General features: G+C 48.2%; 1 protein-coding gene and 1 pseudogene across 1 annotated transcript in view; both read left to right on the top strand.

Moving 5' to 3' along the window:
- LOC119093404 (stress-induced-phosphoprotein 1) overlaps window positions 1-14,549 on the top strand; it is a 15,134-nt gene extending 585 nt beyond the window's left edge. The window contains exons 2-14 of the mRNA XM_037216360.1: window positions 622-749; window positions 2,159-2,368; window positions 3,281-3,437; window positions 4,801-4,995; window positions 5,397-5,455; window positions 5,489-5,548; window positions 5,940-6,066; window positions 8,658-8,800; window positions 9,749-9,926; window positions 10,323-10,484; window positions 11,150-11,253; window positions 12,345-12,508; window positions 13,957-14,549. Coding sequence (XP_037072255.1) covers window positions 732-749; window positions 2,159-2,368; window positions 3,281-3,437; window positions 4,801-4,995; window positions 5,397-5,455; window positions 5,489-5,548; window positions 5,940-6,066; window positions 8,658-8,800; window positions 9,749-9,926; window positions 10,323-10,484; window positions 11,150-11,253; window positions 12,345-12,508; window positions 13,957-14,029 — 1,650 coding nt within the window. The 5' untranslated portion in view covers window positions 622-731 and the 3' untranslated portion in view covers window positions 14,030-14,549. The remainder of the gene's footprint in view (window positions 1-621; window positions 750-2,158; window positions 2,369-3,280; window positions 3,438-4,800; window positions 4,996-5,396; window positions 5,456-5,488; window positions 5,549-5,939; window positions 6,067-8,657; window positions 8,801-9,748; window positions 9,927-10,322; window positions 10,485-11,149; window positions 11,254-12,344; window positions 12,509-13,956) is intronic.
- A 21,661-nt stretch (window positions 14,550-36,210) lies between these two features.
- On the top strand, window positions 36,211-64,373 carry LOC119093296 (serine/threonine-protein phosphatase 2A 56 kDa regulatory subunit gamma isoform-like; annotated as a pseudogene).
- The last annotated feature ends 7,716 nt before the right edge of the window (window positions 64,374-72,089 follow it).

Below are 72,089 nucleotides of genomic sequence, written 5' to 3'. Positions count from 1 at the left end.
ATTTTGCATATATTTGCAGATGCCATATGGGTTATTATGATTTTTGGTCATATCATATTGCTCAATTGGGTTGTAGAAATGGGAACATGCTTAAATGTCCCAGTCAATCCATTAACAGTACTAAAGGTCGGCAATTACATCCACATTTTTGAAGACATTAAAAATAGAATAGAAATAGCTGGCACAACATGACATGGACATTGACCATTTTTTCCTGTGCCATGTCTATCCAATTGACCTTGAATAGGCCAGGTCTGACACCATTTAAATATTGACCAACCTGTCAGAATTAATCTGTGCAATGACTGATTTAAAAATCATGCAGCACCAATGATAATCAGTGTCATGGAATCAGCCACTGTTAAATTTTTTATGTTACTCTTCAAAGTGAACTAATGATAATTTCACACCTGCAACAGCATTCACAGTACAAAGGACGTCATCAAAACATAAAGCTGATCATTGATTTGTTTACAGATTCCACTGAACTTGCCTTGAACCAGAGAACCAGACTAGTCCTGAGCACCTATACTTTTCCCCCACAAAAGATGATTTTGGAACACCCTACAGTTCCTGTTTGGAAGAAGTTGGCATATGATCAATGACTGTTCTCTTTTACAGAGTAGTGGCCTGGAGCTGAATACAGACACCTGATATTTGGATGCTGATATCTGGTGGTTCAACTTCTGCTGCATATTTGTGATACTCAAGAAGAATACAGTGTGATTGCCATGGCTGACAAAGGAAAGGTAAGCATGAAACTTTGTGAAATACTGTCAGTGATATTTTTCAGGAATGCCATACTTAAGCTTATGATGGGACTGCAAATTAACAAAAGAATAATATAGAATGCATATTCTGACATGGTATTCACGTGAGAATGTGCAGTGAGTAGATGCAGTATTTTGTCTTGCAGTTGCAGTTTTGTCTTGCCATAGGCACAGGCATGATACAGTTTGCTGGTGCCTGATTGGTAAGTTGGTATTTCAGCATTTCAGCAGGCAGGGGCCAGAAACCATTGCTTGCATCAACCTGTACGTTGTCTATTGCTTCATGCATTCAGGGATGTCACTTGCTAAAACTGTTTGGAAGTGGGCTTAGCCAAAAAGGTTGAACACCCTGCCCCTAAAAAACCTTCTCTAGATTTTGTTCACTTGAATTAGCATCCTTGATGTTGCAATAAAGAAATGTTTTGATATTTTGTATATTTAAAATTGTGTTCCTGATTAAGTTTGACTTCTGATTTCTAGTAAATATGAGCTGCTGTTTTGTTAAATGCTCAGAATGGGATGCAATTCACAAAAAAACATGTCAGTAAATCGTAATAAGAAATCACTGAAGACTACCACTGTTGCTGATTGTGTTGTATATCCACCACAGCCCTGATTATGTGACAAATCACATACCACTGTGAAGGAAAACATACTTCAGCTTTTACCTTGGCTGCGCTGTTCTCTTATAAGCTGTTGTGTATTGCAGTCAACTGCTCTTTATTCCAATCCAGGCATTATAAGGTGAAAACTAGTAAAACATTTGGAAGCGGGCTTTACATATATAGGCATTAGGAGGGCAAAAACATTAGGTACATACAGGATGCTTTTGGTGCAAAATTGACATGCAAGTACTTGTAGTGTGTAAGGTGCCTTCTACCTAGCATATTAATAGTTAAAATAATTGATGTGTTTATTTGCCTCTGTATTCTCTCTTGCCTCATGTATTGAGGGGGCTCCGAGAGGCAGGCGGAGGGAAGGAGGCTCTAGTCAGCATCTTGGGGAGGCACGCCACCCTAAAAGTATATAGATGGTGTCTCTATCTGCATTGAATGCATGTCAGATTTGTTTCAGAAAAATCTTGCTTCCTTTTAACTGATACACACTCTGGTTGCTGCCACTGTTTTGTTATCTTGTCAAATAACATTTGCCTTATGCAATTTTTTTCATTTCTGTGCCCTTACACCACTTTTGAGTGACATGTTTGTCATTGACAAACAGTAGTTGGCATAGCATCACCATTTACCACGAGACTTACATTAAGGAGGCATCGGATGGCTGTGGTTGGTGTGGTACTGGCGTCGCCGGCTGCTGCCTCGTCGGGGCTTCGCCTTCGCCTTCGGGCTTCGTCGGGCTGGTCTGATAGACTTCACTGCTGTGTGTCGCAGGCCGAGGAGCTGAAGAAGCAAGGCAACGCGGCCACGGCGGCGGGCAACCATCAGGAGGCGGTGCGGCTCTACTCGGAGGCCATACAGGCCGACCCGACCAACCACGTGCTCTGGAGTAACCGGTCGGCCGCGCACGCCAGCCTGAAGCAGTACGAGGCGGCGTTGTCCGATGCCGAGAAGGCGATCGAGCACCAGCCCGACTGGTCGAAGGTGCGCAGTGCAATAACTAAAAGTTATTTCGTTAAGTAAACAACATAAAATCACGGACAGATGTGCAATAATACCACTAGGAGCATATGACAATATTCGGTTCTGGAAACATGCATCAGCAACACAGCGCCACCTCTTGACAAGTTGGAAGTACTACAGGTGGGTCATTCCATCCACTGTAGGGGAAATTTTGACACGGCTAGTCTGGCGGCGGCTGACGACGTAAAGACGTGCCACGACGCAACCAAACGATGACGTATTGAGGAGCATGTATACTAAATAGTGAAAACTAGTGGTGTAGAGCTGTCTTTTGCACCGAAAAGAAACCGATGTGATTTTACAAGTTGGCGTCTTTCATCATGTCTGATGCTTGCTTCAGTATCTTAAAATGCAGAACATTCACATAAATCCGCAAAATGCCCTAAATAGTGAAACTCGCTCTACAAAACTAGCAAATCAACTAATTAAAACCAACACTAAAGTACTGTTGAGTCTCCAATAGCATCCCATTGTTGGCATATCGCACCACTGCAGATGCCCGCCCTGGACACCCAATAACTATCGCAATCGGTACTCCCCGTGACTTTGGAACCACTTAGTAATATGGGATAGACGCACTTGGAACTGCACTGGTGAAACGGATGTGTTTAAGTGCAGGGCCTATGGACGTACAACAGGGAGCAGGACGACCGTGTAGTGGCGGCATCTTGATTGTCCATTGACGCCATTTCCGTCACCTGTGGAGTTAATCATACATGAATCTGACCTAAACTACTGACTGCAATGCGAGATCAGTAAGTCCTGGCACACAGATCCGTGTTTTTGTTCGGTCGTCGTCCGCACTGGACACCGTGTTATGTGCAGCGTTGTCGGACAGCGGTGGGTGACGGGTGGGCGGGACCCTCTCGGCAGGGCTACTCCAGGAAGGGCCTGGCGCTGACGTACCTGCAGCGGCACGCCGAGGCGATCCAGGCGTACGAGGAGGGACTGCGGCGCGAGCCCGGTAACAGCTTGCTCCAGCAGGGCCTGCAGGACGCCCGGGCCGCGCAGCAGGCCAGCCAGTCGGCAGGTATGTAGCCCACAGCTCCGCTGCCGGCGGCAGCCGACTCCACGCTGAAGGGTGTCGCCGCTGCGCCCTCCGCGGCTAGGGGTGCTGGCGTCCGGTCGGCCGGCGTGCCTGTCCGTTTGAGGGCACCGCGCGCCACCTGTACACCAGTGTTGAGTGCCCGGGAGAGGGCACCACCCGTCATGGGGACAGCTGGTCTGGAATCGATGCTGGTGCCACGTGCCGCACGCTTCGGTGAATGGCAGGCTGTTCTGTACTCCTGTGGAGTGCGTGGCGGGGGTCTGGCCACTGTCAGCCTGCCAGGCTTGCGTGCCGTCCTAAGACACGCGCCACATCAGCCGCGCGCCGCGGGTCGAGCTGGTTCGGCCGGCTGCCCAGGTCAGTGGGTAAGTATCGCAGGTCCCACCAGATGGTGACACCATCGCGTCCAAACAGTGGGAGCTGTTCAGGTTGGTTTTGCGTCTTCAGATGTAACATGCCTATTGATGTTAATGAGCGATGCTAGATGCCCTTACACCCAGCGTAGTATCCTAGCCATGTGAATTTGAATGCAAATGGGGGAGTTTCTAACTTGGTTGCCATTTTGTTGGTACTTTATGACATCTACAATATTTCTAGTATTCCAAACGTAGTGGACGCCGATAACTTGGATTAGTGTTAGCGATATATTACTTCAGTAATGCTTTCCGGGTAACGTGTTTCCACGTGGCACACACAAAGAATTCCCGTCGTCTGGGCTCTTGTCTCCGTGGAAATGCGACCAGGATTCAGCATGCCATTTCAGGTGTCAAAGGCGGTTTCTTCCCTTCGTGGATGCCATATCATGACTCCCAAAAGACATCGGTCAAAAGCTGGAGTGGGAGGAAGTGAACACACTAGCATGTGTATCAGATGCGCAGTGGACAGTTTCCGAGACCTCAGGACAATCCCCGCCACGAGACTGGGCCTCAGGACAATCCCTGCCACGAGACTGGGCCTCAGGACAATCCCCGCCACGAGACTGGGCCTCAGGACAATCCCTGCCACGAGACTGGGCCTCAGGACAATCCCCGCCACGAGACTGGGCCTCAGGACGATCCCCGCCACGAGACTGGTGTCGAAGTGCGAATTACTGACCAAGCGCACCGTTTAAGCGAGAAGACATACCGCAACTTTCTACGCGTGGAGCTTAGCATAGCTTTTTGAGCCCCGAGTATCTGCAGGCAACCTGCCACAGTGTCAGATATTCACACCTGTCGAACACCTTCGAGTTCACACTGTTTCTGTTGGGTCATGCTGCGCTGCAGCGTTGCCCGCGTATATTCACCGTTGTTCGGTGGCGAGCCTGGGACACCGTTTGGAGTTCTGACTTTGCGTTTGTTTGCAGGACCCGGAGGGGCGTTCCCGAACCCGTTTGCAGACCCCATGCTGATGATCAAGCTGGCCACCAACCCGAAGACAAAGCACCTGGTGGAGGACGCCGAGTTCATGGCCAAGCTGAAGATGCTGCAGGCCAACCCGACGATGTTGTCCAGCTGTCTGCAGGATCAGCGCATCATGCTGGCCCTCGGCGCGCTCATGGGTGAGACTTTTGGGAGTGGCACGGGTCGGCTGCAGAGGTGGCGCTCCACGGGTCGGCGTGCGCTCCGCTAAAGCTGATGGCGGCGACACCAGTTGTGTGTGAGAGCCGGTGACCTTGGGCCTGGCCTGGGCTGCTGTAAGTGTGGCTGTGCGCTCCGCTAAAGCTGATGGCGGCGACACCAGTTGTGTGTGAGAACCAGTGACCTTGGGCATGGCCTGGGCTGCTGCAAGTGTGGCTGTGCGCTCCACCAGAGCCGGTGATGGGGACGCCAGTTGTGTGTGAGAGCCGGGTGTGGCCTGGGCTGCTGCAAGCGTGGCTGTGCGCTCCGCCAGAGCTGATGATGCGGACGCCAGTTGTGTGTGAGAGCCGGCTGACGCTGGGCCTGGCCTGGGCTGCTGCAGGCGTGGACCTGCAGGCGGGCCCCGGCGCTGATGACGAGATGCGTGACGAGTCGCCGCCGGCCGACGCCAAGCCGGCTCGGCCGCCGCCCGGACGACCGGCGCCCGACAAGCAGGAGAGCGCGGCGGCGGAAACATCGTCCGAGCAGCGCCAGGTCGGTCGAGCGGTGCTCCTTCCCGGAGCAGCGCCAGGTCGGTTGAGCGGTGCTCCTTCTCGGAGCAGCGCCAGGTCGGTCGAACAGTGCTCCTTCCCTGAGCAGCGCCAGGTCGGTCGAGCAGTGCTCCTTCCCTGAGCAGCGCCTGGTCGGTCGAGCGGCGCTCCTTCCCTGAGCAGCGCCAGGTCGATCGAGCAGTGCTCCTTTCCAGAGCACTATCGTATGGGAGCGTGTTTATTGTGTTTATTGCACCCGTCAGCTTTTCATTCAATAAAGTCGCTGAATGGAAGTTCAAAAAAGTTTAAAACATTCAAAGAAATTCGTTTCTTCATTCAACATTTGTTAGACTGGCTGTCGATATGGCGTAATGACGCTGCGTGCGCTACCGCAGGCCAAGGAGCAGAAAGAGCTGGGCAATGCTGCATATAAGAAGAAGGACTTCAACACGGCAATACAGCACTACGAGAAGGCGCTGGAGCTGGACCCCACCGGCATGACCTACCTGCTCAACCTAGCAGGTCAGTGGCACGGCCATACGTGCGCATATGGGGAGCAAGTTTTCGTGGAGGCACTTGATGAGTGTAAAACAGCGAAATTTTTATGCTGGGTAATTTTTGGTTTCATTTTTTTCCCTTACGTAGCTTTGTTTGAAGTCCAGCAAATGGAATAGATCATACAAAAGTAGCCGTCAATTTTTCAATTCACGGCTTCCTGATTAAGCTTCTCGACATTCCGCTTCCATTGCCGCTGCTGGGTAGCCAGCTTTCTGCGAAAGTCCGTCACAAAATTTGTATATGTTCAGTAGTGCAAGCTTGTAGCGGAATATGTAGAGAGCAGGTCTGCTTAAACATTTGCGGAACATGGGATTATGCGCAAACTGTTTGGCGGAACCTGTCGCGTTTCAAAAAAGGAACAGGGAGAATTTGAAGATGCTTACTGGAGAAGTTGCAAATTGAAAACTGGGTGTTACGTTTGTACAGCTTTTTCATTCGCTGAATGCGAAACACTTGAGCTGTCAGCGCAAACCAGAAAATGTGGCCATGAAGCTCAAAGCACGTGCATACATATACACGCACACACACATATATCCCTATCTGTCTTTATCTATGTGGAGATGTGTAATACAGTTAAATGTACCACTGGATACCATGAATATGACTTTTGTTAGTTTGCTCTATTCCCTGATGTTGGATGTGACATTCAGTGATGTTAACAGATAGCGTGTCTGGTTCCGATTGTGGGGCGTGGAGTGGTCAAGAACTCGGAATATTCCATGTAAGCTGAACACTTTGAATTCACCAGGTTTATTATTGGAGCCACTTACAAGCTGAATGCCGCAGGTACGATGGTTATAACGCATCGTTTTCAAGTCACGAGGACGGCATGGCGGGCTGAGCGAGGGGGTCAGAGCCACGAGGGCTATGGATGGTTATCATGTATATGATAGCATAACCTAACGATCAAACCGGACACCTTTGGGACACCCTTACAACTGGTTATGACAGCATAACCTAACGATCGAACCAGACACCTTTGGGATACCCTTACAACTGGTTATGATAGCATAACCTAACGATCGAACCAGACACCTGTGGGACACCCTTACAACTGGTTATGATAGCATAACCTAACGATCGAACCAGACACCTTTGGGACACCCTTACAACTGGTTGTGATAGTATAACCTAACGATCGAACCAGACACCTGTGGGACACCCTTACAACTGGTTATGATAGCATAACCGAACGATGGAACCAGACACCTGTGGGACACCTTTACAACTGGTTATGATAGTATAACCTAACGATCGAACCAGACACCTTTGGGACACCCTTACAACTGGCTATGATCGATGCATTGGTGCGCCCATCATGTATGATGTTCGGTTGCCAGAGGTTAACTGGAGCGTTTACGAGGTAATCGTAAGTCTCGTGAGCTGATTCAGAAGTCTCATTGCGTGGAAGTTGGTTTGCTGTGAAGTGTTCGTCAACGAACATCGCAAGATAGTTCGCAAATCTCACCGTCTGAAAATTTATCTATTACGGGACTGGGCAAGCTCGGCAAAGTTTCTCGACGAATCGACGAGTGCATGGTGGTGTCCGCTCCAAATAGTCGTTGGATGGCCGCCGGGCGTGGCTAACTGGCTAGACGCGACATGAAAAGCTGGGTCCCGGATGGACGCTGTCTTGAAAGTTCTGTGCTAAGGCCAAAGCGGTGGAAATTGTGCTGCGCAAAGCCCTACTGCGTTTCGGTGCTCTGTGCACTTGTGAAGTACTGCGTGCTTTTGGATCCGCCAACGAGATTATTATATATAGGGCCGTTTTGATATTGTTTTAGCAACGCGTCCTTTACATCCAAGACGGACGTAGTGCTACAAAATATTTTTATTACACTTCTTTCTGATCGCGTCATTCACTACGTTAATGTAAATGTTGTCAACAAAGAGCTGATATTCCGGCCAATAGTTTGGGCCCCTTCGATGACAAATAGGCTGCTAGCTTTTGAGATTCATTGGACTAAGTTGCTCCCTACTTCTTGCATGGAACGCAGGTGACACTCGTCGCAAACGGATAGGCGTAAGCTTTTGATTATTAGTGTTTCTCCACCGTATTCCTCCACCGCGGTCAATATTTTAGCCTGCTCTGATGTATGGCGAGGGCGGCCGGCAGCAGCTGTGTACGGCAGTGTGACGCGTGTTGCGCAGAGGCGGCAGTCTGGCTGGGCGCCGGCTGCGGTACAGCCGCGGCCGGCAGCAGCCGTGTACGGCAGTGTGACGCGCTGCGCAGAGGCGGCAGTCTGGCTGGGCGCCGGCTGCGGTACAGCCACGGCCGGCAGCAGCTGTGTACGGCAGTGTGACGCGCGCTGCGCAGAGGCGGCAGTCTGGCTGGGCGCCGGCTGCGGTACAGCCGTGGCCGGCAGCAGCCGTGTACGGCAGTGTGACGCGCTGCGCAGAGACGGCAGCCTGGCTGGGCGCCGGCAGCAGCTGTGTACGGCAGTGTGGCGCGCGCTGCGCAGAGACGGCAGCCTGGCTGGGCGCCGGCTGCGGTACAGCCGTGGCTGTTCTGAGCACCGAGCCGATGGCCGCTGACGCGTGCCGCCCTGTTGCAGCCGTCCACCTGGAGGATGGCCAGTACCAAAAGTGCATCGACACGTCGCTCAAGGCCGTGGAGCTGGGCCGTGAGAACCGTGCCGACTACAAGCTTATCGCCAAGGCGTTCTCCCGCTGTGCGCTGGCGTACAGCAAAATGCAGGTGAGTGGGCAGCGGGCCGTGGCTGTTGCGGCCGAACCCCGATTAGGCTTGCTCAAATGACGTGCCACCCCGTGCGTTCTGGTCACGCTGCGGACAAATAGTGCAGACCATACGGTGATAAAAGTTTGTTTATTCCGTGAAATTTGTGCCAGAAAACGTCGTGCTTTGTGGGCCGGAGCCTTAGTATGCATTCTGTCCATGGCTGTGGTCAATTTTAATAGCTCGTTGTGGCGTGGCACGCCTCTGTGACTCGCCTTGCACGTGTGTCCCGACTCACGGCCGGACAGCCGGCGGGTCGTGCTCTGCCCGTCTCCGCTCCAGCTGATGCGCGAAAGATCCCGTGATCACGCGCTAGATTGCTGGGGCGGATTCAACTGTTAAGAAACAACCTCCGCGGACCAGGAAATTTAGCAGTCCCATGGAATGATCAGACAGGGTGCTAGTACACGGGTGGAATAATCGTTCGAACTGTGGTCCTGGTCTGGTGTATTAGTATGCACACAACGTTGTAGTCAGTTACCTGCCCGGTCGTCGTCAGCTGTTATTGACCCCTGTGAGGGACTTATGGATGTTTGGGCCTCAGTCATTTACTCGTCTCGACCCGAATTCTCTCATGGGAATATCCGGGATTCGAACTGAGGTGCCCCGATAACGAGTCCAGCACTGTAACGATTGAGCTCGCAGCGAAGGACTAGAAGCGAACTGTTAGTGATAAAGGCGCATCGTTAACCAAAGCCAATGCAATCGTCATGGTCATGGTCGTCGTCATCGTCATCGTCATCGTCATCGTCCGTTTGCCATCGTCAGGCAACTTATGACGGATTTCTGTTCTTGATGGCGTGTCTGCCTTCCACCTGGCATTAGAGATGTCAGGTGGGTACGTGTGGCCTGATGGGGTGGCGCGCGTGCCGGCCGACGCCTGACGCCCGTGCGGTGGCCGGCCGGCAGGACTACCAGCAGGCGAAGAACTTCTACGAGAAGTCGCTGTCGGAGCACCGCACGGCCGACGTGAAGACCCGCTTGTCGGAGGTGGAGCGGAAGCTGCGCGAGCAGAAGGAGGCGGCCTACCGCGATCCGGCCAAGGCCGAGGAGGAGCGCGAGCGGGGCAACGAACTCTTCAAAAAAGGTATCCCTTTCGCTTTCGGTAACGTCATGCAGTTCAGATCGCTAGCAGTCGCGCTCGCTGGCTGACGTAGGCAAAGAAGCGCGATGCCTTCTTACACAACGCATGTATGCTTATCAGCTTGAATGGCTGAACTATAGCCATTTCGGTCGTGTCCTTTGATCTTTCAATGTTGATATGTGCTGTGTCAGACCTTCTCCCGGTGATATTTCGCCATCCGTAAACTTCAGGTTGTGGTTATCCCTTGGGCTTTTGTTCAGTCGTTTTCGGTTATTCGATCGACTTTCTTTTATTTGTATCGCTCTTCACATCACTCATCATTTCCTGTCAACTCCGACGTTCGCCGTTGCATGACCAGCATGACGCCATTTTATTGACGAGCGTGCTGGCCCACCGCAGGGAACTACCCGGAGGCCATCAAGGCGTATACGGAGGCGATCAAGCGGAACCCGGACAATGCCAAGACGTACAGCAACCGAGCGGCGTGCTACACAAAGTTGGCCTCCTTCGACCTGGGCCTGAAGGATTGTGACGCATGCATCAAGCTGGACCCCACCTTCAGTAAGGGATCGGCCATGTGTCGGTGGCAGATGCTGGACCCCACCTTCAGTAAAGGGTCGGCCATGTGGTGGTGGCAAATGCTGGACCCCACCTTCAGTAAGGGGTCGCCCGTGTGGTTATAGCAGATGCTGGACCCCACCTTCAGTAAGGGATCGGCCAAGTGTTGGCAGCAGATAAGCTAAGAGGCTGGATAAGTGACCGTGAATGGTGGGCGTTGCGTCCAGGCGATTTATTGTCGACGACTCAGTAGTTGCAGCCATTCAGTACCGTACCGCCGGCCGCTCCATGCGTGTGCAGCATTGTCTCATGCCAGCGTGCTTCAGAGTGTCTGGTGAAAATGTGACGACGCCATGTGGCGTGGCCCGCAATACTGCAGGTGGAACACGGCTAAATTAGAGCACGCTCAAGGATTTTGACCAGGTGCTTGTTTACAGCGACGCATTTCCCAGCACGTGTGTGCCAGTTTCGTTGTGCAGTGGTCTTTGCGGGCTTAGTTTGTCTGTAAACATACGCCAGGCAACACGCTGTCGCATTCTGAATGTTTCTGTGGAATTGAGTAACACCGCATTGATGCGCTTATGTGCCATTCTCATCAATGGTAGTGTTACTGATGGCACAACAATGCATGTGTTGTAGCGCTCTCACCACGACGCGTCCTTTTGCAGTCAAGGGACACATCCGGAAAGGCACGCTGCTGAAGGGAATGCATCAGTTTGACAGGGCTATGGAGGCCTTCCAGAAAGCTATCGAACTAGACGAAAACAACCAGGTACAGTAGACCGGTCGTGCTTGAGTCGGTGTGGGACCTGGACAACCGTCTCAGCTGCCGGTCAGCTGGGGCGACTATCGCGCTGGGAGCGGGATTAACTGGGCCGGTGTCGCGGTGGGAGTAGCATTGACTGGGCCGGTGTCGTGGTGGGAGTACCATTGACTGGGTTGGTGTCGCGGGGGGAGTGACATTGACTGGGCCGGTGTCGCGGTGAGAGTGGCATTGACTGAGTCGGTGTCGCGGTGGGAGTGGCATTGACTGGGCCGGTGTCGCGGTAGGAGTGGCATTGACTGGGCCGGTGTCGTGCCGTCTGTCGGCCGCTGCTGCCGGTCAGCTCGGGTGACTGTGTCGCGGTGGGAGTGGTATTGGCTGGGTCGGTGTGGCGGTGGGAGTGGCATTGACCGGGCTGGTGTCGCGGTAGGAGTGGCATTGACTGGGCCGGTGTCGTGGTGGGAGTAGCATTGACTGGGTTGGTGTCGCGGCGGGAGTGACATTGACTGGGCCGGTGTCGCGCTGGGAGCGGGATTGACTGGGCCGGTGTCGCGCGCGGAGCGGGATTGACCGGGCCGGTGTCGTGGTGGGGGTGGCGTTGACTGGGCCGGTGTCGTGCCGTCTGTCGGCCGCTGCTGCCGGTCAGCTCGGGTGACTGTTTCGCGGTTGGAGTGGCATTGGCTGGGTCGGTGTGGCGGTGGGAGTGGCATTGACTGGGCCGGTGTCGTGGTGGGAGTGGCGTTGACTGGGTCGGTGTCGCGGTGGGAGTAGCACTGACTGGGTTGGTGTCGCGGTGGGAGTGGCATTGACTGGGTCGGTGTCGTGGTGGGTGACATTGACTGGGCCGGTGTCGCGGTGGGAGTGGCATTGACTGGGTCGGTGTCGTGGTAGGAGTGGCATTGACGGGGCTGGTGTCGCGGTGGGAGTGGTATTGACTGGCTCGGTGTCGTGGTGGGAATGACATTGACTGGGCCGGTGTCGTGCCGTCTGTCGGTCGCGGCGGCCGGCCAGTTCGCGCCGAACGCGGCCGTCACAGGCGCTGCCTTCCGACGTGGTACCTGAAGCTACGAACGCGCGGCTGACTGGTCTGACGTCTTCAGGAGGCCATCAACGGCTACAGGGAGTGCATGGTGTCGATGGACAACGACCCGGACCAAGTGAAGAAGCGGGCGCTCTCCGATCCCGAGGTCCAGAACATCCTGAGCGATGCCAGCATGCGGCTGATCCTGGAGCAGATGCAGGACAACCCCAACGCCGCCAGAGAGTACGTGACGTTATGTACACGCGTTGGTCCCTGGCCTGGGGTCCTAATCATCTCCGCCATAGCATCTGAAAAGTGGCACCTTTTTCTCCGGCGCGACGGGCTCGTTCTGGAATAAATATTGAATAATAAGAATATGCCGAGCGCGCACTTAGCGCTTACGGGTAAGCATATGAATAGTTCACAGGCGGCAGTCGACTGATCAGATTTGGTCCTGGATATGTGTACGTTAGAATGTGAGTGAACACTCCAGAGCAGAATAAAGACAGGCTGATAGTCTGGCCCGTCATGCAAGCCAAGTGCTTTCGAATGGGTCGGTTCAAATTGATTTGCAACGGGGGCGTAGGGCGAACGGAATCTGACCTGGACTTGCAACTTACGGACGCGGACACGGTCGTGCTTATTTGTCCCACGCTTCCCCACGCCTCTCCCAGTCACCAGCGCGTACACCGGCCGCGGCCGGTCGGCTTCCGAGTCACCGACGCCTGCATGTCTCGCCATCGAAAGCACGGGCTAGACCGGCTGTTATGATCATCTATCCATGTGATCCCGTCATTTGCCGCGTGGGATGTCCGGTGGAGCGGTGCCCGTGCAGTGACGGCGGAGTACATTGCGTTACCTTGTGTATGGTCAGGCTGCTGAGAGTCATCCTGGGACCACCGTGGTGTTGCCCCGGGCTGGTTCTCGTCTCGATGGTTATGGCAAGCCTCCTGCTGCTCTCAGTTCTCTTGTTGTAATGCTCTGCTCATGGACGCTGAAATGTGGTGCGGTGTGTACTGGTACCATACGGTAGCCGTGCGGCCGTGTATAGGATGCCGGTGGCTTAGGGATGAAAACTTTTTCCCTTTTTTAAAGTGGGGGATAGCTTATTTTATTACACGTGTTGCATCGAACTCCTTCGGGAGTGCGATAACCGTAAATGCTAAAATAATCATGATAGGCTCTGTTTAGACGTGGTAAGTTTATGTTCATATTTTTGGTGCTCATAACAGCAAATTGGGGATTGAAGAATGGCTGGTGATAGGCTGCCTCATAGTGCCATCAGGAGTAACAAGTTTGCAGGCAGCTTTCCATTAGGCCATCGGACTCTTTTACCCCATTTTGTTCAAACCCCGGGTTTGGTACAATTTGGGCAATAATCGTTAGTAGCCCCCGCCATCTGTCTCACCGTACTTGTCAATCGTCGTCTGTCTTTGACCTCTCTCCCCGCACGTCCCAGAAGGCGACACAGGTAGATGTGCAAGCTGTTAAACTCCGGAAACGAACTGTCGGGTGCACGTGAGGGGTTCAGGCGGGTAACATTGGGCGTGCCATGTTGGGTTTTCATGACAGGATGGGCTTAAGTGCCAGTCATTGTGTTTATGCTAACGCGGTAACGGCGTGTCTCTTACTGCAGCTGGTGCGAAACGAATAGGTCTTGATTTTTTTACAACTGACCGTGACCATTGCAGACACATGAAGAACCCGGACATCGCGGCCAAGATCCAGAAGCTGGTGCAGTGCGGTCTGATTGCCTTCCGCTGAGTGGTGCTGGGCGCCGGATCGGATCGGAGCGTGCGTGCCGCGGCCTCCGCCAGCCGGCGGGTGGCACCAGCCCGGGCCCCGGCTGGTGCCGTGACACTAGCGGACGGACTCGGGGACCGGACCGCGTGCCGGTCGCGCCGCCGCGCGCCGCCGCGCCCCCGCGGGCCGTGTCGACCGCAGTGGTCGCCGCAGGTCGGGGGGCCGCCGGCTGCTCGTTTGCCCGTTGATTTGGCCTGTCCAAGTAACACGATACATTCGCGCCAGACCTGCGTTGGCCAGGCGGGCATAGCCAGGTGAGGCGGGCTGGCGCTCGTTAAGCGTAATATACCGACATTGCCGGACTCGCGTCTGTGGGCGACCGGCCCAACTCCGGCTACTTTGTCGGCACTGTTCAGCCAGCCTAGTGTACCAGCCCACGAGAACGCGGAGGCGCCGGCTACAGAGCGCCGACTCGTGGCTTTTGTCAGTGTCACGTGCACGGTGGAACAGTGTCAAATTACACAGTGAGGTTCGTGCCTGGGATATTTTTTGTATCGCCGGCGGGACGAGGATAAGTCGGATGTCACACTGGTCAACAGAAGATGAGTCGAGTGGCGCGCTGTTCAACAGAAGTATTTCATTAAATGTGCTGCCTGCCTTAGCCCTTTTGCTGTGTGGTTTTTCTGGCTCTCGAGGGGGGGGGGACCTGGACGATGGACAATATTGCGTAACTTGCACTACTTGCGCCATTCGCCGTCCGCCGTTGCGATGTGCGCGCAAAGGAGGTCATGAAAACCCATGGGGATGCTTCCGACCATATACTATATCTAGCATGTCAAGTTCCAGAATGATCGCAGGCCTGCCATGTCCCGCCTCCCATAAACCGGGGACGGGCCGTAAATGGATGGCGATGCAGCATCTTTCTCTACGTGCCTGGGCATGTTTTTCCTGCGACCTGACTACAGACGCAGTGTTGAGACCGGAGATTCGGTGCACTGCATGATTTTGGGCGCGGGAGCGACGCCGGGGCCAAAAAGCCTTGTTTGATCGGAATCGAAAGAAGTCCAGGAACCTTAGTGCGCGGAATTGTTTGCTTTAAATCTCAAGGCCCGATGAAAAGTAAACAATCCAACATGTACCGGGGCATATTGTGGAATGTGCTCATGCCTCGATCATTTGCTTATGCTACGAATGGGTCTCTCCGCAGTCGGTTGATAAACTTGGCATACAAATAGGCGGTTATTTATGACATATAAGTCGTCTAAAACTAAACCAGCGTGGCACCAAAGCTGGCAGAAGGCACGTACGAAGATACACCCCTACGCCGCATAATTTGGCGCAGCATCATCACATTTCAGCGCTACAAGATGCAGTAATGCTGTCGGTGTTCTATCCTCGTGCCGGTGTTTCGTGCGAGCGTTCCTGTGGACGAACACAGCTGGATCCCAGAGCCGGGCCCTCCGAACGGCACCGGCGCATGACGGCACCATCGGCCACGCTCTAGCCTCGTCTCCCTCCCACTCGATCACCTCTGCACATCGCTCGCCTCCCAGCCGACCGCAGGATGGCAGCGCCTCCCACTTTAGGACGGCAGAGGGCCACCTGGCGAGAACAACATTGCTCCCCCAAATGATCAACGGATGATGGGGAGCATGCACCCAAGGACAAGCGTGCAACGCGTAGAAAGATGGGTTCTGTTATTTCCAGCGGGTTGACGCGTTTTGTGCCGCATCTCGGCACCCAGGATGCGATACCACTCGTTTGTGGCGTGCTATGATAGCAAATGGAACGGGCAATCACGTGCAAAGCACACGGTCATAAGTATCACGTGTCACGTGCGCACGAACTAGCAACGTGGTTCTGCCGTTTCCGACGGTTTTTCCCCGTTTTGTGCCATATCTCGGCGTTCAGAGCACTTAGGGACGTGAATCCGTTTGCAAAAGGTGGACAAATAAAACGACGTTTTAGAAAGAAGGCAGCGAAGCAAGTGTGCAAGCGCTGTTTTTTCTAAATGAAGTGTGAGCATTAACGTGTAGTATTTCCTGGATAATCTACCCGACATCCTGTGAAGGCTCACCCACAACAGTGTACATATTTCATCAACACCTCACCGACCCACCCTGTTACCCAAATGATGTGGACGCCTACATGTTAACCAACCAGTGAAGTCCTCTGTCCTACACCAACCCGTTACTCATTCGTAATTAGTTCCGCCTACACCTCACCCACGCTTTGATGTTTGTGGTTCGTAACCTCTACATTATAAGAAGGGTCCATGAAAGGTTCTGCCCGTCCCAATAATTCAGCTGGTTCCAGCGCCCACCTTCTGTTTCACTCATCAGTGGCGAGTTGGTTTTGAGTCGCTTAATGCACTTGCCGTTTGCTTGTGGCTGGGAAGTCCTGCGGTATGTGGCGGCAGACACGTTTACGTTGAGGTGACGTTAGAGGGCAGCACTGAGCGTGCGGAGTATTGTGGGACGGGAAGTTTTATCCGCAGACTTGCCGTCTACGTTGAGGTGACGTCAGAAGGCAGTACTGAGCGTGCTGGGCATTGTGGCACACGAAGTTTTATCGGCAGACTTTCGCCGATGACGCGGATTTCTACGGGCGGACGTTGGGGCAGCACTCACACAACGACTACTGATAAGCGCGGAAATTGATCTCAGGAATGCATCTTATGAAATAGTTCAGAATCAATGTTCAAAAGGAAATGGGATTTTTGTATTACTTTGCTTACAAACTTGGGGTCTCCACTGATTGTTGCGAAAAACGTGCGTTGAGCTAATAATGATAAAAACAGGCGCGTTAGTAAGATTGTGTAGGATATATTTGAAACATCTAAATAGTATTTCGTGGAAGTCTTACTCATGCTGGTGTCCACACCCCCAATTTTCTCAAATCTAAACAGACCGTTTACCCATTTGCCTATTCCTTGTGGGTACCCACGGGCTTATCAAACCTGGTAAGTTTTCTGTTCTGGCGCACTGTGATTGAGAACTGTATACCCAAAGCCTTGTTTTAATGAGTTTCACTCTATAAAAGGAAACCTTGCAGATTGCGCATTAAAAAGGATTTTGCTCGACCAGCTTCTCTCCTCCTGCAGGATATCTTAGCATTCATCTATGCATTATGCATATATATATATATATATATATATATATATATATATATATATATGTATACATAGCACGGGCATCCCCAGCCTTGATCTGTTCGTCGACAGACAACGTTATTTGACCCGTTAACGCGCACATTTTTATTTCGTGGTCAGGTGCGTGTCGTAACAAAATAAATATTAAATCCATTTGCACAATTTTCGACAGCAAAACCGTCCCCGGAGAAAAGCATGCAAGCGACGCGAGGTCCGATTCGAAATAAGATCTAAATCCACACGCCAGCGCAATCCCAGTCCGATCAGTCATTGGCCGTGACAAGCTGAAAGTGCAGGGCTTGTGCAAATATCACGTGACCTATCGTGACCTGGGTTTATCCGAGCCTGGCAAAGTTGTCTTTCTACGGATGGAAAACAAACGTTGCATAGTTTTGAAATGGAGTAGTCGAACAGAAACTCAATACATGCGTCTTCCCCTTTGTGTGCATTCATGCCCGAGGACATCTTTTCGGAAAATTTGTACTACAGATCAGATTTCGTCTGACCTAGGTCGATCAACCGATAGGCTCAGAAGGAAATAACGACAAACGCTGCCACATCTGTTAGTTCTCCAACTTAATGAAAGTGGGCAAGCCTACTGAATAGCCATTTCAGTCAATGCCCTTGAGCTAAATCACGTGAAAACGAACCCGAAGCCAGTGGCTTCAAACTTTGAGCGGAACGCAAGTCGGCAGCCTCGAACATGAAAAATTCGATGCCCAAACCCGGAAGCGCTGGGCTTGGACACGTGCCTCCCCCCCCCCCCCCGCTTCCCCTTAGCCCCTTAGGTTCTGTGAGACCCAAAGGGCCACTCGGGACCCACGATTAAGGACCCGAAAGGCCTCGAGGCCGGAGGTCGTAGGTTCAGGGGCGCGACCCGCAGGGCCGGGAACTCTAATTCCAGCCGGAAGGCTCTGCGCCCTGATCAGGGGCCCCTGGGTCGATAAGGGCCCATATGTCACTCAGACCACCAGTAACGCATAGTCGGCCTCGTGGCGGCATGGGCCTGAGAGGCCATTTCCTGAGCAGGGACAAAACAGGAGCTAGCGATTTACATTGCTTGGGAGGGGGGGGGGGGCAACGCCTAACGGGGCCATGTGTTGGCAAGGGGCCCTAAGTCAACCAGAGGCGGCGTTCAAGGAGGCTCGGAGAGCCTGGAGGGCCCACCGGATCCGACGATCAAAGGTTCGATTGGAGGGTCCAGGGGCACGAAGGGCTTTTTGGAGTCTTATCCAGGCACCCCGGCCTCCGGGGACGAATCTGTCAGCGAGCCAAGGGCAGTGTTCGATGAGGATTAGGGAACTGTCTGCTCACTTCTGGGCTGGCTGCGGGCGATCAGTGATGTTGCGTTGTTGGGGGTTCATGCGTCGACCCGAGGTCAACTGCGACCTGCGCCGGTCAGAAGGCCTCCCGCGCCAGAGAGGGCACCAAGGTGATACGATGTTTTCCTCCAAGGGCATCCGGATCGGCCAGGGGATCCCTCCCGTGTCGTTAGACTGACAGCTGGTAGACACCCCGCGGTGGGACGGAATGGTTCTACAGCCCCCGACCAGGAACAATAATGTGCCTCCCAGTGTACTACCCAAGGTGGCCTTTTTCTGGGAAGGAAATAAAGAGTTTCATTAGTGTTGAATGTAGTCGGTCGAAATGAATGATTTCAAGTGTATAGATATAGGTCAAGCTCATTGCAAAACCTGATGTTTCATCTTTATAGTTGCGTAAAAAACAAAGGCTTTCTTAGAACGATGGAATTTTTAACTTGCCCATAAAGAACATCTATGTCAATTGGTTGTAGGGCCATAGTCCGTCAAACTTGACCCTTATCTGTAAGCTCATTTGAAATTTGGCGAGTGCCATGCGTAACGATGGGCGGAAAATCGGCATCATTTGATTGACAGAAGTTGCTTCACTAGTTGGTGTATTTCAATTTCGCAAACAGCATATTATTCACCAAAACAAGTCGCATCTTTTGTTAAACCATCAAAGTTACCAGTCACGGTAACAGGGCCATAAAAAGGTGGCACCTACGAATCACCTAGTCATGGTAACAGAGTCGTAAGAAGGTGGCACCTACGAATCACCTAGGCATGGTAACAGAGTCGTAAAAAGGTGGCACCCACGAATCACCTAGTCATGATAATAGAGTCGTAAAAAGGGGGTTCCTACGAATCAGCTAGTCACGGTAACAGGGTCGCAAAAAGGTGGTACCTACAAATCAGCTAGTCACAGTAACAGGGTCGTAAAAGGTGGTACCTACGAATTAGCTAGTCACGGTAACAGGGTCGTAAAAGGTGGTACCTACGAATCAGCTAGTCACGGTAACAGGATCGTAAAAAGGTGGTACTTATGAATCAGCTAGTCACGGTAAAAGGGTCGTAAAAGTGGCACCTATGAGTCAGCTAGTCACGGTAACAGGGTCGTAAAAAGTGGTATCTATGAATCAGTTAGTCACGGTAACAGGGTCGTAAAAGGTGGTACCTATGAATCAGCTAGTCACGGTAACAGGGTCGTAAAAGGTGGTACCTATGAATCAGCTAGTCACGGTAACAGGATCGTAAGAGGTGGTACCTATGAATCAGCTCGCATTAAGACGCCTGTATCTTCGCCTGATAACAAAGTTACCCAACACTAAAAAGTGTTAATCCTTAATGTGCTGCTAAGAAAAAAATACAAAAACCTAAATGTTTAGGTATATGTGCTGACTAAACTTTAGCCGCTTTTTGAATTGCATTAAACCAACAAAGAAAATGTCGTCGACTTGTTCTGTCAGTCCTTGTCAAGGGCTATCAGACTACGCACGTTACATCTTTCTAGTACCCATGGCTACTGAGCTACGGCCCACCGAACATTACCCCATGATAGGTCACGTGACAAAAAATTGGTCAAGTGTCACGCGTAATGCTGTGGGAAACAAAAGGCCGACTTCATCACTTCTTTTGACTTTTTTAGTTATCAAATCATCATTCTAAGAGGAGCATGATAGAGACAAAAATACTTTAAATAATTGTCAACTTTGCCAGAAGTAGCTGGTGAAGTGGTAGAAAAGTGGTAAGTATATTTCAGCTCTCAATTTCAGGCTTAAATGCTCGTGTGAGATCAAAGCAACTTTTTGGGAAAAAATGTGTGCTTACGTTGAAATGGTAATCGCTCTATGTAAAGAATATCTTTCTACATTGCTTGGTTGCTGCGTTAGAGTCCATCGAACTTAACCATTTATTTAGCCACACGAATGCCGTTTCACGATAAGTAGTTATTTTTGTGGGGTCTAGCTCCCATACTTGGCCGTGTAACCTATAAATGTTATTTTGTATGGTGTTGAGCGTGTTATTCTGAAGTTTTTTATCATTGCATCATTATCGCAAAGCATGCTTTAGACATTTCCAGAAAACAATGCATACAAAAGTGCTATATATCTCGAAATGCTTTCGTGTACCTATCAACGCAAAGTGCATTGTATTCAATGAATTCCACTGCATTCACGACTATTTCATATGTATCAAGAAATACTCTTAGAAATATATATTCCAAATGACAAAGGATACATTGCGTCGGTTAGTTTCGCAAAAAGGAGACATTTAACATTTTCCACACAGACATTTTCCCCGACTTCATTTAATTCATGATTTTCTTGTGAGGCGTCAAACTGCAGATTTCTCGACAAATCAGACTCATTACCAAATTTTACGGTTTTTTACACGAGTTTTATACCTCCTATCGAAGAAAAACTAATATCACAAGATAACCTTGTCATAGGACTTTCATCACAATTTGTTGTGTTTTACGTTCATCCCAGGTTGGTTAAACAGTGACTTTTTCCCCCCAGACGCTTTTGGGATGCATTTTCCAGATTAGATCAGATGATATAATTCCTCGAGTTGATAAAAAATCTAACGTAAACCATACCTAACGCAACGTAACGTAACGTGACGTAACGTAACGTAGCATAACGTAACCAGACCTAACCTGACCAATCCCTAATCCTATATATATATAACCTAACCCAATCCAACCCCAGCCAACACAACGAAAGCACACTTAAGTTTACCTAACCTAAGCAAAACTAACCTAACCTAAAGAAACTTGATATCATATAACCTAACCTAACATAGCCTGCGCCCCGCTGCAGGTGTGAGACAACCGTGCTCGGCCGGGGAAGGGGAAGCTTACTTTCCCCTGGGATCTCCAGCTTCCAGGCGCAGTATGATAAAAGCAGTCACCGTTTTGAAATCCTTGCTAAATCAAGAAGAATGCATCCCAGTTGTGTTGTCCTTATGTCAAATGTGAGGTCACCAGAGGCCTTGAAATGTTAAAAGCTGTTGTTCATGTGAATGCAGTCAAAACCCGTGTTTATAAGTCAGGATGGTTATTGAGGGCACGGAAATAAGCGTAAAGACTGAAGAGAGTCCATTTCGACCATTTCTGTTCCCCACATGGGCCAGATCTGATTAGGTCTCCGTTCAAGATTGGCCCATTAAAGGTTTACAAGAACAATACTTTTCTTTCATTGTGTGTCCTACTGAGTTCCTGTTATAAGGTGCAGCTGTGGGGCAAAGACATTTGGGACACAAAAAATACCATTTTAGGGTGACTTAGAGGTCATCTGAGGTAAGCTTAGGTCAAGTTCATAAATCATCCAAAGCAACATTTAAAGCGGTAACCAGGGCTATGTGACCACTATAATACTTTTTGTGATGATAAGTAGTATATTGCACATGTACAGGCATTTAAGATCACATAGTTGCTATGTATATTATTCACAGTCCCTTCGACGCTTGGCAATGTATTTATATCACACTGAGAACAGGTACGTTGGTGCGTGAAATAAGACGCCATTGTCTTCACAAACAATATAAAGAGATGGTTACCCGCGGCGCACTCGTTCATCTAGCCTTTCCGCTACTGGCAACACAGACCGTTGACCTTGGACGATGTAATATGACCTTGCATGACCTATTGTTATTTTGAAATGCATAATAAGCTTATATCAACACGTTTTCAGTGGAGTATTCAACTTCCGCGTTCAAAATTATCTTCAAAAATGCATTTTTGGGCTCAATGTATGTATTGTAGAAGGCACCCACAGACATATGTCTTGACCTAGGCCAAAGTCACGTGCTCTGTGGTCATATGACGGTTGTGCATGCAAGGACTCTTTTCCTTAGGCACAACACCAAAACTACACAAAAGAGCTTGCAAAATTGCATTGGTTGCGAAGATAGCAACAATCTATCTGGCTTTAGGTCAATGACCCCACAGTTTTCGAAAAATCTGAGAGATGTAAACTGAAGGTACTATCATGTTCTTTTGCTACACCAAGTTTGAAGAACGGCAAATGACCTACAACAAAGTTATGCGTGGTCAAAGCTTGTTTAGTGGCTAACCTCTTTGACCTGACTTAGGTCACCGATCTTGGTATATAAAAATCTCAAGTTTGCAAGAAGAATGCCAAATTGATGGATAGATAGGTACTAAAAATGATGTGTCACTGCAAGGATTTGTTTTTGACCTGTACTGTAAAAATGTAGGTGGCGATGTCACTTTCCGGCCGGGCGCGGGTTAAAAGGGTTAACACCAAGGAATGCATAAAGACTGATTTTACTTAAACAACTTCTCCCCTTCTGCAGGATCCGTTAGCTTCCATCTAGATATAAGAGGCATGGAAACTCGTAGCCTTAATATGTCCGTCAACAGCGACAGCATTGTTTGGACTGTTAAAGCACGCACTTCTATTTCATGCTCAGATTTGTGTCATAAAGCTTCAATTTTTTTTAGCTATTTTGTGCTGTGTTTGGCAACAAAACATCCCTGGAAAAGTGTAGGCAAGCGACACCGGAGGCTCAGTTTGAACTGGGAATTAGAATCGCGTGCCAACAGAACTCCAATGCGATCTGCCATCGGCCGTGACAAGCTGAAAAGTGGAGGATTCTGCACCAACATCAAGTAGCCCATTGTGACCTTAGTTGACCTGATCCTGCAAAAATAGATTTTTTGTTATGTATGAGCAACAAATATTACATGGTGTAGGAATGGAGTAGTGATAAAGAAATCCAGTGCCTGCATCTCACAAAAATTAACTTTTTACTTGACCGAGGCCAACCTGCTTGGGGGGTATTGACCAACTGGATACAAAATAAAGGCTGAATAAATTCTATACAGTACCGCGGCACCTACAGATCAATCCAGCAATGAGCGCGCATTCGAATGAAAACTTGCAACACTTGCATCATTTTCTCGCAAAAACGTGCCATTTTGTAAGGTCAATCCTGACACCTTCATATTTTTTTGTGTCGTCGAATTTGGTGCCGATGGGCTCAGAAGAAACAAAATAACAAGAGAGTTCACCACGTCTGTTAATTCCCTCAGTTAATGCAAAGTGGGCACCCCAATGAACAGCCATTTCAGCCGATGCCCTCCTGCTATAACACGTGAATCCAAGCCCCTTGCAAGTGGTTTCTAACTTTGAGCGGAACGCACGTGTTAGGACCTTCGAACGTGAGAAACACGAAGCCCAAGCCAACTCATCAGTTTAAAATCACGAGGTTGGAGCCTAATCCGAAACTAGCATGCAGCGTTGTTTTGTGGAAGAAACTATCTTCGCGTCTGCTAATTTTCGGAGGAACAAAGCATACCATTGGGGTTCTACGGAATGGGTGTGACTGGCACTGGGGATGGATAATTTTTTAGGACTATTGCTCTCGTCTCGTATGCTATCATATACACAACGTTTCGGACAGCTAGTCCCCGTTGAGAAAGACGAGCTCGTGTTTGGCTTTCGGCATGTACACGTCACAGCCTTGTAAAGTTCTGCGGTAGGTGGACTGGAATGTACACGTCACAGCCTTGTAAAGTTCTGCGGTAGGTGAGCTGGAATGTACACGTCACGGCCCTGTAAAGTTGTGCGGTAGGTGAACTGGAATGTACACGTGACGGTTTTGTAAAGTTGTGCGGTAGGTGAACTGGAATGTACACGTCACAGCCTTGTAAAGTTGTGCGGTAGGTGAACTGGAATGGCAGGACGGATGCAGTTTTTTTTGTTAAGTGAAGTCGCAACTGCAGTGTAAAATTCAACATGACGGAACTGGAAACCGCAGCTCAAAATGAGCAGGCAGGGGAGGTCGGGTTTAAGCCAGGGCCCAAAGTGAAACATTGTTCGAAGGTTAAGTCGAAGCCGGGTCTTGAAAGATGATGATGCCGAAACAGGCCAGTCGTGAAAAATGACACAAGTCGAAGCCAAAACTGATGTCATTGAAGAAAAACTGCGGCTTGGCAAAACCGAAGCTGAAACCGGCTTCATTCCAATGAATTCTATACTGAATAACCGAACATCTTCCGACATTGTTAATCGCACGTGATCGTCGATCTTAATCTAATGCGCGTGTATAGCGTGGAATATTCAATTGCTGCCACTTTGTATACAACCGCCTCAATAGCACTGGGTAATCAGTGAAAACTTGAAAACATTTTATAGTTGAAATGAAACCTCTGTCGGCGCAAAAACTTAGACAATCCCTCAAATTGCAAGTCCGACAACCAACGTTTTACCGTTACCACTGTAGCAGTCCGACAAGTCCAACAATCAACGTTTTCCCGTTACGACTGTCACAGTATCCGACACAAGAAAGGGCTTCATCCAATCGTGGTTAGACCCTATGAACCGCTTTAAATGATTTTCAAGATGACCACTTTAGTTCAAAACCCCATGCAAATGTGGAAGACTCCCTGTAAGTATAGACACTACAAGGAACGAGGCGACCTCAAGTCCCAAGTAGTGCACGGGCGCCTAGTGCACCCTCCTGTGTTCTGGCCCGCGCATCAGATAGACGCATTTCTGCATCAGAATTCCCTGTTTTAGCCTAATGAGGCCTTTGCCGAATTTGGTGGTCCCCTCTGTGAATCGGGGGGATCCAGTTCTGAATCAAGAGGTCCCTCTATGCATCAAGAAACACTCTTTCTGACATATTTATTTTTTATATTATTTCTTTTATGTTCTAACATATAAAGTCGTGTTTTCGGACTGAATGACCTTTTGCTGGATCAAGAAGACATCTGTATTAACCAGAAGACCCTTATTCTGAATGTTTGTCAATATTGTCTTACATAGATATTGATGTATTTAGCAATTCGATAGGACAGTGCGCGCCTCCGGGCCCCTCCCCCTGAATACAATAACCACCCAAAGGATCCCATGCTGTCCCGGGGGCCTCCTGGGAAATGCTGCCCCCTCTCCAACTCAAAATCTGTGGGGCCGCCCCTGCCCTTCACCACCCCCTCTTTGTGCCTTCTTGCACCAGATTCGAACATAAGTCAGCCGGTCTAAAAAAGCTTGAAAAATGTTGTCGAAAGGAAAAGTATTCATACGGGAGGGTTTTGTCTCACGAATTCAACAAAACATGAAACTATGGCGTTGCTTTCCCCCTACGCCGCTTGCAAGAGTGGTTCTTTTCAAAGCACACTTTGACTTTGGCAAACCGAGTGTCGCATGGTCGAAAGTGGCGCATTGGCTCAAGCTTCAATTCATGCGCTTCTCAGCAACTGGCCCCTATGGCCCCTTGTTTTATTGGTCCGTCGTGCCAATCACAAGCGACCCTTCGTACTGGCATCATTCACATCAGCAAAGGTGCGGCTTTTGAGCCCGCAGGCCCACAAAGTGCCGGTTAGATTAGATCAAAAATGACATCCATAACGCGCCACAGCTGACAACGGCCCCTGGCAGATTTTGCCATCGTCATGACGACGGTGGTAGTCATGACAACGGCGGTCGGTACAATTGCCGTTGGCCTGCACTTGGGTTAAACTCTGGGGCTAGTGACGAAGGAAGACGTGTGGTGCTGTTACAAAGCGATGACAGCGTTGTTTGGACTCGAAAATGATTAAAAGTTGTATAATTATTACCTGATTATATATTGATGGTGTCGCATACCACTACCCAGTGGCATTATTGAACTAAATGATCCTGAGTTTCTACCTGAGCAAGTTTTTGAAACATACCCCAAAGCGGGACACTCCCTTTAAGCACTCTACTTAGTTTCTGGATTTCACGTCCACGAAGATGTACGGACTATTTCGTGCAGACTTTTTCAGGGACATTCAGGCATGCAGGACGCCATAGAAATATCATTCATACCCCGCCGCTCTATAGGTCATGCGGCGTTCAAGGTCAAGGTACATGGATCGAGCTGTTGAGATCACTCGTCCGTGAATACGATTACCAAGTATAATAGAGGTCAATTGACTCTCAGTCTATCTTTGGCAGGCTGTTTGGTATATGGAGCGCATCGGCTACGCGAGTCATTTTGGTGACTTTTATCCAGGAATCACCGTTTGCGGTTGGTATATGGTATAAGAAGTTGGGTATAGGCGCTAGTTAGTACAGAAAGAAGACTTGTGATCGAATAACTAATAAAAGCACCATAACCGAGCATGTGAACACAAGTTAGCATCTTGAGCTTATACTTGAATTTCCAAGAACACCAAAAGGAGGGACCAAAATACGAGCTCGATATTTGGCTCAGCAACACTTCCGGCACCGCCCCGGCCACTTCTTGGGAGACTGGAGCACTTCATCTAGACGCGGCGCCACCACGTTTTGATAAGTGGACGAGGTCGTAAAACCATCACGACACTTGAATAAGAGAGCTGGATGGGAAATCACATTGACGTTCTCGTAAATGAGCATTACTATGCAAGTTCCCCATGAGTCTTGAGTTATACCACACATGGCATTGGTCGCGGAAACTGTGGATGGGACATCGGCTGGGGCCCATGACATTGGCCCGTTTAATATTGACTGGAGAGATATAAGCAAAAGTGGCTATCATCTCTCGTTCTCCCTATCACTTGCTTTATACCGGCGAGAAAAAAAGTATTATCGCCGCATGTAAGCTTCTTCTCAGAACAGCGCATATTATCATTTAGACTGGTTGGCGGCATAGTGAATCAGTGTACAAATGTGTGTACGCACAAATGCAAAATTTTCGTAGGGTAATACTTCACGTATTTTTACCCGCAGCTACACCGTGTACGCCCGATTTCAAAAAGTTGCTATCTTTACTTGAGGAAAAATTATAGCGGAGAGTAAATCTGGCCATTTATCACGGTGTTGATAAAGCATCTCGGCGACACTCTGCTTGAGGATCGCAGAGTTCACATACTACTTAGGTGTGTTCCACTGCCATTTATGATGCGATCCTCGGCGCAGTCAAACGTTCGTCGATCAGATGCATTTGGACCAGTTTGTAGCATGAATTGAATCCATTTGATCCAGGCGCAGACGAGCACGTAACACACCGCTGCTGCGTTGACCCATTTCTGCGTTACCATTAAGCAAAGCAAGTTTTCACCCCCTGTCGTATGCTGAAACTGTATTCGGGTGTGGCTGAACGGGTGTTTAGGGTCATGAGAAGACGAACAAGTTTGACGACTTCAGTGGTGGGTTTCCGCACAGCCTGTCTCACATTGCAGAGAACGGACGGGGGGAGAGATACAAAGATAGTCACTAGCAGGCCATGTTTTCCCCTTTCGCAAATAGGAAGGAGCTATGCCCATTTTTCAATTAAAGCAAAAATTAACACACTCAGGCTAAAATCCAGGGAGGTACGATCCCATATAACCCATTCAGAGCTCTGATTCATCTGCAGAGCACAGAACCATCCAGACAGGAAAATAAGTGAATCTGTCTTTATAAGAGGCCGGCGGCCAGACTTCAACGTGCAGGGCTCATCATGGCCTAATTTGCAGGTGAGTGTAGAGCCTTAATGCGTTATGTGTGCTAGCTTGAAATCGCTTACACGTGTGAGTTATACTTGATGCGTAATGCGAGGTGTCTGTTCACTTGAATTCCTTTGCATATGCACCTATTTCTTACGTATTTTAATGCTTAGTTAGATGTTTACTGTATCGCATTTATGTCTGGCAGTTACTCTTTGTTTACTCCACTGAATGTTTATGACTTCTGAAAACTGGGACCTGCTGTTGAAAAGAAAAGAAAAATTTGAATGGGATCCGCAGGCAGGTTGGAATTTTGAGTTTTCTACTCATATTTGTTTTCATAAAGACATGTAGGTGAATAAGTAATGCATCTATCTTTCATCTCTCGTGGGTATTCGACGAAGAATAAGGCTATCAATATTGCCTCATCTATTTGTATGTCTATTTACATATATATGTATATATATGCATATATGTACATATATATATATATATATATATATATATATATATATGTGTGTGTGTGTGTGTGTGTGTGTCTATGCAATTGCACTTAACAGCTTGCCTAATCTCAAAACCAGTAAATGCATATGTAACACATACCGGGACGCTCAACGGGCAATGTGCACCAAATATGTTCATACCTCAGCAAGTTATGAGGGTTCTGACTTTTAGACCTTAACCTCAGACTCATCTCTGCCAAAACAGTGACTTGCATTGAACTTTGAAATTCATCCAGGAGACAAAACAAATGATATTAGAAAAGATGCGTAACATTTCGCATCGCTTTGTTTTGGTGTCGTTGTTTTGTCGTTTTTTCACTTTCTTTTTTGCCTATCCCCGGAAAACCAAGAGGAAGGATTTCATTTCCCCAGACGTCGTCGATGTCATTGGGCTTTACAGCGCGCTCAGGTGTTGGGGCCATGCGGCGTTGCATGCCTCTCTGCTCTGACAAGAAGGGCGGCCACCGCGGGGGCGTTCCCCGGCCAAGCCTGGCTGAGATCTTTTCATTTCAAGTCGAAATTTAGTCATACCAAAGGTTTTAAAAAGGCGATTGTTCAAAGATATAACGATAGTGAACAAACATAAGCTTTTAACAGCGAAACTCATGAGCACTGTGATACGAATTGTCATTCCTGGAGTACAGTAGGTAATGGGTGAAGAAAATAGTACATTCTGGTGCCATCTTGCAAGGCACCTATACGCAAAATGTTTCAACTTGCACAAAGGGCGGAAAACTTGCAGGGCTGTGTATAGTTGCGCTCTAAAGCTTTGCAAAAGCACGGCGGTAGAATTGTTGGTAGCAGGTGATGCACGTTGAAGAAGCGAGTACAAAAAGCAGTCGTACCTGGTGAATGAAGGATGTGGCATTGTAGCACGTGCACTAAAATTTAATTTTGTTCGCACTTTTCCCCTCTAAAAATTAAAACAAAATCAAATTCGGCTAGCAGGCACCTACTGGCGCGACGTTAACTTTGTTCTGTTTTTAATTACTATAAATTTAATTCAAAAGGGATACTCTGTCTGCCCCCTTGAGGAAAATGGAAATTCTGTAGTGAAAGACAGAAACGTTGCAGATGCTCTTAGAAGGCAATTTTCTTCAGTTTTTACAAGGGAGACTGTGAGTGATCTCCTTGAAGAAGACAAAATTTTACCAAAGATAGTGCTGTAGATGCGACCTTGAACGAGGGTATATAAATATATATTACACTTATATACCCTCGGCCTGGTATATATTGCCATACTTCAAGCTATGGTAATTGATAGCTTAAAGGAAATCAAAGTAAATAGCGCGGCCTGACTCGACCAGATATATGACAGTGTTGAATGGTTGCGCTAGTGTCTTAGCTTATCCTCTTATGTTCATATTGAGTAGATCATTGAGTTTCTCAGAAGTACCCGATGACTGGCGCACTGCCAATGTAGCACCCATTTTTGCGAAGGGGACCAAGAAGTGCCATCAACTACAGGCCTACGAATCTGATTTCACCAGTATGTAAGATCATGGAGAAATTGATTAAAGCTAGCATTCAGTCACGCTAAGAAAGGCATCAGTGAATGGCTGTGGTAGTCAGCATGGTCTTTTTTCTAGTAGGTCCTGTTTGACAAATCTTCTAGAGCTCATGAAGCATGTTTCTAGTCAGATAGATAAAGGCAATAATTTAGATGTTGTCTATGTAGGTTCTAGTAAAGCCTTTGATAAGGTGCCGCACCAACGTCTGCCATATCAGTCAACATTGGATGGCATCAATGGGATTTTTTTGCTGTCTGGGTAAGGGCTTGACTGCTAAGCAAGACGCAAAGAGTAGTGCTTAATGGTACAAAATCTCAGTGGGGGTTAGTATAGAGTGGAGTTCCATAGGGGCCGGTGTAAGGCCCTTCTACTCTTTATTATTTGTGTGACCAACATTGAGATAGGAGAAGGGAGTAAGATGACAAAATTTGCCGATGAAATTAAATTTGTAGGGCTGTCAAAAAATACCGATTGGGCGAACCAAATTCAACTTGACTTAAATCAGCTAGCGAAGTGGGCTTCTCTGCGGCAGATGTCATTCATTTATAAGTGTATGGTAATGCATTTGCGTCGTTTTAGCCGTGAGGTTTGGTCGTTTGGATTACAGCCCTTTCAACCAGAAGTGATTATTTTGAGGCTATGGGTTGAAGGAAAATGGTTAAGGCGGTGGGGCGGACCCGCATGCGCCTGGGGGGCTGCCGTCGAGCTTTAACCCGCGCATGCGCGCTGGGAATCCGGTCGGGGTCCCCTTTCCACGCGGCTCTCGGCCTTCTCGTGGCTGACGCATGCAGCCTGCCCTGGACAAGCGGGGTATCGTGAGGATGCAGGGTGGAGCGAGTTAGAGGATAAGAGGGAAGGATCTAGCAGTGAGGACAGAAGCTATGAAATGAGATGCCAAGAGTTTGACCAGATCGAGGAAGAAAAGGACTTAGTGGTTATAACTTCTAGGGATTTAAGGGGTGGGTGTGTAAACAATGTGTGGTGCTAGGAGCGAGACGCTTGGGATGCCATGACTTTTAAAAGAAATGTTCATTACAAGAGAACGAATGTTGTCAAAAAGCTGTACTTAGCTTAAGGCAGGCCACACGTAGAGTATTGTGTACAGGCTTGGTCCCCATGCTTCCAGAAATATATAGATCGGCTGGAAAGAGTGCAGCGAAGAGCAACTAGGATAATTAATGTGATAGGTGGCTTAGAATGTAAGGAAAGGCATAGGGCCTTGAATTTGTGCTCACCTAAATGTCGTTAACTTAGAGGGCATTTGACAGAGGTACACAATATTTTGAAAGGCATTAGACAAGGAAGATCTTGACGGAGCAATGGAAATTAGGCCAAAAGATGGAGGAAATCAGTTCCATTTAGCAAAAGGTAGAAGAACAGTGCAGGGGCCGATGTTGTTTAGTCAAAGAGTAGTGAATCATTGAAATGGGTTGACAAATGAAGTTGTAGGAAGTCCCTCTTTAGCAATATTCAAAAATCGTTTGGACAGGCTCCATCGATCTAAAGAAATCATTCAAAGCTACCAGGTCAGGTGGCAAGGTTAGCTTAGATGACGTGTACGGAACCTGAGGTATGCCAACCTCGATGGGCCCTTGTAGCTTTCTGTTGGTCAGATGCATAGGCGTAGGAACGTTTCAAAAAGTGTGGGGGGAGCCAAGCTCAGGGCGTATCTCAGGAACTTTTTCTGGAAAACAAGCCCATCGGCCGGGGGTGGGGGGGGAAGGTAGAGATGGAAGTTATCACGATTTATTGTAGTGACTGCTTTTCTAGATATGCATCTAGAGCTGTTTCTCACCGGTGCACATTCTTGCCTATCCTATCATCTATGTCATTCGAGAAATAGGGCTTTCCAGCTTCCCAAGATAAATCGTCCATTTCAACGTTGTCTGTCTTGGGGAGCCCAAATTCCACGAGCGGGTAGGCATTTTGGGTCATTGAGGAGGCGTCCGTTTCCACAAGGTAGCTGCCAAAATATGGCTTGAGCATAGGCTGGCGAGAATTTTGAAAGTGAATCGATGGCTCACAGTACAACAGGTTTTGCATGCGCCTTCATTTCGCTGGCTGCTTTTCAAGAGATAAGACTTGTCGAGGCGTTTTAGGCGGAAACAAATTCAGAAGCTTGAAACAGCCAAAAAACATGTGAGAAAAACCATAGAACTGGAGATTATCCTTTGAAAACCAAGCCACGGAATGGAGACCATTCTGTCATATATTCCTTGTCTGAGCTCTGCTCCCACCCGCCGTCGGTGGCCACTGCCCTGGCCCAGCTGTCTCCGAATGACTGACCGAGTACTGATGGTATGGCTGCTTTGTTGCACATTACTGGGTTAGCCTTGCTACTAATTGGGATGTAAAACATGTGTTGGACACCTGCAACAGTACCTCCTTCTGAATTATCTTCCCTAACACCACACCACCCATCAAAATGTCGCCGGTAAGCTGCCTACTTTAGGTGTGAATTGGCCCGGCGAACATTTATTTGCCTATCATTCAACGTAGATAATGTGATTTGTTTTTGTGTGTCGTCAGGGGATAGCCAGAGCCCTGCTAAGAGGAACATACGGTTGGCAAAAGCCCCCTTTTTGGTGATCCCCCACCAAAAGATATCCTCGGATATAGCTTGCTTGTTTACAAGGGATACGATTTGTTTCGTTTCATCGTTATTTTTAAGTTGTAACCAGAACAGAATTCAGCAACTACCGTGAAATCAATTCTGTTTACATTTTTAACACGCGCCCGGGTGGCCGGCTAAATACCCTTTGCTCGGTTGGGGGTTAATTTGACCCCGCTGAGATCTCGGGATTTAAGAGAGCTAGAGACACCAAATGCACAGAGTGCATTGACGTGTACGTGAACTCACTTAGGTCAAAGTTTGAGGTTCCTAGGTCATGATCTTCGGGTCAAACTCCAGGTCGGTCTCTAAAGTGCACAAAGAACCTAGATAACTGTTTGCAAGCAAAAGGTCGCATGTTTATTCAAGGTCAGTGACCTTGCTTGACCTTTTGAAGGTCATGGTGACCAAAGTCATACAAGACTGCTCTGAGCTTTGCATTTAAATAAGCGACAAAGATTACGCTGGTCAGTATGTTTCTAAAAACAAAATATTGACCTAATTCGTTTTTGGTCAGTGGCTTATTTGAGCCTCTGAGAAGTCCATGGAAGATGTATAATGCGGTTTCTGCTATCAATAAATTCGAAATAAGCATCAGTAACTGTCCCATACAGCGAGCCCTGGAGTAATAAAACAGCCTGGTTTTGACCTTGCTCTTATCTCTAGACATGATCTTAGGCCAACATAACTTGCTCATGCAATATTTGTGTTGCCTAAGAAGGCATCTCAGAAATGTATGGCTTCGTCTAACGCTACAATGTTGCATTAGATCGAACGATTCCCTACAAGTTGACATAGCTAAAACCATGGCCTGACTTTGACCTGCCATACGCCAGCGACCTGATAAAGTACATCTAAATTGTGTTATGCTAAACGACCCACTATTAAAATTTCTACAGCTATGCAAAACATGGCGCGAATGCGCCGCGCCGTTCGGAAACCATTCTGGAAAACCTTTCGGGGAGCGAGTCAATTTGGCCCCCCACCCGAACGCGTGTTAAGGTCAATAAACTGCAAAAATCAGGTGTTTAACGACCGCATGGAATAAATCACCGGTGTCCTTAATTTGCCTTTGCTTAGTGGATTCTTTCTGAACCGATAGAACTCATAATTTTTTTCATACTATTTTATCTACGTCCTACAAACATTAAGGACATCGCGAATGTAGATTGCGCATCGATATGTTTGATCGAAATTTGAGGGTGAAAATTTTTATTGTAGATCCAGTGGTCAACAATGTGTATTAACATCGCCAAGCCATGCTTGTCGGGAAATGTTTAGCAGTCAGTCAGAATCAAGTAGCGATGCAAGTTTTATAACGTGGTTTTTTAACATGCGCACTCGCAAATCTTATCAACAAAACCTCGATGCCAGGCGCTGCAGTCTCCATAGTCCGCGCAGCGCTAGCTTAGTGGTTAACTATTCGTCATGGGCCACCGGTGAACGAAAACGATAACGGTTCTGAAATAATTACCTTTAAACACTCGAATCGGTTAGTGAAATAAGTTATGTGACATTATTTTGAGCCTGCCTACTCGCAAATCTTAGTTTAAAAAACCTCGACGTCAGGCGTTGCAGTCTGCGTAGGCCGCGCAGCGTTGGTTCAACAGCTAATACTGAGTCGTGGTCAACGGGTGGACGAAAATGATGACGCTTCTGAAAGAAATACTTTTGGATGCTTCAAGACATCAAATCTTACATCTACAAGGCAGTCTGGGCGCATAGTTCACATGTGCGACTTTTAGACCGATGACAAGAAAGATAGACAGATTTGCCCTTAAAGCACCGCGAAGTGATGCTGGAATCTGATGGTGGAACTGGAAGAGTAGTGGAACACTTTCTATTTTTCGTGTTTCTGTAGCTATCAATCTGTACCGAAGACAGATTAACACGGCACGTGCCGTCTGGCGGCACTTGCAGTGGCCGACGCCGTTCGGTTTTACGGAATCCGCAAACCAGATCATCGCTATCCTTGCTCCCGAGGTTGCGGACGGGCATGTTTGAACCTTTTGATGCACTTTTCACTAACCCATTTTGTAAAATGAACGTTCTTAGGCAAAAATGGGATGACCTTGCTTGTTTTTTAAAAAATACACCTCGACCTATTTTTTCAACAATAATGAGACCTCACTCTACTCAACAACAATGAGGCCTCTTATTTCCTTCCGGGCAAGAGGCCCCTTGAGTAGAATACCAAGGGCACATTACCGTTTCCGGTCAAGACCTGAAGGGCTATTCTATCCAATCACGACGCGTCTTCTGGCTGTCATTCTGACGACACGGGGCGGGATCTCCTGGTCGATCCGGAACCCATTGGAAGAACATATCATATCACATTGTTTCCCTCCCTGACACGGAGGCCTTCTGGCCCGTGCAGTTGGCCCCGGATCACCACAGGAACCCTCATTGACGCAATAACATCCCTCATCGCCAAAGGTGGTCCAATAATTGTCACATAGGCTCCAGTTCCGTTCTTTTCTGTTTTCTTCAAAGATTTTGATGAGTCCCGGAACACGAATTGTAGATAAAATGGGGTACTAATCTTGTATTGACATGGCTAATCCATGTCCGTCTTAAAATGTTCAAGATTCAGTCAGAATGGATTACTGATAAAAAGAAACTATGCAATGTGGTTTTGAAGATACGCGCTCGCAATTCATAGCAAGAACAGCCTGAACGCCTGGCGTTGCAGTCTCCATAGGCCGCGTGGCGTCTGCCTGCTGTAATACTAGGCGATGGCCAATAAGCAAACGAAAAAGATGACGCATCTTGAGGAAGATGGCTGGTAAAGTTGTTAAATCGGCATGTACATTTAAATGTGGTGCAAAAGTAAGCTAAAAACAGCATTAATCTGAAAAGTGGGCGGCCAGTTAACACTGCTGCCCCACTCCCCCTTCCCCCCGCTACCTTGAAAAGTGGGGAAGACCATGGCCCACCTGTCCCTCCCCCCCCCCCTGTTCCTCCGCCCATGGTCAGATTTCTCATGTGTCATGTCTTTTAAATGTTTCATATCCATAGGCTGCTCGCACGTAAAAGTCCAGTGGCCTGCTAATCCGGCGTTGAGTTCCCGGCACGAAAGGCATTGAACATACGCGGCTATTATAGAAGGAATATCGCCGAACGGTATTTCGAAGTCTAGCATTATCGTACTAGCTTTGTTACAGTATAATCCCACCGATGTGAGGTAACTTCATAATGGTAAAAGATGGGAGCAACATTCCCTTTTTGTACAAAAAATATATAAATGAGGGTATATCACACGCTGCTTTAGCATTATCAGTTTGCAAGATAGGGCTGGAATTTCATTCCTGCTCCGCAAAACTGTTGCGTTTATAAGATGTGTTGCGTTGCCATTCATGCATATAGAAGCCAAGTTAACTCTCAAAATGCCTGCCCATATATACATGCGCGTCTTCCGCGATTCTGCCCCCCAATCTTTTTGAGAAATCAACACATATGTTCACAGGGTTACGGTTTACTTGAGTTTAACCTCCAATACTTGTTTACAGTCAGTAAACTGACCAGTACATGTTGGATGGTGTGTTTACCTTTCCAGTCAGATCTTGGCAAGAGCTTGAATTTCTTTGGTGCTTTGCAGCGTATTCTTCAGGTTGACTCAGCGTTTTAGTATCACTCAGTTAGGTTCTTGAGTTCAACACCCGTTTTACAACCTTGAAGGTGCTGGCCGTGTGTGTATGTGTGTGTGTGTGTGTGTGTCTGTGTGTGTATGTATGAGCGAGGGAGCCGAGGAGGGGGCGTTGGCGTTTCTGTATTGGAGGTTTGGTAGACATGCCTAATAAACAGAAAAAGGACAAGGTGAGTGTGTTGATTTTCTATTTTCGTCTTCTCGCCTATAGTTTTGTAATTTCTAGCGGTATTTGAGCTGGGGACTGACGCCGGGTCTGCAGTCATGCGATTGCGTCGCGATTGTATTGCTTACCAGAAGCCTGTTTTGTACTGCGGCATCTGCTTAAAAATTGAGGTGTTCACATTACGTCTGCTTCTTACATCTGCTAAATGTTGGTGGCGTTTTGTGCATACATGTTGCAACCTTTGAGAACTAATGACCTTAGTAGGGGAGTAAAACATATGATAATTATCTCCATAAGTCTTAAAGAAAGTGAAGAGGAGCATTTTTGGGTTCATCCTTGCAGTACCTGGCTTTGCTGCCAGGGTGAGAGGCAGGCTGAGAACTTATGGCAACAACAGCTGAGTGTGTTGCAAAGCCGCAATGATGAAAAAAACAATTTTATTTTGATGGTGTGGGTCTTGTTGCCATGAGAAGATAAAACTGAAATGTCAAATATAGATTTCACAACAATCCAGACTATGATTTTTGTAGCATGTATAGTCACCTACTTTTGCCAAAGACATCTTGAAATGGTGTTGTTCATTTCCACACCCTGACAATCTGGTTTACATCACATTGATTTTGATGTCAGACAGCTGTGTGAAGGTGGGCAGGGGGGGTCAAAAACTGAATGTGTTTTGAAATTACCTTATTGGCAGAGTGGTAGATATGATCATAAGAACCGGAAAGGAATTGTGCAGTGACTTCGCAAAATCACATGTAGCGGAATTAGAGCTGTTCAGGATACTCTGCTCACACAATTTGTTGGCTGCTTACCCATTGCCCTTTGACCAAAACCCCTGGCATCTGGCCTGCCTAGCCAGTTTGTCAAGGCTGAGGCACCTAGCTGCTGAGCTAACCACTGTGTTGTTTAATTTAGATGGACTGATCTTGAGCAAAGGGATTGTGACAAGCAGTGAACCTAAAGCCTGGAATTTAATGACATAAAAGCATATTGATGTTATTGCCACCTGAGTGACCAAATACTGAAACAAGAAGCATTGGTAGGGAATTTAGTATTTTTCCCTTGCAAAAACAACTCATGAGTAATTCTCACCAGTTATTTGTATTTTTGTCACCATATAATGGTCACCAACAACTTGTGGATTTGACACGTCCAGTCAATACGGAGGGGCACATGTAAAGATACATAAAGATGTTGCACATGTCCAAAATGCATGATGCACCTTTAACCTAAGTCCAACATGTAGCCTAACATTCAGTAATCAAACTTAGGCTTCATCTGATTACCTCTCATCCATTTTGTGGTGTGCATAAAGTGTCATTCACATCATGGAGGTGATCAACTATCTCAAGTGTTTTAGCAGGGCTTAACAGATGAAACTAGATAACCTGGATATTATGTCAATAAAGGTTAGTGTGGTAAGTGGGGATGCTTTGCCACCTTTGAGATGTGTGGATTGGAGACACCCCCAAAGTACAACTGCCCCTCAGCAATGTCATACTTTTAGAAACATTGGTTTCATGCATCACCAAAGGGATATGTTCTGAAATATTAGGTAGTCTGGAGGATAAGCTTCCAATAGTATGCAAAGTGACACCATTGCAGTCATATGCCTAGATAACATGAGTCAGGACTTGGGTCACCTGCAGCATGGAACCTTGGTGCACTAAATGTGCTTGGCACTAGAGGCTCCCCATAAAAACACCAATATTGTATGCTTGTATCCCCAAAATCTGCTCAATCAAAAGCACTGGCATCAGTATCAAAAATACAATTGAAACATTATGACCAGGAGGTGTGCTGTAAGGAGAAATGAGCTGCTTTCCATACATTTCACCCAAGATTTAGAACCTTGCAAGGGATTTTAATTTTGGGGGAGTGGAGATAGAGACTTAGCCATCAGATGCTGGTGGTCAGGCCCACACTTTTTGGGTAAAATGTTTGATGTTTTGAGCATCTGCTTTGGTCCTCATAAAATCCACTTGAGGTATGCTAATGCAGAACATAACTGGGTAGAAATACAGATGATATATGGGAATGACAGCGTGTTATTGAAAGAAACACTTCCTGCACTCCAAAAAGCAGACTTCCACAACTGTTACAATTGTATGCTATGTGTGCCTCATTGTTTTCTATTTTGCCCCACACATATCAGAAATGTTGCCTATCACATTTTGTTATTGCACCCCTATCACGTGTCCATGTATCAATCCATTGCTTGATCCACAAAATCCAAACCTGTAGCATGCATAATTTTTAGGCTGTTATTCTGTACAGCTGTTTACAATGCATGGAACCACAAGCAAGCAAGCATGTGGTGGCTAACTGGTTCATGAATCCCTAGTAAGCCTTACAGGACTAGACTATGACTTTAAGAGTGCCTGAAACTGTCTAATCTTGTATCAGGAAGGTGGAGGGATGAATGGGAGCAAAGTAAGCTCTAATCATTATTGCAAGTGTGGAGGTTCTTTGTGGTGTAGAGGTGTTCATGATGAAGTTTGTTTCAAACCCTTCTCTTTCATGGCCAGCCCCTTTTAAATGGAATATTCAAATGCAATGTTAAAAGAACTACAACATTCAAACATGTTGGAGCAAGCATCAGGTATGCTGGAAAAAGCTCACTGGTAACTTTTGGTGCATATAAAAAGGAGTGTTTCACATTTGTGTGGGGCTTTGAACTGAAATAGCCGGCTTGAGGATCATTTGGTTGATTTGTGTAGACTACTGCAAGGTTACCAAAGCATCCCTGATGCCATAATGTCACTCAGTTCCTGGTATTCTATTGTCATGTGGCAATGAAGGCCAAAACAATCATAACTGTCATAAAGACAGCCATAAATACATAACCGCATTAGGCTAATAATGAACCACAGGGGCAAATTGAGGTTGTCCTACGTAGGGTCCCGCGCACATCCCTAAACATATCTTACCACCGGACATGCCTGAATTTAGCTATAAATGAGATCCTTAGAACAATAGAACTTGTCCAAACATTTCTTAAATGTTGCTGTTGAGTGACTACCCACAACTTCAGGTTAACAATTCATTCCAATGATTCACTACTCTTTGACTAGATGACATCTACCTCTTCATCAGTCCTTTGAGGAGCTGACCCCTGACTCTATTACACAAGCAGGCTTGGCCTCACTTGTGACGAAGACAATTATATTTGTAGAGCAAACAGGTTACACTTCTCAACTGCCATCTAGTGAGCTGTATTGTCGCGGAGGCGAGAAACCCAGCCGACCGGACCTTGACAAACAGGTTATAGGTTACTGCCTTTTTAGACAAAAGTGCTGAAAAAATGTACGGGCCGCGTGAAATGTCAATGAGGCAGATGCTGAAGAATCGGTGCGATTTCCTTAGAGGTCACCGAATTCCTTCTCACCTTGGTCACCTCAGGAGAAGAGAGGTTGCTATCAGCCCCCAAACAAGAGAGGATATTGGTGCAATGCGTAAATGTGAATGTAAAGGCGATGCATCACTAAAAGGAAATGTTTCGCGTTTCAAGATGTCGAAGCAATTATCAGATATGATGAAACAAGCTCACTTATAACCTTTGGTATACTTTTTAAGTGGAAAAGACTGCTCAAGACAGCGTAATTATCTGTCTAGTAAATACGTTCTTCAATGCATCATGGTTTCATTGCGTCACTGTACCTTGCACAGCATTGATTGAAAGCCACTTGACGGCCGCTATATCTGGAAATCGCGCTTGCGAACATGAATACCAGTGTGACTTCGAAATACTTTCCCAGTTATACTTTCCCCATTTTCGCGGATGTGTAGCTCAGAAACTAGAGGGGCTTAGGTCTTAAGAAGGGCAGGATCGTGAACAACACTGAAAGGCCTTCAAAATGGCTATTTCAGTTCAAAACCCCGTACTAATGTAGAACACTCATTTTGGGGAATAAAGATCTGTCAGCAGACCAAAGTGCGTATGATGCATTCCGTAAATGAGCTTGTGTTGACATGTTAGAGATGGGCGGCACAGCGTCGGCGGTTTCCGCAGGAAGTGCGCGATAGCATTCATCGCACTTTTTGAAACGTTACATTGTTTCCCCAGAAAAGGCTGCTTCCGTTTGGCGTTTACCATCATGATTGAATGTTTGTGGAACTAGCTCAGTGTTTATTGAAAAAACGTACAAAGCCTCCAAGAATGACTTTGTTGCAATATATATATATATATATATATATATATATATATATATATATATATATATATATATATATATATATAATGGTTGCGACGCAAGAACAAGGCATCAAAATTAATTCGTTATGCTCCAGAGATGCATCTGTGCAGTGCGCAAAACAATAAGAGTGCTGCTCACAGATTTTGTAACAATGCACCAAAACATTAAGTGAAGAACCAACAGGTGATATGTATATATATATATATATATATATATATATATATATACATATATATATATGTATATATGTATATGTATGTATATGTATATATATATATATATATATATATATATATATATATATATATATATATATATGTATATATATAAACGACCATCTGGATGAGTTTCGTATGGGTTGGGTGTGGTCGGAGGGTTGGGGAATAGATATAATGCATCTGCATGTTTATGCCGTAAACAGAAGTTATAACAAGTTCAGGACGAGAAATTGACTCGCCGCATTGAATGCATGGGCCCATGGGCCGTGCATGTTTATCAGTGAGTGAAAAATTCGGAAATGCGAGATAACCAGTGAATACCCCCTGATCTACCCCGGAGTTTGCGTATAATGAGTTGACAAGTCACCTGGATGGTCAGGGAATTCACAAACGCCCGAGGGGGTTTGCAAAATCCCTCGGGTAGATGCAAACCAATATTTTAATTGTACTTGCTACTGACATGGTATAAGCCAGTGACGCATTCAAGGATAGGACACTTGCTTCCTCGTATGAAAAATGTTTTATGTGCTTGATCATGCTTGCTTGCGCACACGTGTTCATAGCGAAAATATAAAGAACAGACACGTATATATAAGTGCATCGAATGCATGCAATGTTGAACCCTAATCAACAAATTTTGTTGTAACCATACAGACACTAGAAGACGTGCCGTTTCCGTGCTGGCGCGGCATCCACCACTAATCGTCATCCCACACTAACATATCACCTGTTGGTTCTTCACCTAATGTTTTGGTGCATTGTTACAAAATCTGTGAGCAGCACTCTTATTGTTTTGCGCACTGCACAGATGCATCTCTGGAGCATAACGAATTAATTTTGATGCCTTGTTCTTGCGTCGCAACCATGCAGACTGTAGCATGTTGCTCAAATAAAAATGTTTGACAAATAATGCAAAAACAAACTACACGTTAACATCGTCGTTCATCAGCGCTGTGTGGACTTCATACATCCGTTGAGAACCACATTTGTGGGAGATTAGCTGTGGGGCCCTCGGTTCTCGCGTTTACTCAAATCAACGGCCCTGCAGTTCGCACGATGAGGCGTGCGACTTTTGTGGTGAAGAGCCAAGCTGACTAATGCTCTGCTTTATCACGACGCTTTCCATCACTTTCTTTATTTTGGCGGCTTGATCTATGGCGTTTCGATTTGATTTCTGGTACAACACAAAATGAACGAATTTATGTTGAATTCACTGGATATACGTTTGTTTCAGGACTCCAGCAAGAAGGCCAAAGAGGAAGCAACGCCATCCTTAAATGATGATGTAAGGCAATGCACACTGTATTGGGCTGATAGTTATCGCAATCTGACGAACAGTGCTTAGTTGGAAAGTGTATTAGCTGTGCATGATGCAAAAGCTCTGACGTAATCCATTCCCTGAACGCAGCTAAATGAGTGTTCGTATGTTTTAAGGCACAGATTAGGATAGCAGTTACGATTCACAAGCGTCGGAGACTACGCCTGTAAAAAGAACGAAACGTGCATCATCGAAATTTGGCGCCATCCCCTTCGAAAAAGTCACCTTGTATAGCGAATTTCCGCTCCCACCCCGCTTGAAACGATCCCTGGAAGCCCCGTTCCGTAAGTTTCCCAATCGTTTGCGATTCGCGCGGGGCGTGTCACAACGCTGGACCTTAACACTTGCCCGGGTGGCCGGTTGGAAGCCCTTCGCTCGGGTCGGGGGGGGGGGGGCGGTCAATTTGACCCCCCCCCCCCGCGCTTGAGATCTCAGGAACAAAAAGAGCTAGAGACACCAAATTCACAGGGTGTGTTGGCCTGTACGTGAACTCACTTAGGTCAAAGTTTGAGGCTCCTAGGCCATGGCCTGGTCAAATAAAGTCAAACAAGATCAAATTGCTGGTTGGTCTCAAAAGGGCCACTGGAACCCAGATAGCTGTTCTATGCAGAAGTCCACATGCTCAAGCAAGGGTCATTGTCCTCGTTTGACCTTTTGAAGCTCATGGTGACCAAAATCATTCAAGACCGCTTTGACTCTTGCATTTGGATAAGCGACATAGACTACGCTAGGCAGTATGTTCCCAAAAACAAAATGTTGAACTGGGTCATTCTAGGTCTGTGGCCTATTCTGACCTTTAAAAAGTCTTCGGAAGGTGTATAATGTGGTTCCTGTTATCAATAAAATCGAAATGAGCACCACAAACTAGTCCACACAGGAAGCCCCAGAGTAATAAAGCAGGTTGATTTTGAGCCTGGTCTGACCTTCGTAACTGAGCTTAGGTCAGTGTGATTTGTTCATTCAATTGTTGGGTTGCCGAAGAAAGTATCTCAGCGATGTATAGCTTCGTCTAGCACTCCGCTGTTGGATCAGATTGAACGATTCCCTAGAAATCGCCTTCGCTGAAATAATGGTCTGACTTCGACTTGCCGTGCATGAAAATCCTTCAAGGTCAGCAATTTTACAAGGTACACCAAAATTGTTGGTGCCAGACGACTCGCTATTTAATTGTCTACAGTTATGCAAAATGTGGCGCGGCTACGCCGCACCGTTCGGAAACTATTCCGGAAAAACCTTTGGGGGTCAATTTGACCCCCACCCGAGCGCGTGTTTAATTTGAAATGTTGTTTTACAGAGACGAGAAAAGAGTTGTGGGGAGCTAAATCTGACGGTAGGTGAGGGTGGGAGCGACGATAGTTTTGTTTTGGCCCAAAAGCTCGAGGGCTTTTAATGTGGGATTTTCATGCTTTTCAACTCACACGGTGTGGTTTTCATGTTTGAGCCACGAAATGCCATTCCCTACATGTTGTATTAACACGGGCCCGCACTGACGCAAATAGATCCCTTATCGCCGCAGAAGTCCAATGATGGGCAGACAGCCTGGGCTCCCATTGACTCAGGGTCCTGACCAATGCAAATCGCGGGCCCTGTTCTTGTCCCTGGTTGGGAAATGGGTCGTCTGGCTCAGAAGGACACGGAGCTGACTGTTCGGTGCTGGTGGTGCATGACTGATGGAGAAGCCCTCATCGACCCAGGGGGTTCCGTGGGAAATGTCCGCTCCTGAGAAATTGGCTCCAGTGCTCAGACCGACACGGAGCAGACTGTTCGACACTGGCGGTTCGTTGTACTGACCGACGTAGAGGCCTTCGTCTGCTTAAAGCGCCCCGATCGGCGCGAAGCGCCTTTTGACCGACATTTAAGGGCCGGTCATGCGGGCCAGCACCCTTAACACAACTCCGGTGAGACTTCGGGCCCTTAAATGAGGCTCTGTGTCGTCAATCTCGAGGGGCTTTTCGGGCCCTTCGAGACCTAGAGGGGGACTGGAGGAAAGGACACGTGCCTCTGTGCCCCCTGCCTGCGCTATAATATACAGGGGACAGCGTCTTTGTCGCTAAGCAAAATTTCATTCCATGGCCTAAATCTAAGTCACCATATTGCGCACACTTACTGATAGTAAAGAGGCGCAGGGAACTCGCATTGTATTTGACCTTTATCTTGACGGTCTACCACGGCAGGTTTCAACGTGGGAATAATGTTGTAATGTGTAGCGTGGGGGTAATTTTGTTGTAATACGTGACGTGTGAATAATTGTGCTGGGATACGCTGATGAACATGAAGTTCGGGGTTTTGTTGTGATACGTTGGTAGACATCAAACTAATAAAAATGGAACCGTCAGACCCGTCCAAAAACCCATTTGTGATGTTGTGCCTGACAAAGAACAACTGGCAAATACACCGGTTGGTTGCCATTTCTGTATTTGTGAATTAATTTTTTGTGGTTCAGAGAGCATCCAAGAGGCGTCGGCTGCGTTCGTAGTTACGTGGAAAATGTTCCTGGGAAATTCGCACCGGGTGCGAACGGGAGGGTTGTGTTCACTCGTCCTCAGGTTGGAGAATTCGGTCCACGCTCCAGGCCGATCGGGCATGTAATCGAATGCCTCTTCGAAGGGTGACCCAGTGAGGTTTGATATGGCCAAGCTGTCCCACAGTAGCGACATCTTCTGGCTGAGCAACAGGTGGCCAATGCCAAGGGAGGAGCTAGCGGTGGAAGCAATGCACCATTAACGCCGCGAAATCCTGCTGTTGAGCTGGAATTTTACGATCGGACACGGGGGCTAGGACGGACATAACAAGCACTGCTTGGCATAAGCTCAGCCCAGAACTGCTTTCGCTCCAAAGGTTCGGACTTGTAAATGACAGGGACGCAAGCCCTTTGGGTGCCCACGTTAGCGGACTAGTGCCCCAACGTAGTCACGGGCTCGACAGCTTCACCACCTGAACGGCTTTTAAGCACTTTAAAGGCATTATCCTTCACCTTCAAACATGCGACGTGCAATTCGATAATCGCGCGCGGCAGTTTTTCGCGTGAGAACGGCATGTCCTGATGCGTAGCATCTCACGACTTACCAAGAACGTAAATCGGTTCTGCATCGAATATGCGGCGTATTGTCCGAGCTGAAACAGCTCACGGCTCCGTTTCGATGCAGCCATGGCGTTGGGCGGTATCCGAAGCTCAGTGTGACCCGTTGTGACCAGTGTGACGTCGCTGTGACCCGATCCGACCACTCGTCACTGCGGTCTGCATCGGGTGGCGCGGACTGGGCGTCGAGAGGTGTGTGGGCAACGCCCCCTTCTCGGCCATCAGGGCTCCAGTCAGCGGGCGGCGGCCGGACCGGCAGGCGCGCCGCCTCCCACGGCGCTGAGCAAGGTGCCGTATGGTGCCAGTCCGATGATTCGCAAGGACCGGCGACAGAGCTCGTCCCGTTTCAACCTGCCGCGGAACAGGGAGCTGGAAAAGCTGCCGAGCTTCAAAGGTCAGTGCCGATCACAGGGAGCTGGGAAAGCTGCCGAGCTTCAAATGTCAGTGCCGATCACAGCGAGCTGGGAAGGTTTTGCAGGTCTGTGTGAGAGGCGGTTTATTCGTATGGGGTTTTGAGTTGAATTGAGATGCGCATTTTTAGTAGCATCCCCTGTAGTTTACATTATTGTCCTTTTTAGACTTCAGCGTATCCTGCTTCTGAGCTAGGCGTTTACATACTTGTGCAGACTTTCGCGTCGTCTATTTTGAAGTCACTCTGAGATGTATGACGTCACAGATAGGCCACATAAATTATGGCGCAACGACTACTACAGGGGCAAGGAACATATGACTAATGACTTGTTCGTGTCTGGAGTACGTCAGCGCGAATCGGTGCATCAGCGGCCAGCAGTTTGCCTTCAACAGTTCAACACATTTCTTTTCTTTCAACCAATTAACATAGAACGCGAACCGCGTTTTATTATATGAATTTGGCATTTGAGCAGTCTTGCTAGTTATGTAGAACGCGAACCGCGTTTTATTATATGAATTTGGCATTTGAGTTGTCTTGCTAGTTATGGTGGTCATGAGACTGGGAACCAAATAGCTTAAAGGGAATGCTCCACATTTGAAGATATGGAAACAATTATCAGACATGAGGTAAGCTCACAGCGAAGCTCAGCCTTAACTTAAGTGCGGTTCATGTAGCGTTTCAGTGGTGTGCACTTTGTGCAAGGTGCATTGTCAAGACAACTTTTTTCAAGTCACCCGGGCATTCATGCCATCGAAAGCCACGCAAATACCGCCACCTCATTGGCCACGTGGTGCTCAACGCCAAGAACAAATGCGAAGATCGAAATTGTCATGTCTGGCGTGCGTAAGTTTGATTCGGGGCATCAGCGGTTGCCAGTCAGCCGGCGACCATTTTGATGCATTGAATGCAAGTTTCGAACACAATCACGTTTTGTACTGTGCAGTACAGGAATGTGGGTAGTGGTACGAGTTATGACGGAAGTGTGAATGAAAATAGAAAAAACTAGAAAAGCTCCGTATGCGAGTATGGAAATTGAAATAGACAATGAAAACCACGGGCAAATAATACACAAATCGGTACATGACGGCTGCAGCGATGTTCAGGCGGGCGGCCATAATTTCTGTTGCGGCTCAGTTAAAAAATCAGGTGAATGTGAGCAGGGCTATGCTCTGCTTCTCCTTTGAGGTGGGTGCCAGCAGGGCGCCTGAGCAGAGTTGCTTCGCGATCTTCACTCTGCCAGCACAGAGCTTTGAACTCTTGTTGGATGGCAAAGAGATGCAATTTCCGTGATGGGTCTGAAAGGCTTTGGTGGCTTATACCTTGAAGATCTTTGTGATTTTATTCAGATTTGGAGAATGATTTTATTTTGCAGATTTCTTAAGCATGAGGTTTGCGAAGCACACAAACAAATATTTGCGTGGCTTCTCGTGGCATTTTTAAAGGCCGGCTTGGCAAACGAGTTTTGTTATCATGTATTTCTTTCCGTTATGCCCGATGCTCTTATTTTGTTGCCCAAATACGATGGACGCGTTCGTCAAAATATGACATAGTTGAACGTTTTCTATACAATTAGATCTATCGTCCGACCGAGCGTTTTATCCGAAACGTCCGAAGACCTATGTAAAGATTCAACCCAAAATCATGTTATAGAAAAGCTTTCACACTGCATTTCGTAACGTGTTGATCACGACTAATACCAAGTCTGTCGAAAACCACGTCATGTCCTCCTACGCTAGCAGCTATTGCCCTTTACCCTGTCATTTACATGTGTTGTTCGCATACGGAATGCCTACGTTGTGGCGATGTTCATTAATGTTTGTGTACGTGTGTGCACGTGTGTTACAGAGGTGGCGGCGGGCGAGCGGGAAGAGCTGTTCATTCAAAAGATCCGCCAGTGTTGCGTGCTGTTCGACTTCATCTCGGACCCCCTCTCCGACCTGAAGTGGAAGGAGGTGAAGCGGCAGGCGCTGCAGGAGATGATCGAGTACGTCACCACGCAGCGCGGCGTCATCACCGAGAACATCTACCCGGAGGTCGTCCAGATGGTGAGCCTGCGTTCAGCACCTCTGCGCATCATCTCAGGATTGTTGCTCGTTGAATAGCCACAGTGACTGGCTGGATTTTGGCGTTTTTTGGCTCAAGGCAAATCAACACAAGTTATCAACATTTCAGTGGCTTCAACTGTGCGTATTTTCCCAGATTTTGTCTCTGTTTAAAGGTTGTCTGTTTCAGAAAGCTCCCCTTGAATTTGTGAGGTATATTGATTTCAAAGTACTCTTCCACAATGGACTGATGTGCAAAGTTGTTTGAATATTAGTTTTTGTCTGTTATTGTTTTAAGCACACAGCTTTTGTCGGCGATTTTTGGCGAGAAGGGTTTTGCAGATATTTGAAATCATCTTTTTGAAAGTGTATATTTTGATAAAATCGTTGCTGCCTGGATGTTAGCAAGATTACGTTTTTATTGACTGAGGTGACGCCAGTTGTCTTCCTACCGAAAGTTCTCGAAATATGTTAAAAACGTTTGATGGCATCTTTGATGCTGACGTGACAAAACAAACTCCGTTACCGTGGTCGCGTCTGTGTTGATTATGCAGTGCTTACATACCGTACATACTTAAGCATGGTCCGCGATGGCTGATCCTTTAATTAAGTGATCCTCAAATCCCGCCTTACTCCACACAGCACCGATGGCCCACTTCTTGGTCTACCTCTTTCTTAAAGGTGCGGGGGGGCTGAATGTCCCTTCAATGGAGTAGGAATCTACACACCTGCATTTGACTTGTTTTCTTTCGCTAAATGTCACCCCATAGTCCACACGATGCGTTGCCGGCGTGTGATGCTTGCGTTGTGTGTGAATACATGACACAGCGCGATCGGCCGGCCAGGTGACGATGAACCTGTTCCGGACGCTGCCGCCGTCGTCCAACCCGTCCGGTGCCGAGTTTGATCCGGAGGAGGACGAGCCGACGCTGGAGGCGGCCTGGCCTCATCTTCAGCTCATATACGAGTTCCTGTTGCGCTTCCTCGAGTCAGCTGACTTCCAAGCCAACGTGGCCAAGCGCTACATTGACCAAAAGTTTGTGCTTCAGGTGAGATCCGGGTCTGAGCCGTTTCGAGTGTGTCTCTTCCGACTGTTATCGCTCGTGCTTTGGCTTATGCTGGGCAGCTTAAAGGTCCGTGAGGATGCTGGCTATGTTTCAATGTGTGTTGGGAGGGGGAAGGGGGGTGTATCAATTTGTCTTGCTCATTAGAACGAGATGCGGTAAGATAGCGTTTGCGTAGGCTGGGGTGGGTACTCGGAATGCAGCGCTGTAATTGAAGCGTGGAGTTACGCGCGCCGACGTCAGTGTGCCATGGCGCGTCAGTCTGCTGTTTTCTCTCTGCTTTGCGCCACCGCAGCTATCTCGGAGAGGGTTGTGCAGCCATTTACGTTGCTCGCCGAATATGTGGTATTGCCATCCAGGAACAGCGTTCGAAAGGTGACTGGTTAAAGGCGGCAACCGGGACATTTTGACCAGCTGGAACCTGTTCTTAATGCATGAAGGTCTTACCTAAACACGGAATAATTCGATTACTGAATGACGCCGATAATTTTGCAGTTCCTTGTTTTTTCCGCACTAGAAATGGTGTAGGATAACAAGTTGAAGTCCCAATAGTTTTGGGGAAACCTAAATTGAAGGATGGAACTGTGGTGCTGTTGAAGCTTAAAATCCAGAAAATTTTATTCAGCTGAAGCAAGCACTAGACACAGAGGGGTTGCAGTGCGATCTCATTAGTCAGACCTCATTGCCTTCGACCTTCAGGAGCACATTGTTTTTTTCTTCAAAACAGCAAGGTTTGGAGCATCCGAAATTTGAGGCAATGCTGAAAACCATCCAACGGGCGAAGGAAATGGGTATTTTTCGGGGAGGGATGAACACGCCAGATAACACCAAGTGACGAGATGTTTGCGGTTGTGTTTATACCAGTTTGTCATAGGTAGTCATAAGCGTGGGATTTGGCTATGCCATGGACCTGCAGCTGACATGCAGTCATGGCGATTGCATTTTAGAAATTCTTGGCAGAGCAGAGTATCGTGATGGTTGAGGGTCTGATGTGCATCTAAAATTCATTTGCCTCTACAGCTGCTGTTTGGAGAGATTCAAGTGCTTGATAACAGCCAATGTCAAAGTACAGGAAAGCTCACATACACCTCCGGCTTACGCCACGGGGTAACGTCGTGTTGCAGGACGTTAGCGCTATTCTGTGGAATGTAACTATGCTTTGGTTGGTTAAGTGTCACCAGGGTCGCATAAAAGGGCTAACCCGGCGAAAACATCTGGTGAATATGCCCCGTCAATTTAATGTGTCGACGTCGTTGGAGGCCCACATGGGGCGCGAGTTGGCGCACCACAAGCTGAGAGTGCCTTACCACAATTACAACTTGGTAAGCGGAACACACATTTTATGATATTTATATTTGTTGTCTAGATTAGTTATGACCGCCACGTTCTGTCGATACAATTTTAAATGCCCTGCTGGCGGCGCCTCAGTGACGTCCGTAACAAGTTCGAGTGACGTCACGCGTCTGTGCGGAGCCGCTGAAAGTTTGACCTACCAGAAATGTCCCGACGGTGACCTAGCCTACTGCACCTATATGGCCACACCCAGTCGTTAGAAGGCCTTTAGAACAATAGGCACTCAGCCTATTCTGAAGTTTCATTTGAGTATATGTGCACTACATGAGACCCGGAAAATATACAGCACTATCGCTCGTATCCTGGTGATCGACAGTGGTGTTCCCTTCTCTTTTCCACATCACCTTCTCCACCATGTTTTCTGCCTCCCTCCTTCCCCGACTCCATTTCGTCTGTCTCACCTTCGGCATCCCTCCTTTCGTGCCCTCTATTAATATTTATCCGCCTCATTGTGATGTGTTTTTCGTCTTCCTGTTAAGTCATATGCTTCTGTCACATGCTCTTCTGCTATCTTTTTCCTTCCCTATTCCATAGTTCTTCGTACAGACGAGCCATGCTTGTTACCTGTGTCTTTCAACTGGCCATGCCCACGGCTTGAGCTCGCTTGTCAGGCCGCGCGGTCGCGTGTGGCAGCCCAGTTCGGCTCGCCGGTGGCACAGTCATACTCGTGCGCGCTGGGTGCCTCAGAGGGCTCATTAACCTGGGCGGACGCGTGCCACAAATTAGCGCTAGCCTCGGGTGAATGTTTCCTTGTAGTATTGAACGTGGGAAATGGCTTAAGTCGAGTTGACAACATTATGTCCTGCTTCTTATCAGCTTCTGGACTCATTCGACTCAGAGGACCCAAGGGAAAGGGACTTTTTGAAGACAACGCTGCATCGTATTTACGGCAAGTTCCTGGGACTCCGCGCGTACATCCGAAAACAGATCAACAACATATTTTATAGGTGAGTACAAGTCTGGATTCGTCCGGTGTCGTGTTTACCTTTTGTCGCGTTCCTTGTCTGATGGATTTTGCGCTCCTGGTCTCTTAACGTTTGGTGAGCAGTTCGCGGCATGGAGAAACGATCAGACCGTGTCTTTTTTCTGTCAGCTTAACGTATCTTTGCTCAGCCAGCTCAATTGTAAATGGGATGAGATGCCTTTACCCAATGCCATGATGAAATGTTAAATGCCACAACACCAAAAAATATCATATCACATGCTAGATGCCACGACTGCTATTGCTTCACTTTTCGAGGTAGCGTTATTCGCGGCTGTGGTCGAGCCGGCCATTACCTTCGGTGTGCGCTGATAATAGCTGACTTCCTTATGTTGTTTGCGGCTGTGGTCGAGACGGCCAATGACCTTCGGTGTGCGCTGATAACTAGCTGACTTTCTCATGTTGTTGCGTGAGTGGTCGTACTTCCGTTGACTGTGGTAGTGGTTATTTTTGCGGGAACAGTCACCGCAACGTCATCTCAAAAGGACGTGGGACAAATGAATATCCGAATTTCAAAAAGTGGAGTGACAGTCGCCTGACGGCAGTGGCCCAGTGGTTGGCGCGCCGGACTGTCGCGCGACGGGGCCGGAGCGAATCCAGGTTCCGCCATGGTCCCTGATCGCTAACATGGCCAGTGCAGTCGCTGGCGCTCCATAAAAAACAGGCGCGTCGCGTCCCTCTTTGAGAAAAGAACTATACGCGCTCGATTTGGTCGGTTATGCCAGCTTTCGCGAAATGTTTCTGAATAACTCAGATATTCAGTTGGAAGAAGCGGCTCACCTTTTTTTTTTTGCTTTCATGTGTATTAAGTCGCACACCACAGGCGAGTCCAACAATCGTCATGCCCTGGTGCTGCCTGTGCAACGAACGAGGCTTAGCTGCTAGTTATAGATCAATTGCCCACAGTTTCGAAGTAAACGTCAGACAGCTACAACGATCACACAGGATAGCTCACATATTTTTGCTCTCGCACCATATAAATATAACACACCGCAGGCAAGTAAAACAATCAGCATCCCCAGATACCACGACTGCGACTAATAAAGCTTAACTGCTAGCTGAAGACCGTCGATTTCAGCCTAGGAGTAAGTGTCTGACGGCTGAAACTATCCCACAATGATTAGGATAACTAACACACTTCTACTTTCACACCACACGAAAATCACACACCACAGGCAAATCAAACAGCATGCCCCATACCACCATTGCAGCTAATAAAGGTTTCCTGTGTGTTTAGGATCATTCCCTACAACCTAGAAGTGAGTGGCTGGCAACTGAAACTGTCGCCTGGAAGATGGTCAATATTTGCGGTAAAACAGTTAAAAAGTCACACACTACAGACACGTCAAACAGTCAGGATGTCCTGAATCACTTAAGAAAGCTTGCCAGTCAGTTACAGATGATTGTCTTACATTTCACAAGTCGGCGTCTGGGTGCTGAAGCCATGTGTTTATGATTGCAAATAGTAGGGTTATCCATTATGGATGGTGCACTCATCAGCCACCCCAAGATCTCGCAACACTCCACTAGATTTCAAGGTAATAGCAACGCTGTTAGAATTCTGACTATCCAACCATAGGGGTCTCCCTTAAAATGCTGTCAGTCAGAGATGCAGCTGCCAGAGTTGTAGAAGTTTTTCCTTGTACAGACTTTGGTATCTTCCTGAGATGTGGGGAATCAGCGAGCCAGAGGGGGGCCCACCTGTGTTTGTGGATGCTGAGGGCTTATCAGGTTGAAAAGGACCTTCCATGGCAGCACCGGTAAGGAAGGACTTGTTGACAGGTGCAGTGGGAGGCAAAAAAACAACAGTTTCAGTGAACGTGAGGTTATAGTGGTGAAGCCTTGAGGAAAGCGTATGTTGCAAGTGTCAAAAGTGGATGTTTGAGCGACTAACAGAAGGCACATGCGTACAAAAAATAAAAATAAAGTGATCAAATTCACGCAACCTCATTCTCTACGCTCCATGCTGCTAAGTGTGGTTGGTGCTTGTAAGATCTCATGATGGCAGGGTTGTGTCAAATCACTGAAATTATGAACGCTTTCTGAAATGGTCAATGCGCAGGGCTAATACGCGTCAGGACTACCATGTCCAGACAGGTCGCACTCCGTATGCTGACACGGATCTCCTCTGTCAGGTTCATTTACGAGACAGAACACCACAACGGTGTTGCTGAACTGCTGGAGATTCTGGGCAGCATTATCAACGGCTTCGCGCTGCCGCTCAAAGAAGAGCATAAAGCTTTCTTGCTGAAGGTGCTGATGCCACTGCACAAGGTCAAGTCGCTCTCAGTCTACCACCCGCAGCTCGCCTACTGCGTCGTGCAGGTATGGTAAATGTTGACGTTGATGGCGATGACGTGTAACGTCGGGCACAGCCGATATTAGTGCCATTTGAAAGCTCGTCTCCCAACAAGTGCATTGCCGGTATTCCGAAGCCTGTGAGAGGTCATGAAGGTCGCGTATTGGTCAGTGGCCCCACCTTGGCCAGCGTTCATAGGTGAGACATTGTTGCCGGGCGATGTGATGGTGTGGAAACAGTGTGACAGTGACATTTGAGAAGCAATTGATAGGTGTGGAATAAATGAGGTCCAAAAGAGCTGAGAATAGACTTAACAACTTATGGCGTCTTAGCTCCACGGTCAGTGATAGTTCTGGCGCGGTATAAGGCTAGTACCGTCTGCACACCTGGCATGTTATCAAGGTACGGACGCGCCGGGACTAGGCAGATAAATTGCTCGCTCTGCCGCTGGCCGGGTCGGTTCTGGGTGGGATGTATATGAAAACGTTTGCGTCTCTGCTTTGGAAGGAAGGAAAATCTTCCGTACCTGTACGTTGCTCATATAACGCGCAAGAATACGATAGCCTACTTTGCTAGACTACATGGCAAGACTTACAGTTATTGGTGACAAATTAATGTAGCCGGCTGTGCACCTGTGATCCTGAAATCGCCCAACTTTGCGCGTATTTTGGAAGGCTTAGGGGGGCCAGCACAGTGATATCTGTGTCGACTAGATGCATCTTACCTGTAGCGGCCGTTCAAGGCTAGATCACGGACTGACACGTGACCCATGTGATCTCCACGTGCTCGAAGGTATCGCCAAGATAATGATAAGGCGACGGCCTTTCAATGATCAACGTGGGGTATGTTGTGCACCCAAAACAACATTTATAGGACATGACATGACCTCACCGTTCACCTCGGAGAAATATCGCCGGATTGGAGTTACCAAGAAAACTGTATGCCATTACTCAGACTGTACTGGATGTCTTCCAGTGGAAACATGGGGTTCCTCGTAGGGCTTGTTGGAAAGGTCATCATATAATAAAAGGTCACCAGGTCACGTTGGTAAGAAAAGGCTGGAAGTGGTGGTAGTTGATTGTTAATGGATGTAGCAAAGAATCTGCTTCCAATTAACTTGCTGCTTTCATCAGGTATGGGACCATTAGACACAAACATTATTTTCTGGTCCAACTTCCCACATGATTACGACTATGGTGGCCTTTATCTTGTGATCTCCGTGACGTAGGAAGTTAAAGCCCACACGGTACCTAGATAAGGCCGCGGGCGAACTTTTATCGAAATCGGAGAGGCCAGGGTGGGCAGGCTTTGGTGATCTGTTGTAGAATTGTTCATGCCTGTCCGTCAAGGACCAGCTGTTTTATGATCCGATAGTTTTAACTTCCCGTGTGCGGGCGCTCGCGCCCAGTTGCAGTCTCTACCTTTAGGGCCGCTGAATTGGCATCCTTGAAAGCTACGTAAGCGTTTTCGTCTCTGACACGGAGGATGCAAACACACACCATGAAAGAGAAAGTCCTTGCGTAGTGTGACCTGTGGGTGCGTGCAACATGTGGCGTTTGGCTTCCTCCGATTGATGACATAACGTCAGGACATAAGTATTCAAGATTTGTTGAACAGATCTTGACACGGGCTATCTAACCGTGCCCTATCTAACCTCACAAGTGGTAAAGGTGCTCGTGTGGTGCATGTGGCTATCGCCATTTCTAGATCGATGGCGTTACGATCATCGGTCCCAATTTTTGGCCCCGTGCCAGTGCCTGCTGTATTGGTTTGCTACTGCGATCGCCGTCCATACCAAGCGGCAGGTACAGAGCTGTACCTACCGTTGGGTGTATGTACAGCTCTACGCATCGACCGAATTGTTTTTCACAGTGGAAAAGTAAGACCATTCCTGTGCAAAGAGGTGGTATTGATCCCTGCAGTATGCATGGTAAATTTGTACATGGCAGTCTTCGTCATTACCTGCTTGCATTGAAGCAATAATATGTGTGGTATTCAGGTCTCGGTTGTGTATGGTAAACATTAGGTATAATGGAACCGTAACATCACATCAAAGAGATCGATATTTAGATGTATGTGTCGTTTTCTAGGACGCCAGTCGCATGTGGCATATCAGTCAGATGATCAAATTGTCATCTAAATCATGTTTACTTGCAAGCCTCTGGGAGCTTATGTGATATGGATGCCCGTTTTGCCACCAGTTTTTGGAGAAAGATCCGTCACTCACGGAGCCGGTGATTATGGCGCTGCTCAAGTACTGGCCCAAGACGCACAGCCCCAAGGAGGTGATGTTCCTCAACGAGCTGGAGGAGATCCTGGACGTGATGGAGCCGGCAGAATTCCAGAGAGTCATCAAGCCGCTCTTCCAGCAGATCGCCGCCTGCGTGGCTTCTCCCCACTTCCAGGTGCGGGCTACGTTCATCGAGTGAAGCTCCGCCCTGCCCCCCGTAGGACAGTCCACCCGACCGCCCTTGGACCGCCCCTGGACCGCCCCGATCGAACAACGCCTCGAGGAAATTAGCAGTACACTAGTCATTACGGCGTTTGAACAAGGATAGCCCTCACAATGAGCTACGTAGGACATAAACGTGGTGGTGATGTACTGGAAAGCAAGTTACGACGTTAAATAGAAGTCAGTTTTCTTATTTGTGGGAAGTTATGGTAGAGCCTGTTGTTCCGGAGGGAAACAGTGGCAGGTCTTTAAACTCGTGTGTTTCATGAGATATTGCAGCATTGACGTAATGACATGGAAGGTTGTGTTTGAGACTCAACGTACACCTTCCGACCCCGACCCCGGCCTGCCGCGCAGCCACATGTCAGAGTTCCACCGACGAAGAGGCGAGCCATTTGGCGCAAGGATTAATTTAGCATGCATGATGGCACAGGTTTGGGTGTGCACTGATCTTAGCTAAAAATAATATTAGTTATATGGTTAATTGAACATTATCAAACCAGCCTTAAATCAAACTAAGCAAATAATAGATCTTGAAAGATACTGGGGTATGATATTGATATTGATATAGGGCATTTAAAGATAGATAATATATGCTGCGCAATAGTTTCTGCAACGCGATTGGTTTTTATGATGGAGTTAGGGCCAGAGTAGTAGAGTGGAGAGGGCGGACTTAAAGCCGATATTGGGATGTATGCCGAGTTATGAAGTCGAAGTAAAGGAAACCTAACATCGACCCGATCAGTCCTTGTTTGCCTCCTGGTGCTCTGGGACGGTCGCACTTCACGACTGTGACAAAAGGCGTATGAAGGCTTCTTGGACGGCTGCTTCCCCTCCCCCACACACGCGATGCTTTTAGGGGCGTATTCAGTGGGCGTTGGGAACACATCCCCGCCATCGAATGGTCTCGTGCATTAATATGCCCGTTAATGAATTACGATAATGAAAAGCTCGATGTACCTGCGTAGAAATAAGTTATTGAAAACATGCGACGCCCTTCGCCATTCAATTAATTTGTGCAATTGCGGCACCCTAAAAGGTTGGCTACTAAGAAAGTAAGTGATGTGTATCCCACACTGTGAAATCCTGTATACGCCCATCAATAGTTTGCATGTTGCAACGAAAGCTTTTTTCTCACCGATCTCGGAGTGACCACATAAAGGAACACATATTTTGTGATGTCCGGGCATGGCTCGAATAGGGCTCGAATAAATCAAACAGCTTCCAGCGGCATCATTGTAGACTGAGGGAGAAATTAGGCGGAACCCGACGCAGCAGCTGTTTGGTTGCCAAGCAACGCGTTATAGTCCTATTTCTTGCTGGAAGATGACAGTTTCTCTGCGGCTTGACGCGGCCTGCAGCTTGCTATGCTATGATCACCAGGACGTTGTAACGGTATTGATCCACTGGCGTATACGGATACTCTCCGCCGACGTCACGTTCCCCCTTATTAGATGCATGACACGTGGCAATACTCTCATGGATAGATGTCGCCAGTGAAGGTTCTGCGGTGGACACGTAAAAATAGATGGAAATATGCCAAAACGTTCTATGCCTTGCAAAATGAAAACATTCCAAAACGTTCCACGCCTTGCCAATAACTTTGCGAGCTTGTAGCGCGGTTAACTTGGTTGCAGTGGTTATTGGAGTGGTTGTGCGGCCCATAGTGAAATTTGGCGAACGCCCCGTCATTCTGCGTGTTTTATAACCTTATTAATGCAATTCATCCTCTAGAGTAAGAGGACTGATGATGGGCATACGCTGTGCTGCCTCATAGTTTTTTGTTTTGCTTTTTAGAACAGTGCGGTCTCTGCAGCAGATAAGTGTAGCCTCGAGCAGGTGAACAATGTCAGGCAGTTTTAATGTTTCAGGCACCGCATAGCAATACGTACAATCGAACCAAAGTCCTTTGTGCATCGACCCATCTTTGTAGTGGTTTGACCTGTGCCAGTTTCCCACTGATCCGTGAGCAGTGCCGTCTAGCGAGGTCTTTAATGCCGCGTGTCTAAGCAGACAGAGCAGTTTTACTGTTTGCATAGAACCAGTCCCAGCTCCAGTGTCCTCCGTGTCGCGATTTGTAACGCCTGCAGCGCATCGACGACGTTCAAACAGTGTTAGCCGCATGGAGAATGCGTAGGGTGTTAGATCTCGGAGAGAAGCGGCTTTACTCAGTCTTATCGCTTAAGACTTTGGCAGGCCCAGGCTTCCGCCGGGCACGAGAACGCCAATGATTGCAATGACGTGCATTAGGGATGAGCCAAACTGTCTATTGTTTTGCGTGCTCTTTGCACCACCTGTGCGCAAAATAGTCACGGCATGACCGGTCACGAGGCATTCATCTCACCATGCAGGTGGCAGAGCGGGCACTGTACTATTGGAACAACGAGTACATCATGTCCCTGATGACGGAAAATGCCAACGTCATCCTGCCATCATGTTCCCGGTCCTGTACAAAAATTCGAAGTCCCACTGGAACAAGTAAGTGGATAGAGCTGCTTGTGGCGCCACCTAGACGCCCTGGACGCGCTGGACGCGCGCCGGCCATTGCCCATTGCTCTTCCGAGGATGCGAACGGTGTCTGCCCTCCAGTCGCCGAGAGTGTTTTTGGTGAACTATGCCGATGTTTCGGGTTTTACTGAAACTTTATAGAGGATAGCATAATGTGTGCACCTAGTATTAAGTATTACTTAACGGATGAAATGTTTTCAAATGTTCGCTACTGGTATTTCGTGTTTGGGTGCGTCGCTTATGCATAAACTTAGCGTTAAAGGCAGGCTTTCGTCGTCGTCGGGCTGCGTGGCAGTTACATGTAAAGTTCCGACATAATCGATCGGGTCCTTCAGAGCCTGCCTCCTCGAAGTCTACACGTACAGGTGGTTGTCTTACTGGTGCGAGTGTGGGCGTGCATTTGTCAGGGAATGAACTTGTTTATGTGTGCTTGCATGTCCCGGGCCAACGACTGGGTACGGGTAACGTGGACTGCTGTTATGTGTGTTATGTGTGTCGTGTTGTGTGGTATACATTCAGCTTTGTTGCTCCAGGACAATTCATGGTCTCATCTACAACGCGCTGAAGCTGTTCATGGAGATGAACCAAAAGCTGTTTGATGACTGTACTCAGCAAAGCAAGCTAGAAAAACAGAAGTAAGTTGCACACATGCTGTGTTTGGTCAAAATGAATTGGTGGGATATTGAGGCGAACACACTGGGCAAATGACCAGAGCCAGCGGTTGCACTTACCGCACGCCAGGTGCGCATCGCAAGCTACGATTGCGTGAGTTCAAACCTTGCGTCTGTGTTCGGGTGAGTGCGAGGGAGCCGAGGGATGTGACAGCATTCGACCGACTCTGACGCCGTCGTGTGCACCTGTGTGCAGGGAGCGGGAGAGACAGCGGGTGCACGAGGAGGCCTGGCAGAAGGTGGAGGAGCTCGCCAAACGCAGTCCGGAGTATCCGCTGTTCGCTGCCGAAGGCGGCGGTGCTCTGCCGGGCTCTATGTCGGCCGCCGCCGCCACCACTGTCGAGGGAGAAGACGACGAGGGGCTGATGGACCCGGAGAAAATCAAAGTTGAGGCAAAACAGGTATGCCACATATCGCGCGAGTTGTTGTCGCCGTCGGTACCATCGGAATAACTACATAGTGTGTTTTGTAGCAATTTGGGCGTGAGCGATGTCCCAGAGTGCACAAACACATACTGGCATTTGTGCGCGCGCACATGTGGCATTGGCTGGTGTGCTGGCGGTGGGGCGCAGCTTCTGCTCCAGCTTCTCATCGGCGCGGTGGCGCGCGCCTCAGCCGTACAGTTTCCGCACCATGAATGTGGTCGCGGCTGCGTGGGGTTGCGTCGCAGCATGTTAAGGCGGCTTTTGAGCACTTTTGCGGTCCCTGGGAAATGCTACTCGGTAATGGCTCAAAGTCCGAGACGCAGCGGCGGGGGGAACACCACCATTGCCACAGCCAGTTGTGTTTTTCGTTGTCGTATGCCTCTGGCCGGCCGGTTTCGACCCTGAGCCTCGGCGATGCGCGGTGTGGCGGCGGCCCACTTATAGTTAGCGGATCCAACCGAAACCCGCCTCACTTGATGTGACTGGTCTGGCGCGTACACCTCGCCGGACTTGGTGTGGCGTGGCTCTGTCGCAGATTAACGTAGCCTTGCGACCTAAGCTATGTCGCGACCTTGCCTCCATAGTAACTAGTCGTTTACACGATCTGATTTGAGCCGACCAACCCGGAGATGCCCTCGCCTGCACGCACGAGGCTGGCCGTGTTGCAGGGCGGCCTGCCGCGTTGCGCGTGCCCGCTACAGCCCGCTCCTAGCCTGACCTGACCTGACCTGACCCCGGTCCTATTGCAGGGCAGCGTACCGCCTCGTCCGAGCGGCCGCTCCAGCCGCGCCTCGCCCGTTCGGTGATGCTCCGCGATGTCCGATCCTCGCTCCTCGGTGGCCACAGTGTGACGGTCCGTGTTCTAATCCGTCGCATCGCCGGCTTTTCTTGCTGCCCATGCCAACCGACTGCGTGTGACACTGCGGCAGAATGCCGACCAATGCCTTGACGGTTGCGGTGCAGAATTATTCTGGCCTGGGTTAATCAAAGCAGTTACTTTTTCCCCTCTGTCCAGAAGTCTTTAATATCACGTAGGCTTACCGACATCCTGCACCCATCACGTCTCTTTCCGATGGTCAGCAGTGAAGCGCCGTTTTACCTGTTGTTTCCTCTTCTTCTAGCCCGTGTCACGTCTGTTTTAACTGTTATGACTCACTGGTGCTGACATGTAAGACGGACGGCTACATTCTGGTCCGGAAATTATTATGTGACTGTAAGCCAGCCAGCCTCATGCAAGACATCCAGATGTCCTGAGGCGCAGCTGTAAGCTTCCGGGTGTTTGGTGCTGATAACGCCTCACACTAACCAGTTGCGGGACGTTCAATGACGGCGACCCCTGGTCGTTGAATAGCCATCATCGGCCTTGCTAGACCGTACTGAGCCGCGCATTTACACGGGTATTGCCATGTTACGTTGACAAAAAAACAACAACTATGAACGTGCACCTGGTAGCCGCCTGTGGGTACCTGTGCACAAGTCGGTTAAGGTTCGTGAGGAAACGGTGCACTCTGTCCAGGACCCTGCAGTGCCACTCATAGTGCACGTGAGGCTAAGATAATTTGCTGTGTTAAGTTTTAGAAAATTGAAATTCTTGCACCGAGCTGATGTGTGCGCGATTTGTGAGCCGCTGTTTATATTTACTTTATTAAAATATTTACACCTGGCTGATCTCGGATGATGAGCCGAATGACCAAAAACAGCGACGAAATCGTGCGCCGAAGGCAAAGTCCCGAACCCCAAAGAAAAGCTTGAAGCGAATAGATGTGAAAGAATTTAGAACATGAATTACAGATTTATCTCCTCAAAAGTTCGTTCTGTACGAGATGCGATCTAAAAGTTCCAAAACTATGCCCATAAAAACATACGACGTGTGTTATCCAAATTTGGCTGTAACCCCCGTCGGAGTGGTTACGTTTTGCCGCGATACGGCACTCCCAGGACTTCAGCTATGCTTACGACGCTCCCAGAAAGTGTTGTTCTTTAGATGCATCAAGTACCATTGCGATTCGTGCTGAATTTCTTTCACGGCGTTGAAACGGTGACTATTGGCTGAGCCTGCCGTGGGGAAGATGGAGAAGTCGCGGGGAGCCCGTCCGACGAGTGGAGCGAGCGTGCGTTGACGGTGGTAATGGTGCGGCCCAAAGCTTCCCACGTTTCCGCCGCACCGTGAGCGGGCGTGTTTAATGTTTAATGTTTAAGCGCCTAGTTGTCATTGTTCCTGAGTGCAGTCCGCTTGCGGGGAACGTTCTCTCAGTTTTTCCAGAACGGTGCAGTGAAATTTGTCACTGCCAGTCTCACTAGGGCACGAAAGCAGAGTGCACAATCTCGCTAATGTAAAGACGAAAGCGTGCTTTTGATCTCGCTCCGGGCCTGTCTGAGGGAAATGTTGTACCATGTGCTCCGTCATGACGTCGCGCCCGCTCACTGTGAATTCAAGATGAACTAGTTTTGGGCTTTACCAACATCATCGAAGCGCCTCCCACGTACCTGCTGTCTGGGTTTGGTTATGTGTGACTTCTCTCCCAAGAGAGAAGAAGCCGTTCGAAGGTGATTTTTAGCAGAAAGGTCGCCGTTTTCACACTGTTGAGGACATCCAGCGTAAATGGCAGTTGGTGTTTGACGCACTTAACCAGCGAGACTTCCAAGAAACGTTCCAAGCGTGTCGGAGGCGCGGAAAGACGCCTGTCGCCGCGCAGAACGTGGCGGATACAAATTTGATGGTGGCCAAATTTAAGGCGAGCGTATCATATTTGTGTGGGATTTTGGACGGAGATCTGCTGAGATCTGAGAGAGGACCTGAGCCGGTAGCGGGGTGTCAGTTTGGAGGCTGCAGATGCAAGTATCTTGCTGCCCCCCCCCCCCCCCCCCCCGCCAGCGGTGCCGCATTTGGGGCAAAATGCAAACATTGGACAAGAGACTCAAGAACTACTCGTTCGTTTAAAAATGTGACTGCAGGCTGATTAAATGCATTTATGAGGACCTGAGAGAAAAGGAATGCAATGCATATGTATACCCCCGTCAATACTCATTCCGGCGGTCAACCCGGTAAGGCAAAGACCAAAGTGTGACAATATACTCGGAACAAATCATATAAGGATACAACTTTTGTTTGAATGCCATCAACTACGACGACGAAATTGGCGAATGCTCAACGTTGAAATGTTGATCGTTCAACGGCCCCGGCGGTAGGGGCTGAGTGCGCGTTCAAACAAACCCCAGAGGTATCGCTCGGATGACATTGGCAGCTTCCGATTTTTGTATAGTTGCCGCTGTCTCTTCATCGACTGTAATCCCTTGCATTGACCTCGCTACCGCAGTGTTTGGACGTTGTTGCATGCGCAGCTACTCGAAAACAATCCTCTTTACAATGCCGTTTGCTCGTGTTGTCCGAAACAGCGAGACTTGTCGGAAAACACTTAGCATGTTAAATGGTCCTACCTCTGGCTGTACCAGTCAAAAGCCATCCTGAACTTTTCTGAATCTGTGAATCCAAGCCGAGGGTTGACGTGAGGCGTTCGATTGTCACGAAGGCGCAGCTACTTGGACGCAACGAGTGACTGAAGCAAAATGGAATAAACAGATGGCGGCCACCGATCAGTACACAGCGCATGCACATTGCATTGTGGTACGCGGTGGTAATTAGTATTTCGTTGTAAATGACCAGCAGCCATGCATTGCTTTGTGTCATGTCCTAATTGCGTGTGTGATGTGACGCCAGCATGTACGCTGGTGCATGTTCATTAAAATATGTTTGCTCTGGGTTCAATAGTTTTCGGGGCGAGTTGCTGCCACACACAAAGTTGGTGCGTACTGCTATGATGAGTTCGATAGTCATCCCAAGCGCGGGCCGCCACTTATCGCTTCGGAACGTGTTTTTCAGTTGGTGAAGGCACCCCAGGGCAAGCCGAAGCCTCTGCTCCGGAAGAAGTCGGAGCTGCCGCAGGACATGTACACGCAGAAGGCTCTGAACGAGCACAAACGTCCCGACGCATACCTCACCACCAGCCCGGAGCAGAAGAATTCGAGCTAGGCGGTGGCGCCCGCTCGCCGCGTCGCCGCATGTCGCGCGCCGGCCCAGGAACGTGCCCAGGTCGTCACCGTCTGTCTGTTAACTGGTCTGTGTGTCCCCGTCACTAGCCGAGCCGGGCTCGCGGGCGGTGCACCGATGTGTCTCCGGCCGCCATCACCGCCCTCCGCTTGCCTATGCACGACCACGTGTGCCCCTCGCTGTCTGTAGTGCTGGACAAGTCAGTATTGCCCAACCGCTTGGACACGCGCGCAGGTTGTGTGTAGGACCCTCCGGCGACTGCGTCTGTTGCCTGTCGCGCAGTGCTGTTGTCCCGTGCTCCGGCCACGTTACGTGCTCTCACGGACTGGCACCGTCGGGTGAGCTCACCCCGCCCGCTAGGCACAGGCGGACGGGCCGAGCCAGCGGTGTGAACAATTCTGCTGCCGAGAGGCTGCAGGCTCTCACATTCCACGTGGCAGACCGCCGGGACCGTCCAGAAACGACAAGTCGGCGCGCGTGGCGTGCTGTTGCCACGGTCTCATGTGCGGCTACGCTTATCAAAGGCTGCCGGCAACAGAGCAGCCGAATTACTGGAGTAGTAGTATATGCTTCGGATATGGCGAGGGGTGGGAAGCGTCTTGTCACAATGATGGTGGAGCGAGGTCACAGGCACGGGCGGGGTTAGTGTCGTGTTCAGAATGTGACCATGGCATAGGACGTGGTTTGTGGACGGTCTCTGTTGTCGCTCTTATTCTTGTGCTTAGTCAATAGCTGTGTCCTCGTCATTTGGCTCGTTCAGAAACATAACTAATAGCTACCATAAAAATTGCCTCACTGTTACGGCACGGAACTGGCTGGAGTATTTTATCATTTGTTGTGAGATGTTACCGGAGTACATTTTAGGGGCAGCTTTGCTGAAATGTGTGACAGTGCGGACATTTTTGTGCAATAGATGGCAAAAATGTGCCCGCATGTGTGCGTGTATCTATCGCAAATTATTGGTGGTGTAGCCTGGTCCGAAAAACGCAGCCTGCCATGACGCCTCGTCTTTTTCTGTGAGTTTTGTGCATTGGTAATCTTGTTATTGCCAATTCACGCCGCCGCGCTCGGATAGCATGGGGGCCCGTCTCCGTCTTCCTCGGATCGAACCGGCACATCCGGGCCTTAGAGCCCGGCCAACTGCGTGTGGGCGCCACGGCGACGCGACACCGTCAGCATCGCCACACTCGTAAACAGCACTAATGCGCGAGGCCGCCTCTTCCCGTGCTTTCCGTCTAGCTGTGTCCACTGTGTTTGGAAAAGGCGACATTAGCCCCAGTATGTCCCCACAAATCGGATTCATCTGCGGAAGACGCCAGCAATAGTCACTTGTCCGAACCGCCAGGCAACAGCACTTCCCCGAAATTGTCTTCAGGGGATTGACCGAATGTCAAGTTTTCACAGATTCTAATTGCTTTCCCGCGGAACTGCCCAGTGTCTAGTCTATAGCACATGTCTCAGTGAGGGCCTATGGTCGTCTTGGCACTCCGTTGGGCACGTCCTCTCTGACAGCGGGGATTGCTGGGAGGGGAGAGATGAGTAATGGAACAGTACGAGTGTTCAGGCAAAGCAGATATCCAGGGACGGCGACACCTTGGGGAACACGTCCCTACAACTCTCAGAGCGTTAGGGACTGTCGCACGTAAACGTATGCGGACGTGCAGTGAACACATGTACACGTTTTTGGGAAGGGGCTGAAAGCACAAAATCTCAACGGTAAACGCACTTGGCACACTTCTCAGAACGGCGTGGGAATGGAAAAACGAACACGTGTGCGAACCCTCTCCGTAGAAATCCGTTTGCACCGCGCGCTTGTTCCGTTTAATGTATATTTTGCGGGCTGTTTCCCTGCAATGTAGAAGTTAGACCTTAATGCTGTATAGGGTTTTGATCAGGCGGATCCAAAATTTTACGAGAAGGCAAGCTTATCAAATGAAGACTAAGTTGCATACCTCTCCAATTACGAAACAAAGGATTTTATTCACCGTTGTTTTATCGAAGACCTGTATTTTTATGACTAGCTTTGAAACCGCTTGGCGAAGGAAGGTCTACACCCTAGCACTTATCACGGCATGCTTCACATACTACTGGTCGGTGCTATGAGTGCTCCTCGAGGCAACCTCAAAAAAGAAAAATGATAGCGTTCTCAGGCGCGCTGCGGCAGATACGGCGATGAAAAGACACTCACGGTGCAATAGATTTTCCAGTGGAGGTGAGGGATAAGTCAGTGTAATAATAATAAAAAGATATGTCAACAACGATGATCTGGACGTGGGCACATTGTAAAACTGGATCTGCCGAGCCGGATCTGTGTATGGGCGTCAGATACACGGTTAGAGATCCCGGCGGTCGAGGTGTCCCAGACTCCAGACACCGGAACCCCGGAAGCCTAAAATGGGGGGATGGGTGCGTGGCTCCAACGGCCCCAAAAGAGGGTCTCTGGCTCGCGTGGCGCGGAGAAAAAGTAGGGATACTGCATAAGGACCAACAAAGCTTCCCTGCTATAACAGAAGTTTTAACAGAAACGTGGTCCCCTATGGCTCAGAAGGCCCGCCTAGCTACCCTGGAACCTTTCGCCATTCAGTAAGCCCTTGTTGGACCATTGGTCGTGTTAATTGGTCTTACGGGGTCTTCCCATGCCCTTTTAGCCACAAAGGCAATTGACATTTGATTTTTTGGACACTAAGGGGCACCTCGAAACTACTCGGGGTTTCTTGGCCGCTCAGGCCGCGTTGACCGTCAAGGGCCCTTTGTGCGGTGCTTAGGTATGTAATAAGACTTTACATCGCACTCATCTGCTGAGGCTATGTGGCATCGCCTGCCTCTCACCTGGCAGGAAGGGAGGACGCCGCGGGGAAGCAAACCCCATGCCTCCGGTTTCCCGGACACGCAGCCTAACCACGTGTTGGTGCCCCTGTGTGCTTTGAGCGCTCAGCGCCGCTCTGGCCACTGGAGATCCCATGGCCGGCGACGTCCGCTGCTGGCTGCTCCGGGGTCTTAACTGACCACACAGGACCGTCCGGTCGCCAACTGGGACCTCCCATTGCCCAGGGGCCCTCAGTGCCGCCCAAAAGGGTATCAGACTGGTAATGATGCAGCGCTTTCAGTTGGTGGTTGCAGGATCATCCATCGCTGTCCTCAAAAACCATCATCTGTTTGGTTACGGCTTAGCAGATGAAAGATCAGCAATGCGTCAGGATAATTGTCATTGTTTTCTATCATGCTTTACAATTTAGATACCATCCGAGTGCTGCCGCAGTCCTGATCGTGGAAGAAATAGACTTGTCACTGTTGAGTGAAATGTGGGTCAGAAAAAAGCCACCGACTTACGCGATATGATCGGTGACAAAAAATGAACGCTTTAGAGGTATTTGGTGACAAAAATGCGAAAATGGAAACAAGTAACAACACTCCCTCTCAGCTGGACGAAACTCTTAAGTTTACCATTGATATGTACTCCGTAATGCCCGCAGCGGGCGGTTGGGTAGCGCGCATGTCGAAGCACTGACGGTTCGCTTTAAACGAATTTTTAACCTAAGATTCACGTCACATACGAAATAATACACAATATCAAATAACCAGCTTATTACTAGTTGTGAGACACGTTGCTAGCCTCAGCACCTTGCGACGGACGTGATCAGCCTGCCACACGAGATCGTCTTGTCATTTGATGCCGATGGCTTCGAATGCTCGCCACGCAGCTGTGAACGGGATTCAGTGCAAGACTGTAGGCTGTCGTTGGTTGCGTTCGCGTCGCCAGAAGCTCACCGCCTTCAAGGACGTAGCTTTTCGTCAGTTTCTTCACGCCGATGTACGGCTCTCCTAAGAATTACCATGGAGGGCATCGTTGGTACAAACGTTAGAAAATCCTGCCGATCTCGGAGGCTTGTTTGCGAATACCCGCACTGTGCCTTGACAGGTCAACGAAGGTTGTTACAGCTGTGCATGACAATGGCTCATCCCCGGCTTCCTCTGCCGAGGGGAACAGTGGCTTTGAGGTACCAGGCCGTGTATCACCAGCGTAAATGCGCCTCACACGCTGCCTATCGCACTTTAATGCCGTGATATTGTATATGTATATAAATATATATATATATATATATATATATATATATATATATATATATATATTTATATATATATATATATATATATATATATATATATATATATATGCCTCGGGCGTCGATTCGTATTCGTTTCGGTGGGCACTGCCTCCTTCCCACGTCCAAGTTGCCTTGAACATTCTGGACTTCTGTACTTTCTGGATGGCAAGCAGGACATTAAAAATGATTAAAAATGGAGCTGGAAATGTTGTCAAATTTAAGGAGTTTTCTACTAATTGCTTCATAGCTGCATGGAACAAAAAAGAAATGATAGCTGCCAATGCATGTCCAGTTGAGAGCAGCCGACTAAGCTAGCTACGCTTATAAAGCTCGACGCTCGTACCGTGTTCACTTGAATGCCTTCTGCTTTCTTGCATACTATATACATCTAATTACACACTTAGTATGCCTTGTGGGGTCTGGTCTAGTTTTGTGCTATTGTCTGAGTGTTTTGGCACTATTCAGCGACGTTTCAAGCCCTACAGACTGCATCAAATTGGGTTATTTTGACACGGCCTCAAACCGGAACGTAAAACCGAAGCGGTTAACTATTAGCACTTAAAAATTGACCAAGTTCTTGGCCTTCTACGTCCGGGAGAACCCTTGAAGTATATTAACTTGCATTTTGACGTGAATATTAAATGGAAAAGTTATGGAGAGTTGACGATCGACACCAGTGGACTAAAGCGATAGCGCTGATCGTCCAACAGCGATTACCAAGTCAACACAGGCCATATCCAACATGCTTTACACGAGTGCTGCGTCTCAGCCTGCACCCCGCCTTGTGGCCACCAGCGGAAGGGGGGAAGGGAGGGTTCTATGGCAGCCTTTAATAGTCGCACACATTAGTTTACACTCTTTACTCCCCGTCCAACAACGTCTGAAGCCACATTGCACCGACCCTACGTCGATTACCAAAGCCTAGTTTCGGCAACAGACGCCAAGCAAAATTTTATTGATGCTCAATGATAACTTCTCCTGCCTAAACGGCAAGGAAACGTATAAGAGCAGGGTTATAGTTTTCTACACAGTTGGGGGGGGGGGGGGGGAGAGAGCTCAAACTTCATGACGTTTAGATCAAAGTTTGCCAAATTCGGAAAAAGGTGTTTGTTAATATATTTAGGAATAGGTTTTCCCGCCTGGGTTTTCCCGCCCCTTTCCTATTTCGCGATGCTACGCCACTTTGGTGGTGGCTTAACAACTGTGACACGCGACAGATTCACCACAATTATTCAAGCGTCACAATTATTCAAATGTCCTCCATTGGCAGAGCCCAGAGCCAGCATCGAGCAGTGTTGGAGACTGAACGGCCTCTTAGGACTGACGATCAGGTGCCCGATTGAAGGGCACGAAGTGCTTCTTAAATTGATTGGGGGAGGGGGGGGCGGATTCGTGGAAGTCGTCATAGCGGAACACATCCAAAAGGTTCTCGGATTTTGCGCCTTATGCTCTGCCTACCCACCATATATATATATATATATATATATATATATATATATATATATATATATATATATATATATATATATATATATATATATGTATATATATGTATATATATATATGTATATATATATATATGTATATATATATATGTATATATATATGTATATGTATATGTATATATATATATGTGTATATATATATATAACACTAATTTTTAAAGACCATTTGCGTAGACACAGCAATTATACGTGGAAACGCTTTCGACTGCATCGCCTTTTTATAAACGCACCTGATTTGGTGAAGCTGAAGAGGTGCAGTGGCAGCTCTCTCTTGCATACTGAAAAATCAAATTGGTGCAACATCCACCAATGTGTGCTGAGATAATTTGTTATGTGCTCATTCATGCGTTCACACGAATAGAGTGTCGCGTGTCCACTGTCTATATAGCTATCACGGCCCAGTTATACGCGGGTTCTCGACGCACCAAAATTTCATAAGACATATGCATGTCAGTGAATATTTTTGTTAACGCGCCGGGTGGCCTGTTGAATGCCCTTCGCTGGGGTGCGGTCAGTTTAACCGCCTGAGATCTCAAAAACCAAGATAGCTTAAGACACCATATTTGCAGAATGGATTTAGCTGTACGGGAACTCACTTGTGTCAAAATTTGATGCTCCTAAGTTTTAAACTTGCGGTCAAATGAGGTTTAACAAAGTCAGACTCCAGGTTGGTGTCTCAAGCAGTCCCAGGTCACCGATAAGCTAGATGCCTGTTCTAAACAAAATTCCACTGAAGTCAGTGACATTGTTTGGCCTTTATAAGGTCAGGGTGACTAACCATCTGTGAGATTCCCCCTACTTTGCTGTTCGAATAAGCATCAGGGGTGGTTACGCTTCGTGTTATGTTTTTGAAAGCAAAATGTTGACCCGAGGATTTTTAGTCATTTTAGGTCGTCTGGACTATGACCTTTAAAAAGTTCATGGAATATGTCTGTTGCGGTCCCTGCCATTAATACCGAAATGAGCACCAGAGACTACCTCATGAAGCCAAGTTCTGGAGTAAAAAAGCTAGTTTGTTTTGAACTCGGTCTATCCTTTATTCCTGACCCTCGGTAAATGGAACTGGTAGCAATTATACTTTCAATTGGTTTATTGTCTAAAAAACTATCTCAGATATGTATGGCTTCGTCTAACGCTCCGTTCTTGCATCACATTGAGCGCTTCCCTGGAAATGCCCTTTGCTGACAGCCATGGCCTGCCTTTGGCCTTCCATAGGTCAGCGCCCTTACAATGTAAATCTAATTTTTGTATGCAAAATCCACCATTAAACTATCTACAGCTATGCAAGGTTTGACGTGCGCCGTCTGGAAATAATTCTGGGAAAAACCTTCGGGGTTGTCAATTTGAACTCCACCCGCCCGAACGCGTGTTAAGAATTCATCTTAATTATCGTTAACGCCAATTTCACGCATAATTTAAGTTTATTCAAGCTTTCCCCAAATGCTCTTTGGCAGATGCCGTTCTGTTGAGAATTCCTTTTCCCGCTCTTTTCGATATACACGAATTGTGAACCAGGGGTACGTCTGGGGGACACTGGGGAACACACAGAAGCTGTGCCGGAATTTTTTTATTGGATGTACAAGGACATCGTAAACGTAGATTTTAGATCAAATGGGGTCGTGAATTTGCATTCGCATCAACTTATTTTGGCCTCAAATGATCACTTTTGTTCATAATTGGGTAGTGAAAAATTACATCTCACGTTCTGGCCATGCGCACTCGAAAGTCTTATAACAAAAACCCCGGCGCCCGGCTTTTAATCTCCGAGGGCCGCGGCCCGCATGTCCTGCGTCTTACACTAGGCGGTGGGCAGCGGGCGGATGAAAACGACAACGTTTCCGAAGAAAGTACCTTTAAACGCTTTAGGGTGCCAATGGGAACATTTAGGAAGCGTTGTCGGAGTATGCTTCACCTATACAATTTTAGGATTTATGATACATACGGAATAACATGTACGACACCGCGAGCCGGTGCGAGAATGTGATGGTAGAACTAGGCAAGTAAGGTTACAATCATCTTTTTAAGGCTACCATCACCTTTTCAGTTCGGACCAGCATGTCATCATGGAAAATAACTCCGCTTGCACGGCGCTTTTATCGATTTCCGATCAGGTGTTATGAGGCATGGACCGATCAGAAGTAACACTTCTGACTTTGGACGACTTGGGGCGCTGTTTGGACGTGTTCGTTATCAACAATGAGTGGGCCACTCATTGTTGATAACGTAGCTGTGGCAGCTCCAAATACCTACAGACTGGGTCCAGAGCTACTTGTAGGGGCACACGAAGCGTGCTATGATGGATCAGACGATATCAGAACCAAAAAGGATCACCATTCGCACATTTCAAAGGTCATGTCTTGGGTCATTGCTGTAAAACGTCTCCAGCAAGGACATCGCGCGCTTCATCCCATCGCACATAAGCAGTTCCCGTATCACTATAGTCAGGCACCCTGGCGACAGCCAGCTGAACAAAGAAGACCCTCGGGTCAAATGAGCATAGATGCGGTAGTCATTTGAGTCATTGTTAGAAGCAGCGTGCATGTAGCTTTTGCAGCATGGGATGATGGTAAATGGCACTAAAACTGATACGTCATTGTTTGGCGACTGTCGATGGCTTACCCAAACCTGAGAGTATCCGTCCATGGTGCTCATTGACTACGTGTTACAGTGTTCAGCAGAAACTGTGCGAAACCTAGGAATCGTGATGGACCCATATCCGTCATACAGCTGTCACATTGATCAGGCGACAAAAAACATTTGACAACATTGAATGCCAACAAACATGGACATGTTAATAGGCATGTTAAGCCTCAACCTTCTTCACTGCAGAAAGTCTTCAACTTCGCTACCAGGACCATCTCAGGTCGACAAAAATGTGATCGCGTATCGAGCCGGACGAGACGATATCCGCCAGAGGCAGCTGCCGCACCTGCGGCGCTGGCGGCGGGCCGCCGCGGAGTCACCGCACCGTCTCTCTCACACACCGAAGCGCTTAAAGATGAGCTCCTTGCCCTTCGGCATGAAACCCTCGACATCATCGCCAGTCTCGCTCGTCACGTCACCCAGCTTCTGCACGAAGCCAGGGCCGGCGGCAGCAGCGGAGGC

Source organism: Pollicipes pollicipes, unplaced genomic scaffold (assembly GCF_011947565.3).
Source record: "Pollicipes pollicipes isolate AB1234 unplaced genomic scaffold, Ppol_2.1 Scaffold_4002;HRSCAF=4701_pilon_pilon_pilon, whole genome shotgun sequence".
Classification (NCBI taxonomy): Eukaryota; Metazoa; Arthropoda; class Thecostraca; order Pollicipedomorpha; family Pollicipedidae; genus Pollicipes; species Pollicipes pollicipes.
The sequence above is the reverse complement of the archived record's forward strand: the minus strand, read 5'-3'. Positions and strand labels throughout refer to the sequence as shown.